The 71,905-nt window shown below is 46.2% G+C and overlaps 4 protein-coding genes and 1 long non-coding RNA gene across 8 annotated transcripts in view; 2 read left to right on the top strand and 3 right to left on the bottom strand.

Moving 5' to 3' along the window:
- The window catches only part of stx6 (syntaxin 6), an 11,458-nt gene extending 1,969 nt beyond the window's left edge, over positions 1 to 9,489 (top strand). Inside the window, exons 2-8 of the mRNA XM_042006098.1 lie at positions 86 to 255; positions 6,728 to 6,822; positions 6,966 to 7,025; positions 7,108 to 7,236; positions 7,313 to 7,419; positions 7,559 to 7,653; positions 7,746 to 9,489. Coding sequence (XP_041862032.1) covers positions 86 to 255; positions 6,728 to 6,822; positions 6,966 to 7,025; positions 7,108 to 7,236; positions 7,313 to 7,419; positions 7,559 to 7,653; positions 7,746 to 7,822 — 733 coding nt within the window. The 3' untranslated portion in view covers positions 7,823 to 9,489. The remainder of the gene's footprint in view (positions 1 to 85; positions 256 to 6,727; positions 6,823 to 6,965; positions 7,026 to 7,107; positions 7,237 to 7,312; positions 7,420 to 7,558; positions 7,654 to 7,745) is intronic.
- Positions 9,490 to 13,929: 4,440 nt separating this feature from the next.
- Positions 13,930 to 48,254, bottom strand: si:dkey-121a11.3. Of its 2 annotated transcripts, none has more exons than XM_042006072.1 (8): positions 48,122 to 48,254; positions 44,624 to 44,742; positions 43,477 to 44,435; positions 41,805 to 41,904; positions 15,039 to 15,237; positions 14,850 to 14,953; positions 14,604 to 14,776; positions 13,930 to 14,325 (listed from the first exon to the last, which is right to left on the bottom strand). In XM_042006072.1, the coding sequence occupies exons 2-8, from the start codon at positions 44,686 to 44,688 to the stop codon at positions 14,126 to 14,128; spliced, it is 1,800 nt and encodes a 599-aa protein (XP_041862006.1). In that variant the 5' UTR covers positions 44,689 to 44,742; positions 48,122 to 48,254; the 3' UTR covers positions 13,930 to 14,125. The 2 variants fall into 2 exon arrangements, with proteins under 2 accessions (XP_041862006.1, XP_041862007.1); XM_042006073.1 differs by having other exon boundaries at positions 41,805 to 41,901.
- Positions 17,821 to 39,950, top strand: LOC121652956. The gene is made up of 3 exons (XR_006012717.1): positions 17,821 to 17,832; positions 33,360 to 33,365; positions 39,892 to 39,950. It is a non-coding gene; the product is annotated as an uncharacterized LOC121652956 (long non-coding RNA).
- On the bottom strand, positions 45,556 to 59,070 carry LOC121652928 (zinc finger protein OZF-like). The gene is made up of 2 exons (XM_042006076.1): positions 57,043 to 59,070; positions 45,556 to 48,643 (listed from the first exon to the last, which is right to left on the bottom strand). The coding sequence occupies exons 1-2, from the start codon at positions 57,212 to 57,214 to the stop codon at positions 47,325 to 47,327; spliced, it is 1,491 nt and encodes a 496-aa protein (XP_041862010.1). The 5' UTR covers positions 57,215 to 59,070; the 3' UTR covers positions 45,556 to 47,324.
- An 11,695-nt stretch (positions 59,071 to 70,765) lies between these two features.
- The window catches only part of palm1a (paralemmin 1a), a 17,054-nt gene continuing 15,914 nt past the window's right edge, over positions 70,766 to 71,905 (bottom strand). For all 3 annotated transcript variants that reach the window (XM_042006083.1, XM_042006082.1, XM_042006085.1), the window contains one exon: positions 70,766 to 71,752. In XM_042006083.1, the coding sequence (XP_041862017.1) occupies positions 71,094 to 71,752 (659 nt within the window). In that variant the 3' untranslated portion in view covers positions 70,766 to 71,093. The remainder of the gene's footprint in view (positions 71,753 to 71,905) is intronic.

Below are 71,905 nucleotides of genomic sequence, written 5' to 3'. Positions count from 1 at the left end.
CCAGGGTGTGTTACAGTGTGCTGACAAGCAGCTTGGTCCTATAGAAATAAACTTTTATTGATAGATGATTGATGGTTCTCCTCAGGGAGGTGCAGAAGGCAGTGAATGCTGCTCGAAGCCTCCATCAGAGATGGAGTGAGCTGCTGCAGGAAAGGGGTGGAGCCTCCAAGGAGGAAATAGACTGGACAACCAATGAGCTGAGGAACAGCCTGCGCTCCATTGAGTGGGATCTGGAGGACCTGGACGAGACCATCAATATCCTTTCTAAGAACCAAGGTCACATGATCACAGCAAGGTGGCCATGTTCAGGTGACTTATGCAGACAGTAAACGTAAACAAAGTTCATGTCTGAGCATAAACTTTCTGTGTCCAGTCTGCTGCGGGGGGGGGGGGGGGCTTCTGGATTGGGGCTGGTGGGGTTGGTCCAATGAATGGGAACTGCTCCCTGTGACCGCGAGGGCTTTGGCTGGGGCCGTCCTCTGCCGCCCTCTGGGTGGGTCCAGGGTGGTCTTCATGGTGGGGGGTCTTGGGTTGGTGCTCCAGGATGCTGCTGATGGCCCAGGTCTCTGGGCCGCCCTAGTCTGCCTCTAGCCTCCATGGGGTCGTGGCCTCATCTCTGACCCTCCTCATTCCTCATCCTCTGCATGCTGACTCAGCACTGAGGTGTCCAGTGTGTTTATACACTCAGAGATGCTTTGGTTCAGGTGTGTGTGTTTCTGGTTCTTTGGTTGTTGTTGTCTTGGTTATTTTTTAGGAACTCCTGATTAGGGCTGCTCGATTATGGGAAAAATGATAATCACGATTACTTTGATTGTAATTGAGATCTCGATTATTTAACACGATTAGAGAAAGAGGAAGAGAGAGAGTGTGTGTGTGACTAGTTTCTTTCCTCCAGGTCCCAGTAGCTCTTCTCAGACCAGCAGCTTTGTTCTGCCCGGTGTGGTCTGGAAAAAATGAGTCTGGAGGCATTTCGTTTCCACCTTCAAATCTGCGTCTATGAAATGTAGCTCGACATTTATGTACGACTCTACGGGCGGCTTGGCCACAGGTCCGTAGTGGTGGAGAAACAATGGACTGTAGCCACATCCTTCACACCACCCTCACCACCCTCACCACACACACCACCCTCACCACACACACCACCCTCACCACACACACCACACACACAACCCTCACAACACACACCACACACACCACCCTCACCACACACACAACCCTCACCACCCTCACCACACACACCACCCTCACCACACACACCACCCTCACCACACACACCACCCACACCGCACACACCACCCTCACCACACACACCACCCTCACCACACACACCACCCTCACCACACACACCACACACACAACCCTCACAACACACACCACACACACCACCCTCACCACACACACAACCCTCACCACCCTCACCACACACACCACCCTCACCACCCTCACCACACACACCACCCTCACCACACACACCACCCACACCGCACACACCACCCACACCGCACACACCACCCTCACCACACACACCACCCTCACCACCCTCACCACACACACCACCCACACCGCACACACCACCCACACCGCACACACCACACACACCACCCACACCGCACACACCACCCTCACCACACACACCACCCTCACCACACACACCACACACACCACCCACACCGCACACACCACCCTCACCGCACACACCACCCTCACCACACACACCACCCTCACCACCCTCACCACCCTCACCACACACACCACCCTCACCACACACACCACCCTCACCACCCTCACCACACACACCACCCACACCGCACACACCACACACACCACCCTCACCGCACACACCACCCTCACCACACACACCACCCTCACCGCACACACCACCCTCACCACCCTCACCACCCTCACCACACACACCACACACACCACCCTCACCACACACACCACCCACACCACCCACACCACACACACCACCCTCACCACACACACCACACACACCACACACACCACACACACCACCCTCACCATACACACCACACACACCACCCTCACCACACTCACCACCCTCACCACCCTCACCACACACACCACCCTCACCACCCTCACCACACACACCACCCACACCGCACACACCACCCTCACCACCCTCACCACACACACCACCCTCACCACCCTCACCACACACACCACCCTCACCACACACACCACCCTCACCACCCTCACCACACACACCACCCTCACCACCCTCACCACACACACCACCCTCACCACCCTCACCACACACACCACCCACACCGCACACACCACACACACCACCCTCACCGCACACACCACCCTCACCACACACACCACCCTCACCACACACACCACCCTCACCACCCTCACCACCCTCACCACACACACCACACACACCACCCTCACCACACACACCACCCACACCACACACACCACCCTCACCATACACACCACACACACCACCCTCACCACACACACCACCCTCACCACCCTCACCACACACACCACCCTCACCACCCTCACCACACACACCACCCACACCGCACACACCACCCTCACCACCCTCACCACACACACCACCCTCACCACCCTCACCACACACACCACCCTCACCACCCTCACCACACACACCACCCTCACCACACACACCACCCTCACCACCCTCACCACACACACCACCCTCACCACCCTCACCACACACACCACCCTCACCACCCTCACCACACACACCACCCACACCGCACACACCACACACACCACCCTCACCGCACACACCACCCTCACCACACACACCACCCTCACCACACACACCACCCTCACCACCCTCACCACCCTCACCACACACACCACACACACCACCCTCACCACACACACCACCCACACCACCCTCACCACACACACCACACACACCACACACACCACACACACCACCCTCACCACACACACCACACACACCACACACACCACCCTCACCATACACACCACACACACCACCCTCACCACACACACAACCCTCACCACACACACCACACACACCACCCTCACCACACACACCACCCTCACCACCCTCACCACCCTCACCACACACACCACCCTCACCACCCTCACCACCCTCACCACACACACCACCCACACCACACACACCACCCTCACCACACACACCACCCTCACCACACACACCACCCACACCGCACACACCACCCACACCGCACACACCACACACACCACCCACACCGCACACACCACCCTCGCCACACACACCACCCTCACCACACTCACCACACACACCACCCTCACCACACTCACCACCCTCACCACACACACCACCCTCACCACACTCACCACCCTCACCACACACACCACCCTCGCCACACTCACCACCCTCACCACACACACCACCCTCACCACACTCACCACCCTCGCCACACACACCACCCACACCACACTCACCACACACACCACCCTCACCACACTCACCACCCTCGCCACACTCACCACCCTCACCACACTCACCACCCTCACCACACACACCACCCTCACCACACTCACCACCCTCGCCACACACACCACCCTCACTACACACACCACCCTCACTCACCACCCTCACCACCCACACCACACTCACCACCCTCACCACACACACCACACTCACCACCCACACTCACCACCCTCACCACCCACACCACCCACACCACACTCACCACCCTCACCACCCTCACCACACTCACCACCCTCGCCACACACACCACCCTCACCACACTCACCACCCACACTCACCACCCTCACCACCCACACCACCCACACCACACTCACCACCCTCACCACCCTCACCACACTCACCACCCTCGCCACACACACCACCCTCACCACCCACACCACACTCACCACCCTCGCCACACACACACCACCCTCACCACACTCACCACCCACACTCACCACCCTCACCACCCACACCACCCACACCACACTCACCACACTCACCACCCTCACCACACACACCACCCTCACCACACACACCACCCTCACCACCCACACCACACTCACCACCCTCGCCACACACACCACCCTCACCACACACACCACCCTCACTCACCACCCTCACCACCCACACCACCCACACCACACTCACCACCCTCACCACACACACCACCCTCACCACACACACCACCCTCACCACACTCACCACCCTCACCACACTCACCACCCACACCACCCACACCACACTCACCACACACACCACCCTCACCACACTCACCACCCTCGCCACACACACCACCCTCGCCACACACACCACCCTCACTCACCACCCTCACCACCCACACCACACTCACCACCCTCACCACACTCACCACCCTCCACCCTCACCACACACACCACCCTCACCACACTCACCACACACACCACCCTCACCACACTCACCACCCACACTCACCACCCTCACCACCCACACCACACTCACCACACACACCACCCTCACCACACTCACCACCCTCACCACACACACCACCCTCACCACACTCACCACCCTCACCACACACACCACCCTCACCACACACACCACCCTCACCACCCACACCACACACACAACCCTCACCACACACACCACCCTCACCACACACACCACCCTCACTCACCACCCTCACCACCCACACCACCCACACCACACTCACCACCCTCACCACACACACCACCCTCACCACACACACCACCCTCACCACACTCACCACCCTCACCACACTCACCACCCACACCACCCACACCACACTCACCACACACACCACCCTCACCACACTCACCACCCTCGCCACACACACCACCCTCGCCACACACACCACCCTCACTCACCACCCTCACCACCCACACCACACTCACCACCCTCACCACACTCACCACCCTCCACCCTCACCACACACACCACCCTCACCATACTCACCACACACACCACCCTCACCACACTCACCACCCACACTCACCACCCTCACCACCCACACCACACTCACCACACACACCACCCTCACCACACTCACCACCCTCACCACACACACCACCCTCACCACACTCACCACCCTCACCACACACACCACCCTCACCACACACACCACCCTCACCACCCACACCACACACACAACCCTCACCACACACACCACACACACCACACTCACCACCCTCACCACACACACCACCCTCACCACCCACACCACACACACCACCCTCACCACACACACCACCCTCACCACACACACAACCCTCACCACACACACAACCCTCACCACCCACACCACACACACCACCCTCACCACACACACCACCCTCACCACACACACCACCCTCACCACACACACAACCCTCACCACACACACAACCCTCACCACACACACCACACACACCACACTCACCACCCTCACCACACACACCACCCACACCACCCTCACCACACACACAACCCTCACCACACTCACCACAAACACCACACTCACCACACACCCCACCCTCACCACACTCACCACAAACACCACACACACCACACTCACCACCCACCCCACCCACACCACACTCACCACAAACACCACACACACCACACTTACCACCCACACCACACTCACCACCCTCACCACAAACACCACACACACCACACTCACCACCCACCCCACCCACACCACACTCACCACAAACACCACACACACCACACTTACCACCCACACCACACTCACCACCCTCACCACCCACACCACACTCACCACCCACACTCACCACCCTCACCACACACACCACACACACCACACTCACCACCCACACCACACACACCACACTCACCACAAACACCACACACACCACACTTACCACCCACACCACACTCACCACCCTCACCACACACACCACCCTCACCACCCACAGTCACCACCCTCACCACACACACCACACACACCACCCTCACCACACTCACCACCCTCACCACACTCACCATGCAGGGCAGATGAGCCGATAAGGTTCTTATATTCGGGTTGTTCACTGTGTTAACTGAGAAAAATGTTGTTTGTAATATTTGTCTCTTTGTGTCTCTGGGAGCTGGAGGATTATTTAGTCGCGACTCACAAAAACATTTTTCTATTTTCTTGTGTGACGTAGCAAGCTCCATGTGCACGTCTGCGTGCATGAGCGCAACATTTCACATGCACGAATGTCGCCTGTCGCTTGGCTGGAGGAGGGCAGCGATTTCCGCCTCATCACGTATGTTCCATACGTTCCAGAAAACTTAAACTGGAGAAACTAAACTTAACTGGCGAGGTGTTTGCAACTCGCAATGAACAAAACTAAAACAGTCGGGGCTGTGGGAGGAGTTTGCAGCAGTGGGAGGAGTCTGCAGCAGAGCGCTGCAATGCCAGCTGCGCTTGATTTGTAACTGAAAACAGCACAAAAGGAAACTGCGAAGGACAAAAATAACTGGATCCTTTAATTTTTATGATCGTTGAAAACGCAGATTGTAGATTAAAATTCGATTAATCGCCCAGCCCTACTCCTGATGATTGTCTTTATTTATACAAATAAATTAAAAAAGAGATTATCTAGAGGAGCCTTAAACCCATAAAGCTCCTCTTGGCAAAGCAAATTTGTTTGGCACAACACAGCAGCCAGACTATCATTCTGCCGCCACCGTGCTGGACAGAACAAGGTAGGAAAAAAAACAGGTTTATTTCTTTCTTAACGGTCCTTCAACGCATTGTGGAGTCAAACCCGAAGAAATTCAACCTGGATGCAGCTGAGCTTTCGAAGAGGAAACTCTTCATCACCAACACCAGAACCACAGTGAAGGTAAACTCACCTGTGTGACAGGTAGTAAGCTCATTCATTACCAGCAGCAGCTGCGTGATCAAGACATGCCAGGTTAAAGCTCACCTGCTCATTCTGAGGTGATCTCTGTGTTCCTCTGATAACCGCTGCGTCTTTTTCTGAAGGAAATGAAGGAACAGATGTCGAGTCCGACCGCCGCCAGCGTCAATAGGAAGAACAGACAGGTACCTGCTCACCTGGTTTACTTCCATCAGCTTCTGCTCAGTGGTTCTGGTTTCTTCTCTGAAGTGTTGTTCTGATATTCAGGCTCTGCTCGGTGAACGAGGATCTCAGGGGCCCATTTGGCAGCCCGGTCCCGATAAATATAACCGACTGGACCACCAGCTGCAGAACGCAAACTCCCAGTTCATAGACGAGCAGCAGGTGCAGCAGCAGGTAAAAAACGCTTCAGCTCATCCTATTATTGACCGCTCGGCGCCACACCAGCCGCTGACGGCTCCGTCTTTTTCAGCTCATCGCTGAGCAACAGGATGAGCAGCTAGAACTGGTTTCTGGAACAATCGGAGTCCTGAAGAACATGTCGGAGCGGATTGGCATGGAGCTGGATGAACAGGCTGTGTAAGACCCCAAGATCTGAGAACCAGGATCTGACAGTAGAACCAGGTTCTTTTGACAGTAGAACCTGGATGTGACAGTAGAACCGGGTTCTATTGACAGTAGATCTGGGTTCTGAGCATCTGTGTTGTGCTTCCTGCAGGATGTTGGACGACTTCAGCCAGGAGATGGACAACACTCAGTCCAGACTGGACAATGTGATGAAAAAACTGGCCAAAGTGTCCCACATGACCAGCGGTAATCTGCCCAGCAAATCGGGGGGGGGGGGGGGGGGGGGGGGGGGTCTGGGGGGCTTGAACTAATTATTTATTTTCTTCGTGTCTTTGCAGATCGTCGGCAGTGGTGCGCTATCGGCGTGTTGCTCACCATCCTACTCGTCATCATCATTCTCTTCGTCATCCTCTGATTAATGCTCAGAATTTATCACGAGGTCTTGTGTTTGGGTTTGTTTATTCTCACTCTACATACGTTAATAGGTACGTGTGCTTTAAACATCGTGTCCTCGTAATTTCATGCATCTTTTAAATTATCACGGTTGTTAGCTGCATTGCCATCCACCAGGGGGCAGTGCAGAGTTCAGAGTTTTGAAATCAGTTTCCGACAATAACAAACATGGAGACGATGGAGGAGATCCCGATGATGTTCATTCAGAAAGAGGCTTAAAAAGAAGCAGCGCAGTAGACGGAGGTGATCTAAAGGCCTGTTTATGCTCGACACAGAAGACGGCACACAGCTGTGCTGCTCAACCCACCCCTGTGGTTTCTGGTGGTACTTCTCCATTTGCTTTGTCAGGGAATTCCTCTGAAAGGGTCCCGACAATGGACCAAATTACATAGGACGCAGAAGATGGACGAAATCATCCATATCCGTCTATATTGTAGAGCATAAATAAACCTATGTCCACTGGACTCTTCTGGACCTCTTCAAACTGCATTGGACTGCATTCTGTTGGACCCTAGTGGACTCTTCTGGACTGCATTGGACTGTAGTGGACTCTTGTGGACTGTTTTGGACCCTAGAAAACAGTTGTGAACCGTACTGGACCCTTGCGAACTCCTGTGGACTGTACTGGACCCTAGCGGACTCTTGTGGACTCTACTGGACCTTAGCGAACTCTTGTGGACTGTACTTGTAATGTCTGTTACTGTCTCTTGAAGACATAAAATGTAAACACCTCCACGCGAGTTCACTGTGTTCGATTTTTTTATTAACAGCAACCACCAACCACGTAACATCCAGCTCTATACATAAACTTCTCCTTCTTCTTCTTCTTGTCCTCTCCTCCAAGCCTATATCTAACTATAGTGCCCCCTATGGGTGAAACCTACCATAGATTATCTCCTGTCATTACAGTACTGGACCCTAGCGGACTCTTGTGGACTGTACCGGACCTTAGCGGACTCTTGTGAACTGTACCGGACCCTAGAGGACTCTTGTGGACTGTACTGGACCCTAGCGGACTCTTGTAGACTGTACTGGACCCTAGAGGACTCTTGTGGACTGTACTGGACCCTAGCAGACTCTTGTGAACCGTACTGGACCCTAGCGGACTGGTGTGGACCGTACTGGACCCTAGCGGACTCTTGTGGACCGTACTGGACCCTAGCGGACTCTTGTGGACCGTACTGGACCCTAGCGGACTCTTGTGGACTGTACTGGATCCTAGCGGACTCTTGTGGACTGTACTGGATCCTAGCGGACTTGGGCAAATGAAACATATTTGTGATTTAAAGTTTGTTTCGTTTTCTTTTGATTTTTTTTAAATAACCAGTTTAACCAGTTTAAAGAAGACCAGAGACCTGAACCAGGAAGCTGGATTTTCTCTTGTGGAGCTAACTTCGGGGTTTTCTGTCCTAGGAAGCCGGTTAACTTCTTACCAGGTAAATCACCATGGTAACTTACACCGAACATCTAGCTTCTTCTGGAGCAGGGTCAACGAGTATAAAGCTCCACCTCCTGACCAGGTTCCAGGCTTCTGACACGGCGGCCGGTCTTTGCTGGGATTGTTCAGCGTCCGCCGGTGTTGCGTTCAACATTAACTGCAAACGCAGCGTTTTCTGGACGGAAGCTTCTTGTAAAAAACTGGCCTGAGGATAGAAGAGACGTTCAGATCCCCGTCACTCCAGTTTAGCTCTGGTTCTAGTTCTGGTTAAACTGGTTTCTGCAAACACTAAAACTTTTAGTTTTTTAACAGTTTATTTGTTTGAAAACAGTTTATTTGTTTGAAATATTTAATCTTTGTTTCTTGTACTAATCATATATCTTATTATTGATAAACAGGGTTATTGATCAGTGGGTGTTTTTAAAGTCCACCTCTGTGCTTCCTGCTGCTTCACAATAAAAGCTTGTACCCAGGCACTCTGAGAGACCCTTATTTTGAAGGAGCGACAGGAAGTTGCTAAGCATGCCACATCATCAGAATTCTGTTACGTGGTGGTCAGACTGCAGAGAAAAATGTTTTCAGTCTACGCCGATGACTTTGTATTATTTAGTTTTTGTGTCTCATTTCAATAAACTCAAGAAAACAAACACCAGAGTTGTTGATTATTTACCCATTAATCAGGAGACTATTCATCACGTCTAACCCCAACTTCTTACCACAAGGCATTACCATGGTAACTGATGTTGATCTGGTCACCATGGTAACTGAGGTGAAATGTCCTTACAGTGGAGCCTTCAGATTTTTTTTTTTTTTTTTTTTTTTTTGCTTTTCTGCTGCATTTCTTAGTTTTTACCTGAGCTGCTTTTACACTTTTATTCTGGATTCAGAAAACCTGCCGATCGTCAGCTGATCTGCGGGTTCTGGAAAGTTGAAGATCAGAACCTCCATCTTAATATCTAGACGGTTTTCCATGTGTAATAACAGTTGTCTAGGCTGCCTAAAACACACCACAAACAATATAAACTACCACAGTACTACATGATACATGAAGAAAATATGATAGTGATGATATGAAAAAGTACAGTAGTCATCAAACGTACCTGCAGAGAAACGTACCAACACACACACATCAGCAACATCTGGTCAGAAGCAGATGGAGAGACGAGCACGTTTGTGAGCGTGAACGTGTGTGTGTGGCCATGCAACAAGGAAGAAATGTGTGCTTTCAAGGGGGTCGTGATCACGCTGCACCCCGAAGCATCAGCGGGGGACGGGGGGAGCCCGAGGCGCCAAAGGCCCAGCAGGTCCACAAAGCACCAAGCCCAGGACGGCTACAGCAGACAGAGCAGCGGCCCACTCGGACCAGAGCAGAGGGTCCCCCAGACCGGAGTCACTGCGTTGAGCAGGCCCAGCCCCCTCCAAAAAACCCCTCTTTACCCCAAGACACACACACACACACAACCACATACATTCTCCCTGAGGTCTCACCAGCCCCCCGATGTGGCACTGAGGACCACCCCCAGGGCAAACGGCGCCCAGGCAGCAGGACCCCTCATTGTGTGTGGGTGTGTGTGTTGTGTGTGTAGGCGCCCCTGCCTCCCCAGGACCACCCGATGGCAGAACAGCAAAGGCCCGGCCAAGAGCCCAACACACCAGTGCCCTGGACGCCCACCCACTCCCGGCAGCCCACACCACCACACCAGGGGACCAGAGAGCCCCAGTTTGCACACACATATCCTGGTCGGATCTAAGGCACAGCGCCCCCATCCACCCCGAAGGAGCCCCCGGCGGGAGGGGAGAGAGCAAGAAAAAGCGGAGACTCCACCCCCCATGAACCCTAATCCCACCAGGACCCCCCCAGCCCCCACCACAGCAACCCGGCCACCCAGCCCCCCGACAGCCCCGGCCCGCCCCCGGCCTGCCCCAGGAGCACCAGCCCCCAGACCCAGAGAAACGGCCAGAGCTGATGGACCCCCAAGGCCCCCCAGCCAGCCCCACCCCCTACCCCCACAGAGGAACTAGACCTCAGCACCCCTTCCCACTACATGATGTGACTAATCAGCGGGGTCGAGGGAGACTGAGAGTTAACTGATTGGTGTTTAATGGATGCCGATACAGACTCTAGACTGATGTGATCCAACAGGAGATTTCTGTACTGGTTAATATTTAGATTGTTTTTAGACTTCCAGTTCACTAGAATAGTTTTCTTTGCGATACATAAGGCCGTGAGGACCATATGTGCTTTGTTAGTGTCTATATTAATGTCACTTAGGTCACCCAGTAAACAAAGTTTTGGACATGCAGAAATGTTACATCTAACCCATGTTGATAAATCCTCACAAACCTTATTCCAGAACTTCTGGACAGGTGCACAAAGCCATAAAGCGTGTAAGTAATCATCTGCTGTGTTACCTGTGCACTGTGTGCAGATATCGGAGTGATTAAGACCCATCTTGAACATCCTTTGTCCTGTATAATGCGTTCTATGGAGGACTTTGTATTGTATGAGTTGTAAATTTGGGCTGTCTGTCATATTAAAGGCATTAAGACATATTTGTAACCAAAATGGTTGACTAGGATTGATGGATAAATCTATCTCCCATTTTGAAGTAGGTAGGGAATTTGAGTCATCTACTTTTAACATTAATCTGTATATTTTTGAAAGTAATTTGGGGGCACAGAGGTCCATAAAATCTGCTACTATTGGAGGAAGTTCCAGATCTGTTCGGTGAAGGGGGAATTTTGTGTGTATTACGGTTTTGAGCTGTTGATATTCTAAGAATCTGTTGCTGTTAATCCCATATTGTGATGAGAGTGTATTAAAAGATAAAATGTTTCTGTTATGGATAATATGTTCAAAGTATTTAATTCCTTGGTTAATCCATTGGTTAAAGTTTAGCATATTTTTGTTTAGTAGAATATCAGGATTGTTCCAGATGGGTGTGACTTTACATGGTTTTATTGAGGAGTTGGTTTTATTGAGAAATTCCCACCAGGCTGTCAGAGAAGTGCTGATGTTGACACTTTTAAAGCACTTTTGCTTTTTTATACTTAAGCTGAAAAAAGGAAGATCAGAAATTTCCAAATTGTCACAAAATGTTTGTTCTATGTCTATCCACAGGTCATCTAGTGGACTAGGTTTGAGCCATTTTAGGACATATTGCAATCTATTAGCTAGGAAGTAATGTTTAAAGTTAGGCAGGTCTAATCCTCCCCTGTCTTTCGGCTTCTGTAAAGTTTTTAAACTGATCCGGGGTGGTTTATTTTTCCAGAGAAATCGGGAGATGTGTGATTCTAGCGATTTAAACCAGGTGGAGGGGGGTTTCATAGGAATCATAGAAAACAAATAGTTGATTTTGTGTAGAAACATAATTTTTATGGTGGCAACTCTCCCCATGAGTGAAATGGGTAGAGATATCCAGCGAGTACTGAATGCCTTTAATAGCTTGATTTTGTCTAATTGCAGCGGCTAGCGGTTCAATAAATACAGCAAAAAATGAGGGGGATAGTGGACAACCTTGTCTGGTGCCCTTTTGTAAATTAAAACTTGGAGAGGTTTGATAATTTGTTCTGACACTCGCGTTAGGAGAACTGTATAAGATTTTAATCCAGTTAATGAAAGATGGTCCAAAGTCCCTCATTCCATTTGCACCACGTTCCGTGTCCCCTCGTTCCAAGTGTGCTGCGTTCCTTGTCCTTGGGCTCTCTGCTAAACATACCCTATTTCTGACGAAACACGCTTCCAGAACTCGTTAAGCTCAGCATGGCTGGACAGGAAATCAGACATGGAAGCAATGGAATAGCTTCTGGTAAATTTAAAAATAAAATCCCATGCAGATTTGCAATCGGTGAACTATGTAAGGGGGTCGGACTACATTCATGTGAGCTCTGCATTTGATGCGGTCCTAGTGTGAACTGGACCCACCGTGGAGGTGGGAACAATACAGAGGCGCAGCCGGAACGTGGCACACATGCACTTGGTGGAAATTGGGGGTCAATCTAGAGCAAAGCGGATCGTTCAGACAGGAAGTCGGTCAATGACCAGCAACGTGGATCCGGTTCAGTTTTTAAAATAAAACACTATGTGCAGTCTTTGGATCGCATTTTACTCTGAAACATCAACATTACATCATAACCAGCAGCACGCGCATTAAGCCGTCGGGTGAGAGAGGGTCTTACGTGATACTTGACAACGTGGACGACAAGATGTTTATCTTGTGAGGTGGACATATAGAATAAAGAGCAAGCGTGTGAGACCCAGTCGGACTGGCTAAATTACCTTTTGCTGGTTTATTGTTCTCTTTAAACGCCTATAAGTGCAGCAACTATTGCGCCACGTTGCAATTCTTCCATGATGGAGTGAACTGGAGAATCCAGCTGGGGCTGAGGTGCTCTGCTCTGAAATGCTGCTGGTGGGACAGGATGCTGCAAGGAAAGCTCGGTGCTGCCGCGCTGCATCCATGTTCGGTGGAACAGGGTGGACTCAAAGACAGGCCAGCAGTGTGTTCTGCTCTGGTTGGAAAAGTTATAAAACTTCCTCCATGTGGTGATTTCTTCAGTTTTTTTACTTAGTAAAAAACAAAACACAGAATTTAATTCAACAGCTAGATTTTCTATAAAAACACCTGAAAGATTTTCAGCAGAATTATATATTTTTCAGATCAACTTGTGAATAAACGGACAGAATCAGCTGGGATTAATAAGAAGTATCAACCATCAGTCTGTAGTCCCACACCCTGGTCCACATGGTCACGACCATGGTGATGGTCAGTAGGTGGCCACTTCCTCTTCCTGTTAGCACTTCCTGTGACACTGTTGTGTTAACAGTCAGGAAGTTGGAGTTGCCCGAAGATGTCGGAGAACCCGAACGGTGGTAGATGGGTTCTGGATCAGCAGCTCGTTCACATGGTCCAGACTGAGACAGGCCACCTTCTCCCCGTCCACCTCCACGATCTCGTCTCCAACTGCCAGCAGGCCACCGTACAGCTTCTCAGTACTGGTGTCCACCATGTCCTCCACGTACACACCTGCAGTAACAACAGTAAAAACCTGCAGTACACTGTAAACTGGATGGATGGACAGATGGATGGATGGATGGATGGATGGATGGATGGATGGATGGATGGATGGATGGATGGATGGATGAATGGTAGTGTCAGCCATAGTAACAGTGTTTACTTCAGTGTATATCATAGTATTCAGCATGAGTAGAACACCGCCAATGGTCAGTCAAGCTCAAGGTAACAGTTAACTCTAGTATTAGTAAAATTTGGGGTAATTTTATTACTGATAGGAAGATTTTTACCAGAGTCAAGTCGTCCTTTTCCTCGACTGATGATAAATCCGTACGATTGGCCCATTGGCCGGCTGAGCTCCAACAGAAACGTTCCATCTGAGCAGACCTGAAGAATCCGGCCTACAGATCGGGCTGAACGTGGATGGCTGATGTCCTCAACACTGAGACATCGAGACAGCAACCTGACAGACAATGAACTGAGTACACATGGTTTGTTTTTAAAGGGGAATTTATACAGACAGGAGGTGTTTTTACTGGTCAGCAGCTGGTTTGTAGTCAGCAGAACGGTTCTTCTTCTTGAGTTCAGATCCAAAACTCTGGACTGACAATGATTTCCTTAACTGTAAGACTGGTGACCCCTGCAGGACCGAGGGGAGGAATAGGTCAAAGAATAATAAGCATCTCATCTACTAACAGACAGGCAATAACCAAAGATCCTCTCACCACACAAAGTGACTGAACAGATGGAGACTTCTTTAGAGGGCTGCAGGACTTCCTGGTATCTGTGGGGGTGTGGTCAGGAATGGGGGGGCAAGGCTTTAAGATGAGCCGGTCGAGGCTGCCGGAACGAGTCCTGCTCAGTCTAACAGTGGAGAAAAGATGACGCAAAGACAGACGAGCAGGTTCATCCCTGACGCTGAAGCTGTGGGAAAGACAAACATGATAGGTTCAGTCAAACCCATTCATTTCAATGGTTTGTTAAAACCATTTAGTTCAGTATGGTTTTTAACCAGTTAATTTGAATAGTCTTCATTAAAATAAGTAACACATTCATTTCAATGTTTTTTTCTGCACTAAGACCAAACTGGACTGGGGAAGGTGTGGGATGTCCGGTTACATCCCGCGTGTTAACGGCTCGGTTAACCGGACCATTAACTAGACCATTAACCGGACCGGTATCAGGACTGTTAACTGGTCCGGTTAACTGGACCATAAAGCAGACCGTTAAATTTACCATTAACTGGACTGTTAACTGCACCATTAACCGGACCATTAACTAGGCCATTAACCAGACCGTTAACTGGACCATTAACCAGACTGGTAACTGGACCGTTAACTGTACTATTAACCGAATCGTTAACTAGACCATTAACCGGATTATTAACTTTTACCAATAATCGGACTGTTGGAATGTTAACTGGACTGTTAACTAGGCCATTAACCAGACCGTTAACTGGACCATTAACCGGACCGGTAACTGGATCGTTAACTGTACCATTAACCAGACCATTAACTAGACCCTTAACCGGACCGTTAACTTTACCATTAAACATACTGTTAACTGGACCGTTAACCGGACCGGTAACTGGACCATTATCTAGACCATCAACCGGACTGTTAACCAGACCATTAACTGGACCGTTAACCAGACCATTAACTAGACCCTTAACCGGAACGTTAACTTTACCATTAAACATACTGTTAACTGGAATGTTAACTGGACCATTAACTGGACCGTTATCTAGACCATCAACTGGACTGTTAACCAGACCATTAACTGGACCATTAACTGGACCATTAACCGGACCGTTACTCATTACATTACAATCCCACTGTGCCACACTGATCTCTCTCTTTCTCTCATTTTAGTCCAATACAAACCCATGAACTCCAAAATGTGGTACATCAGCTAAGTTAAAGTCCGGTCCGGTTAAGGGTCCAGTTAGTTAATGGTCTGGTTAAGGGTCCGGTTAACGGTCCAGTAAATGGTCTGGTTACATTCTGTGATCGAGTCGTTACCTTAACCAATATATCTAAAGTCAGACCCATTTTATTCCTACCAGGTCCTGCAAAGTTGGTTCATGCTTTTATTTTAAGTCAGTTAGATTTTTGCAACATACTTTACCCGGGTTTAACAAAACCAGCACTTCATAAACTCCAACTTACTGAAAACACTTCAGCCAGAGTTTTAACTGGAACACAAGGTGTGAACACATCACTCTAGGTTTAGTATCTCTGGCCTCCAGTGAGGCATTGCTGCCATTGCTCTGCTGAAGTCTGTTTTTATTTATCATTTAGCCATTTATTGTGGTTTCTGTGATTGTTGCATCAATTGATTGTTTTACTTCTTGCATAACAAAACACAGGGATATTAAAGAGTCCTTGAACCTTGAAAAGATGTTGACGAAACTGAGTCATTTTACCATGTGATGGAAAAGCTGAGCTGAGAGTGAATCTGATGGCAGCAACACGTGTGTAAAAAGTAGTTCCAGGGTGGTGTTCAGCATAGTGTAAAAAGTAGTTCCAGGGTGGTGTTCAGCATGGTGTAAAAAGTAGTTCCAGGGTGATGTTCAGCATGGTGTAAAAAGTAGTTCCAGGGTGATGTTCAGCATGGTGTAAAAAGTAGTTCCAGGGTGATGTTCAGCACGGTGTAAAAAGTAGTTCCAGGGTGGTGTTCAGCATGGTGTAAAAAGTAGTTCCAGGGTGATGTTCAGCATGGTGTAAAAAGTAGTTCCAGGGTGATGTTCAGCATGGTGTAAAAAGTAGTTCCAGGGTGATGTTCAGCACGGTGTAAAAAGTAGTTCCAGGGTGATGTTCAGCATGGTGTGAAAAGTAGTTCCAGGGTGATGTTCAGCATGGTGTAAAAAGTAGTTCCAGGGTGATGTTCAGCATGGTGTAAAAAGTAGTTCCAGGGTGATGTTCAGCATGGTGTAAAAAGTAGTTCCAGGGTGGTGTTCAGCATGGTGTAAAAAGTAGTTCCAGGGTGATGTTCAGCACGGTGTAAAAAGTAGTTCCAGGGTGGTGTTCAGCATGGTGTGAAAAGTAGTTCCAGGGTGATGTTCAGCATGGTGTAAAAAGTAGTTCCAGGGTGATGTTCAGCATGGTGTAAAAAGTAGTTCCAGGGTGATGTTCAGCATGGTGTAAAAAGTAGTTCCAGGGTGGTGTTCAGCATGGTGTATCATCTCTTCTTCTAACATGTCTGGAAACGTCTGGCAAGTGAGGAGACCAGTTGCTGGAGTTTTAGGAGAGGAATGTTGTCCCACTCCTCCCTGAGCCGCCCCCGCAACCCGACTCCGGATAAGCAGCAGAAAATGGATGGATGGATGTTGTCCCATTCTGGTCTGATGTACAGATGTGCGGTAAAATCACTGTGGAAGTGCTTTCTAGTACAGAATCATGTCTGCTTTTTTTTTTTATATAATTATTTTTAATGAGCACCAGTTGTACAGTACATGTACAAAGTTGAACATATAGAGGTTAAGTATACATAGAGTAGTGCTCATACCAACATTTTCTAGTAACAATAGCCCACCCTGGAACATTTGGGACATCCACCGGAAGTGATGGAGACAGCAATAATGACAGGCAGAAAAAATAGCAACAACAAAATAGCATTATCATTGTCACTACCAACATAGGTAAACATACATGCAGCGGGAAATAAAAGAGAAAAAACAAAAACAAAACAGCAACAGAAAAAACAGTGAATACAGGCTCTTCACAGCTTGTGTAGCATATGCCACAAATCATTTGTTACACATGAATAATTAAGTCACACATGCAGATTCAGAGAGGAGTTTGAGTGGCACTAGACAGGTAGGGTTTGAGTTTACCTAAATAGGACAACACTGGGTCCCAGACAGAAAAGAATTTGTTCCGTGACCCCCTGAGAGAGTACTTTATCTTTTCTAACTGCATTAGGTCACTAAACCACAAGGACACTTTAGGCAGTTTGTTTGACTTCCAGTGTAATAATATCTGTCTGCGTGCTAGCAATGTTGTGAAAGCGATTATGTTTTGGTAACTTTTCCTTATTGTAGCATGTCTTCTATCCGTTGTACCAAATATGGCCATTGCTGCATTGGGTTGAAGGTCAATGCTTAGAGCTTCTGATAGTGTTTTAAAAATCGTAGACCAGTAAGCTGCGAGGGACGGACACAACCAAAACATATGGGACAAGTTGGCAGGGGTATTTCGACATCTGTCACAGTTAGTCTCAACATTAGGGTATATTCTAGCCAGTTTTGCCTTGGAGTAGTGAATGCGGTGCAAAATTTTAAATTGAATTATGCTTAACCGGGCACAAGAAGTGCTACCGTTTACTTTCAACAAAGCATTGTCCCAAATGTCTTCTGATTCCAGTTCCCCACCCAACTCAGCCAACCAGTCTGCTTTGATCTTCGTAAGGTTTGTGTCTTTAAAGGAGGATATACAATTATTTATTCTTGAAATTAGTCTCTTAGTATTAAAAGGAGCCCCTAGCAGATCATCTAAACTGGGGGATGATGACATGTGAGGGAAGTTGGTGTCATGATATTGTATAAAGTGGCGGACTTGGAAATAACGAAATAGACTAGATCGGGGCAGACAGAACTTGCGAGACAGCTTGTCAAAACTTGCAAAAATAGAGTTTATGTACATGTCTTTAAAATAATAAATACCTTGTCTTTGCCAAAGAATGAATTCAGAATCTTGTCTTGCCTGGGGAAAATTATGATTGTATAGTATAATAAGTAAGTATAGGACTCAGATAAATAAGGTTGTCAATTCCAAAGTTCTGTCTAAATTGAGACCATATTTTGAGGGTATTTATAACTACTGGATTTTTAGTGAATTTGAGACAGAAATGGGTAGACTAGAGGTGACCAAAGCTCTAAGGGAAGTGGAGATACAGGACGCAGCTTCTAAAAGGCACCAGTTCATATCAGGAGTATAAAGCCAATGCATGACTTTGTAAATATTTGAGGCCCAGTAGTAATAACAAAAATTTGGTAGAGCTAGGCCACCAGGTAGAAATAGGTAGAGGAATTTGGGGAGCACAGTCATTTTGATACAATTAACCTTCCCTGCTAAGGATAGATTACATAATTTCCATTTCTTCCAATCAAAATGTTTTTTATTGATTTTCACATAATAATAGAAACATCTCAACAGCGAATTGTAGGCTCCCACAGAGTCTATGATTTGGGTGTAAAACAAGTATGTAAACAGTACAGTGACAAGGATATGGACTAGGGCCACCAAAAGCCCACAGTTCAAGTTATCGACATAGTACAAATATATCACTGCACTACAGAGCAGAGTTTCCAGAGAGCCAATGAATTGACAGCGATGATGAGGCAAAACTTAAAATGCAACAAAATATGTGAAAATGAAATACCCAGCAAAAACAAAATTTTAAAGCCCCGAAGAATAAAAAACCCACCCACCCCTTGCCACTGCCAGAGTGCTGTGTTCGCTCCACCACATCTAGGACCCGGGTTGTATTATGTATCATGCAGCCAAGTTGCTACAAATGTACCTCATTTTAGAGCCGGAAATGTACGCAGAAAAGGACCCCATACTTTCTCGAAAGTGCCAAGGGATTGTTTAAGTGAAAATCTTATCTTTTCAAGTTTTAGACAGGACATAACATCTTGCAGCCATTGTGAGTGAGATGGAGGGGAGGCGTCTTTCCATCTAAGTAAGATGGCACGACGTGCCAGAAGTAGGGCAAAGGCTATAGAACGTTTTTTGACTGTACTCAGATGGGGTTGACCCTCCAGAACCCCAAAAAGGGCAACAACAGGGTTTGGTTTCAGTCTAGTGGCAAAGACCTTAGATAGTGTACTGAAGACATCTCCCCAATAGTTACTTAACTGTGGACAAGACCAGAACATGTGGCTGAGAGTGGCTCCACAACATTACATCTGGAGCATAGTGGACTAATTTCAGGGTACATGGAGGACAGCTTGACCTTGGAGATATGAGCCCGGTGGACAACCTTGAACTGGATTAACCGGTGGCGAGCGCAAAGAGAGAGGAGTCAACCAATCTAAGAGCAGAGTCCCAGACATCATCAGTTATGGTAAGGCCCAGGTCGTCCTCCCAGGCCCTCTTGAATCTGTCCACTGAAGGACTGGTAAGATCTAACATAATGTTGTATAGTTTAGAAATAAGGCCTTTACTGGATGGGTTTAAGGACAGGATTTTGTCCACTGTGGTGGTGTCTGTAGTAACTGAAATTTTTGGCAATTGAGAATTGAGAAAATGTCGAATCTGAAGATACCGTGTTGTGGAAATTTCATATTATTCCCTTTTACTATATTGTGTCTACTGATCCCTCTCAGGGTAAACAGCTTGTTTAAGTTCTTGGTAATTGAGTTTAATACTGAGTAGCCTGTTGCTATCGTAAATGTGGATGCATTCTTTAGAACAGTTCGCTCTGACCTGTGTGACTTATCTGATACCAGCCAGGCGCCTCAGGATGACCCAGCCGGGCATCCTGCCTTAATGTCACTGGGGTTGTTTACGTGCTCAATAAACTGAAAAAGCTCATTAGGTTTGCTGAAGTGTCTGATCCTGTGTGAGGAACAGACAATCTCTTTGTTTGTATTTCATGATGTGCTGTGACGTGATCATTCTGCTTAAAAGATGCTGCCTGTGTGTTTCTTATCAGATTCTGTTCAGATCTCTGTGCTGTCAGACCTCTGAGCAGTCTCTCAGGAATTGCAATTCTATTCTTTCTATTCTTCCTATTCATTCTATTCTTTGTATTTTAATCCTGTGTTCAATAAACTTGTAATCATTTTTCACTTCAGAACCAGACTCTTAATTCCTTGACAGAGTAACTTTTTGCCTCAACAATCTGGTGTCAGAAGTGCTCCTGCGTGGTCAGTTTCGGGTTTTAAGACGGGTGTCTGATCAACCTGAGTACGTCTCAGCTTTTGTTTTCTGGGGGACTCCTCGTGGATCTCCTTACTGGCCCGCCAGGATCTCGAACATCTTCCATCCTGTCAAGGAAGTCTGGTGAGTGAGAAATTACTCTAGGATTTTAATTTGCTCTCACGCACACACACATTTCTCCCTTTTTAGAAAAGTAGGAAGACGGGCAGCCGGGGGTTTTGGGAGCTCCGCTTACTAGGAGCAGGCCTGGAAGTCTCATTAGGAGATCTGGGCAGGTTAAAATCCCTTCACAAGGGATTTTGGGAGCTCCGTAGACTAGAAGCGGGCCTGAAGGTCTCATTAGGAGATCTGGGCAGGTTAAAATCCCTTCACAAGGGTGTGAGTGGGTCTCTCGCTGGAAAGCAGTGAGATAGGGCGGACGGATTAGCCGTTATTCCGTATTCTACAGAGACGTCTGTAGTCTAAGGTGTGGGAATATTCCTCCCCGTGCTTAAGTGTAAACATGGGTAATGTAAGCTCCAAAACACCGGCGACGCCCCGCGGTGAACTCTTTGAGTTCATGGAACGTAAGTATGGGAAGGTGTGTGTGGAGGTGTGTGCGGAGTAGATCCAGAATGGTATTTTTCCAGCCGAAGGCTCTTTGAGCCCGGCAGCATTAAAAATAACTAAAGAAGGTTTAGATAGGATGAGGGACAAATTAAAATCACAGAAACGGGTGAAGGTCTCAGATTGGGACCACTTAGAAAACATCAGACGGCTTTAACAAACTGGCTCGCAGAATGTGAGCGTCGGCAGGGAAAACAGAACGCCAGAGTTCTTCTAAAACTTACTGACCCTCCACAGACTGACCTGCACCGACCTGACAACAGCCATGATAAGCGAATGACAACCTCTGTTGCTGTGTCTCACTTTTCTCAGCTGAAAACTAACTCATTGTATCCTCTCTACCTGCATGTCCACCATCGGGCCCAAGCGGCCAGAACACCTCATTCCTGTGCCCAGACCTGACGATGCTGGGAGCGTCTCCGGATCCGGACTTGGATTGCCTACCCCCAGTCCCGCCACCTGCCCAAGGCCGAACCACAGCCCGATCCGCAGACCACAGAGGAAAAGAAAAAGTCCAAAGCCCCTCACAAAAGCAGCAGAACCTCCATTGTGACCCTGAGGAAAGATGGCCTGAACTCTGATTCCACCACTCACTCAGTGGCTGGTCCGACTGGGACCCATTCTGGTCTTCCGAACATGGACGGAGACCGAGGTCGCTGAAGATTGCGACCCCATTGCCCCTTTGACCTCTGGGCCAAAGTTTGCTGATGAGTTTCCTTTTTTCTGCTGCTGGAGCTGCTGAGGGGGGACAAAGAGCTGCACCTGGCTGCTAGGACAATGTATTCAGCTCTGTCTGGTCCAAACCCAAACGGGGCCAGACGGCGTGACTTCCCACGTGGACGTGGGCGTGGTTCTCGAGGACGTGGCTGCCATCACGACTCATGTCATATCTGCGGACAGCTGGGACACTGGAAGGCTGAGTGTCCGCGTCGCCTGCAAAACGGGGGCCGGCAACGTGCCCCTTCAGATTGAAAGGGGGGGGGAAGCAGCCAAGGATGGATCCGGGCTGACGCTCCACATCTCTGGGTGACATAACTTACACACACAAAGTTTTGACCCAGTAAATGAAAGCTCTCCTCTCCTTTTCCTCCTGCTCTGCTGCAAGCACACAGACACCCAATGTAAAACACACTACAGATAACACAACACACACACCCAGCTCCCACACACACACACACCACACACACCCGCTGAAGGTCACAACACTGATGAACACGTGCAGTTTTCCCTCGCTCTGTTGCAATGAAGAGACGCTTGCTGTTTCCTCTGACTTTGAAAAATTAACCATGCTTATCTCTGTGCTCGAAAGCAGATGCTTACCGACGAAGACGTATAGCAGCGAAAATACGCATTTAACGGCTGAGGCCTACAAGATTTTCCCAAACCTACAAGTCGAGGTGTCGGGTAAGACCGTTGAATTCATGGTAGACTCTGGTGCAACTAGATCAGTTGAGGGTTTCTGGGTTTCCTGTGCCGCTTAAGATGTCTGGTAATTTTGTGCATTCAATCTCTGCGTCTGGGACCACCGTGAAAGAAATGGTTGACCGCACCCCTTGGGTGTAATTTACTCTTGGGGTGTAAATTTAAACATTTATTTCTGCTGTCTGAAGTTGGTCCGGTCAACCTTTTTGGGTCGAGATTTGATGTGTCGGTTAAACATTTGTCTCACATCTTCTCCTGATGGAGTGAAAGTTATGGCCAACCCTGACTCCGTCATCACAGCATGGACACACCCCCTGGGAAATCCTGTGTGCTATTGTTGGGAGTTCCCGAGCCAAATTCTTTCTGCAGCAGCTGACTGAGGTAAAAATCTTTCCCCCTCTGTCTCCAGCCCTGCTCAGAACTGTGTGCATTGCTAACATCTCACGGGAACCTGATGAGAGATTTGAAACACAATGGTTTAATCATTCTCCAGAAACTTTAAAGGTGTCATCTGTAAAGTGGAATGAGCACGTGGCTGCAGCTGTGTTCAGTCTGACAGGAGAACAGAAGGGATGCTTCCTGCTTTCGCATCCCGCATGTTCCTCCCTACAGCTATGTGAGTGAAACAGGGGTAATGCATGTATGTGAGCCGGCTGGTGTAAATGTGTGTGACTCTGAGTCTGTGTGGCTGTGTGGATGTGACTGATGACGTCAGCGTGTTGTCGAGTGTGTGTGAGAAGGCCGAAGACTGGAGTTCTATCCCTCTTGAACCTGCAGTGATGTTTTTCTTCTGCTGCGAATCCAGCTTGAAGGACACCCCCCTTTACCCCGTCTAACCGCTGACCCAGGATCTGATAAGATGGTTTCTCTCAGTCCTACAGCTGAAGCAGTGAGAGTGAGTAAAACCTTCCTGCCAGAGGGGTAAAGGCCCCCAAATACCGAACAGCAGTTTCCTGCTTGGTTCTGTGTGGTGATGCAAACGGCAACTTCCCTGATTTCCTGTCAACTTTAAGTGTGTGCGTAATTCGCACCAAAACTGCTCGTGTGTCTCTGGGTCCCGATTATTTTATTTTTGCTCACAGTTGGGTTAAGTTAAGGTTTTGAATATCTTGGTACCTATAATTTATAATAAACCAGAAACAGCTTCCATTTTGCTCTTAAAAAGGCTGCATAATAACTTTGAGCCGTGGTCTCATGTGTGAACATAACATGCTGCATTTAGGGGTTATTAGCAGCCACATCCACATATACTGGAATCATTTTCTTTGGTATTGCTCTATCATTCATTGCTAAGTTAAAATGGATAACATGGCTCTTTGAGATCAAGGTCTCAAACAGCTATAAAAACAAGGAAAAAACGTGCTATTTTTACTTTAAAGAATAAACACTGAAGGCCTGATCTATATTTCAACCAAGCAAACTAAAGATCTGAAATCTGTCTAAAAACAAATAAATGAATCCCGGGCACTTTGAGAAAATGTTGATTAATAAATGGGAATAAAAAAAAATAAAGTAAAGTTAAGGAGCTCCTCTTTTAACGGTCACCAAATAACCAGATGGAAATTAGTTAAAGTAAAAGAAGGGAAAGTTTAAAAACCTACGTTAATATGGATAAAATAGTTTTTTTGGGTTGTTGTTGCTATTTGAAATAACATGGGAAGGTGCACTGTAAGAATTAATACAGAGATGTACCTGGAGAAAATACAAACTATTTCATAATAATCTGATATCCATGGATGTTTTAAAATGATTCTCTTGGAAAATAAAATAAAGAAATTGTAAAAGAACAAAAGAAAAAGCTGCTCGAGCAAAAACTTGGCTGATGATGGACACATAATTAAAAGCAATTTAACTTGATTTAATGTCCTTATCATCTCGGAGTTTATTAAATTGATTAAGAAAACTCCAGCAGACTTCATGTCTTTCCAAAACTATGTGATATTGGCCTTTATGGATCCTCCTACATGCAGGGAAAATCTACCTGCTCTGATTTGGCTTTTCTGCAGAACGAGTGACGTAACTGACAAAGTTCTGACTGACCTGAACGAACTGACGGACTTTACTCGACCTTTTCCTTCCAGCAGGATTTTCTCCAGGATGCTGCTCTGCTTCCACACAGGGATGGTTGCAGTGTTTCATAATGCTGCTACTCTGATGTTATTAACCAGAAACACCTTTATTTTCCTCATAAGCAGGACTGATGATGTGGATCTGTCTACAGGAAAAGACGTCTATACTAAATCGCTGTTGAATATGTGTGTGTACGTTTTGAAAAATCAAACATGATTTTGACACTTATGACATTCTGGGATAAACTTTTACAGGAAGGATATTATCACCATGGATACGGGTGCATGTGCTGTTTTAGTTCATCTTATCATACTGCTGATGATGCTGCTTTCACAGGGGTGATACCGGAGCAGAGGCCTTCAGGATCCAGTCGTATAGTCTGGTCATTTCATAATAACTTGTTTTTTCTAGATTACAGGAACAAGCAGATGTTGTAATGGAAAATATCTGATATGTTTATGTTGGTTATGTGCACGTATGACACTGTCCTGTGGTTTGAGGGAATGTTGATGTGTTTTAGAATGTTTGTTGGTCCACATCTTTCTCTCCTAATGCTGGTTGCTATGGTGACGCAGTCACCGTTCTAAAAACCGGACGGTAAGCTGGTTTTGGACGTGTCTCGGGCACCGTTACTCCTGTCTGTCTCACTCCGCCGTCTCTCGCTTGATGTCTCCCTTCTTCTCCTCCTCGCTCCCTCTCTCCTCTGCCCTCTGTTCCCCTCCCTTCACATCCTCTGCTTTGCATGCTGACGGCTCTCTACCTCCTCCTGACCTGCAGGAGGATGTGTAACCGGACAAGGTTGAACCTCAGTCCATTTCAGGTTCTCTCTAGCAGGCCTCCTGGTCTTGGAACTGAGCCGGCCCAACCTGGAATCGTCATTGGTGAGGATTCAGTGTTGGTTTATTGCGAAACCTTTTCCTTGTGCTTTCTGAGGCTTCACAGGATCAGCAGCTCTCCCACAACCAGCTGAAATGGGTTTCACACACTGATGCAGAATTGCTGGATTGTAGTTTGTTCGTGACGTGTTTCCACGTCCTGCTGAAACCGTGCGCCATTCGATCCGTCCCGGAGACTGGGTCCTGACTAAGAACCTCAAAAGGATGCACTGTGGGTCCCAGCGGTTCTGTGGACCCCTTCCAGGCTGGTGCCCATTTCATCGGAGTCCAGGGACACGTCCGGTGCCCCCCCCCGAGGGTGCAGCTGTATCGCCTGGCCCTTAGCCTGAGAAGGAGCCTAGCAACGGGACGTCGTGGCCCCGGACAGAGCGGGTGAGCCTAGCAACGGGACGTCGTGGCCCCGGACAGAGCGGGTGTGCAGTTCATTTCCCCTGTGGGAAAAAGGAATGGAACCCTGGATGCGTCAACACCGTCTCCCACCTGCACATTTGGTGGTGTTTCAGTGCAGATGTTGGTGTCTGCCTCTGTTTGTTTTAGCAGCACTGTTTTCGCTGCTGTACGTGCTGTCTGCCCTGACAGCAGGAGTTTCACCTGTTCCTCCTTCACCTTCACCTGGTACGTTTTCAGTTCCTGAGTTATACAGACTGCGACGCCATGTCATCAATCATCATGACGAACATGACAATTTGTGGTATGCACTTGCTAAGCAGACCACAACCAAAGTGACTAATAGCACATGTTACGTGTGTTCTCTGATCCCTCATGCCACACCGACTGGAGACTGGAGAGCGGCTGGTGCTATCCTTCCTGGCTGCCAGATCAGTGGGTAAATCTAACAGTACACATTTTCTCAATGCTTCTTTGCTTCTGAAGTTTTGTCCATGGATGCATGATTTTTCATTTCAGTCTATTAGATTTCACAGAGACTTCTCCAGCAAGACTGATCACCTGATTTCTAAGTCTGTGACGCCTTCTAGTTCTGTACATGCAGTGGCCGCCCCGTTGTGTTTTGAGATGCCTTGGTTTGATGTGTCTATGCTTTTAGGTGTAAGCAGTACCTGTAATCACACCATCCTTGCTTCATGTGGGTTTTTTTTACTGCTGGATAGACCTCCCTGTAAGGATCCTAATTTTACGTTGTGTGCAGGAGAGAGTAATGTTAAGTTGTCCTGGTTTGTCCCTATTTAACTCTTCTATCTCCATCTTCTATCTCTTCTATCTCCATCTTCTATCTCTTCTATCTCCATCTTTTATCTCTTCTATCTCCATCTTTTATCTCTTCTATCTCCATCTTTTATCTCTTCTATCTCCATCTTCTATCTCTTCTATCTCCATCTTCTATCTCTTCTGTCTCCATCTTTTATCTCTTCTATCTCCATCTTTTATCTCTTCTATCTCCATCTTCTATCTCTTCTATCTCCATCTTTTATCTCTTCTATCTCCATCTTTTATCTCTTCTATCTCCATCTTCTATCTCTTCTATCTCCATCTTCTATCTCTTCTGTCTCCATCTTTTATCTCTTCTATCTCCATCTTTTATCTCTTCTATCTCCATCTTTTATCTCTTCTATCTCCATCTTTTATCTCTTCTATCTCCATCTTTTATCTCTTCTATCTCCATCTTCTATCTCTTCTATCTCCATCTCCTGAGGGTTATAGTTGTCCAACTAATGTGGGTTGGGTTTGCAGTTCAAAGTCCTTTTTGTATCTGCCTAGAAATTGGTGTGGTAGACGCTATCTATCTTATCTCATCCCTCACCTCCGTGTGTTGTCAGATCTCTAAGGGGTTCTCGCTCCTCCTCATATGACTACAAGGGCTCGTATCTCCATCACTAACTCAGTGCTTGGGGGTGTTTTTTCCACACTATGGTACAGTTAACAATGCTTTTCAAATGGACGCATTAGCTGTAGAGTTAGAAAGTCTCACTTTTCTAAAACTAAGGGGTTCGACGTGTTAGATTACATTAGATTAGATAAACTTTATTGATCCCACGGACGGGAAATTCACTTATTACAGCAGCAAAGAAAAAAACGTGAAAGAAAAAAGAAAGAATAAATAGATAAACTTAAGAGTTCAATATAACACAATAAACAAAACAAAAAAACAATAACAGAATAAGGTGACGGTATAAGTGACTGTGTAAACAGTGTAAACAGACTACAACATAACAGCCTGGTTCAGGGGTTACAGATTGTTGTAGAGTCTGACAGCAGTTGGGATGAAGGATCTGCGGAGCCTCTTTCTTACACCGTGGGTGTAGCAGTCTGCTGCTGAAGGACCTGAGTTAAAGGCCCTCCGGGTCATGACCCTGCAGAATAGGATGGCTCTGGACTTTCTCTTAGCTGAAAGAGGGGGGACCTGCAAGGTTATAGGGGACGAGTGTTGTACATTCATTCCTGATATGTCTACTAATCTGTCTTCTGTTCATGTCACCTTAGAGATCTGTTATCTGGGATGGAGGCTCAGGATAGCTCTGGATTTTCTTCTGAGTTATGGTCTTGGTTTCAGGCAGGTGGCTGGTGGCATATCTTGCTCGCAGTCTTAGGCCCTATTTTTGCTGTTCTGATTACCTGCTGGCTTGTGGTGATTTTCCTCCCCCGGTGCCTCAAGGTTATGATAACATCTGCATTTCCTGGTCATTCCCTCCAGATGTTTGTTAGTGCTCAGGGCGATTTTTCTAACACCCCGTTAGATTTCCTGGTTTCTCCACCCGCTTAGCCTCCCCGGATCTGTTATGATGATACTGGTCTTCTGCTTGATTTTTCTAGTAATGATGAAGTTTAGATTGTGTGGATGGTTCTCTGTTTAGTCATCTTAGTTTGCTCTTCTTCTCATTCATATGTATTCTGATGTGTTTTTTTTTTTTTTGCTGGAAATCACATGTGTTGAATTGAGGTTTATTTTATTTCCCCATTCAGAGTTATGATGGAGTTTCTCGAATCCTCGTGATTTTCAACTTCTGATGTTTTGTCTGAATGTATATTGGGAAAATGGTGAGTTGATTTTCTTGTTGAATATAATCATTAAGGGTTTTTTTACTACAAATGCATTACATTTATTACTTTTATCTTTTATGGGTTTTCTGTTTTTTTTTATTTTTTTTGTTTCCTCTGTCTTTCCATTGTTTTTTTGTTTCAGTTGTTTTTTTCCTTGTTTTTATGTGTTCATTAGCGGTTTGATGACACCGTAAGAGTTTTGGGGTTCACTAGCTGATTGTGGGGTTCTCATTTTTATCCACTGTGCATCTCTGCCTCAGTGGTTATCCTTGTTTGATGCATTTTTTGGGGTTTTTTCTTTTATGCTTTAATCTTATGAAATTTTCTTTTCTGGTGTGATCAATATGAAATGGGTTTCATTATGATCAAAAGAGGGGAATTGTTGTGGAAATTTCATATTATTCCCTTTACTATATTATGTCTACTGATCCCTCTCGGGGTAAACAGCTTGTTTAAGTTCTTGGTAATTGAGTTTAATCCTGAGTAGCCTGTTGCTATCATAAATGTGGATGCATTCTTTAGAACAGTTCGCTCTGACCTGTGTGACTTATCTGATACCAGCCAGGCGCCTCAGGATGACCCAGCCGGGCATCCTGCCTTAATGTCACTGGGGTTGTTTACGTGCTCAATAAACTGAAAAAGCTCATTAGGTTTGCTGAAGTGTCTGATCCTGTGTGAGGAACAATCTCTTTGTTTGTATTTCATGATGTGCTGTGACGTGATCATTCTGCTTAAAAGATGCTGCCTGTGTGTTTCTTATCAGATTCTGTTCAGATCTCTGTGCTGTCAGACCTCTGAGCAGTCTCTCAGGAATTGCAATTCTATTCTGTCTATTCTTCCTATTCATTCTATTCTTTGTATTTTAATCCTGTGTTCAATAAACTTGTAATCATTTTTCACTTCAGCACCAGACTCCTCATTCCTTGACAGAGTAACTTTTTGCCTCAACAACTGAAAGAAGTCTGAATCAGAAAGGTTGAACTTCTCTTTTAGCTGAGCAAACGAGCCTATGGTACCATCGATCAGCAGATGCTGGAAGCGTGTGGCACCCTCCTGGTGCCACCGCTGAAAGCCCGGATCTATGATAGAAGGTTTGAAAAGGTGATTTTTGACAATAGGGCTCCAAAGGGAAAAACTATGAAGGCCGAAGTGTTTCCTAAATTGGCCCCAGACCTTTAAGGAGTGTTTGACCACAGGGTTACTAAATAAGGAGACAGGAGAAAGAGGTAACCCAGAACCAGCGGAGGCCAGAGGGGAAAAGTTATCGTGTGGACAGAGCTCCAATGCAACCCAGTCAGGTAATTTCCATTTCTTTAAGTCTAATTTAGTTTTATCAAATAGTGGGCCAAAGTTTTTTTGATTAAGTTGCTGCATATCTCATGTAATGTTAATACCTAAGTATTTAAAGCCATTTTTTGACATTACAAATGGTAGATCACCATCTTGTATTTGAAGAGCCAGGGCATTAACAGGGTAACATTCACTTTTATCAATATTCAATTTTCTCTAGAACAGAACTTTTAAAAACTGGATCTAAGTTCATAGAAACAAGAAGATTAACAGCGATCTGTCAGGAAGAAAAAAACAAGACCACATCAAATCTAAAAACTAATCACGGACAAGGAAACCGGCAGATCTGATCCAGAATCCAGCCCTGCTTCTGGTCCGAGCTGGACCTCAGCAGCAGGGCTTCATCTCAAATTAAACAAGTCTGTTTCCATGGAAACAAAGTCCAGAAGGACCAGATTTTCTCAAAGTATGGATTATAACGGGAGCACTTTGAACAGGGTCTGATACATATAGTAATAAATCATCTGCATACAGAGATACCCTATGCTCCTCCACCCACCCACCCACCCACCCCCTCCCTCCCTCCTGTGAATTCCACTGATTGATGGTAGTGTGTTGAGTGTGATAGATAAGGGCTCTATAGCTAAGGCAAACAGCAGTGGACTTATTGGGCAGCCCTGACAAGTACCTCTTGACAGCTTAAAATATTTTGAGCGTTTTCCATTTGTAATGACAGAGGCCTGGGGTGCATTATACAAGAGTTTAATCCATGCGATGATGTTAGGGCCATAACCAAATTTATCCAAACATGCAAACAAGTACTCCCATTCTACCCTGTCAAATGCTTTTTCCGCATCAAGCAAGACAACCACCTCGGGTATCTCACCAGACGCGGGAGAGTAAATTACATTAAAAAGCCGACGGATATTTTTGAATGAATGGCGCCCTGGCATAAAACCTGTCTGGTCCGCAGAGATTATTTCACGCATTGTTCCTTCTAGGCGAAGGGCAAGAGCTTTGGCCAAGATCTTCACGTCACTATTTAAGAGGGAAATAGGACGGTATGAGCCACATTCTGTGCCATCTTTACCTGGCTTAAGTAGAAGGGTGAGTGATGCTTCAGTCAAAGTTTGTGGGAGTGAGCCACGGGACAGAGAGTCATTAAACATATCAAGCAGGATTTTTGATAGTTTGTCTGAGAATTTTTTAAAAAACTCGATAGGGTACCCATCAGGGCCTGGTGCTTTGCCATTTTGCATTGCCTTTATTGCTTTAATGATTTCTTTATAGTTTAATGGAAGTTCTGTCTTGTTCCTAAGCTCTGCTGTTACTGAGGGAGCTTCTAGGTCATTAAAGAAATGTTCCATGTCAGAGCCGGTCATCTTGGACGTATACAGATCTGAATAAAACAAAGTAAATGTGTCATTAATTTCTATGGGGTCAAAAGTTAATTCACCATTATCTTTCCGTATTTGGTGGATTTGTTGTGAAGCTGAGCGACACTTAAGTTGGTGTGCTAATAAGCGTCCAGCTTTGTTGCCATGCTCATAGAAGTATCCCTGTGTTTTTAAAAGCAGGCGTTCTGTTTTTTCAGTCGATATCAAATTATATTGTGTTTGGAGGTCCAGCTTCTTCTTTTTTTTTTTTTTTTTAACGGCGCTGTAGGAGACGGCTGCCTTACCAGTGTCTCTTACGCACCCAAGTGTTTCTTTCTTTCTTTCTTACCGTTTTATTACTTATTTTTAACTCTAGTATGGCACTTGCACGTTGTCTTGTTTATTCAAGAGAGGAACTTTTTGCATTGAAGACTAATGTTGGAATGCAGCACAACGTAACGACAGAGCTGAGGAGGAAGTACAGAGGCTGCAAGTCAGGATCTAAGCTAAAGGCTGCTCGACGACGTTTTAAGCCAGTGATCCCCTCTGTACTAATGGGGAACGTCAACTCACTACCTAACAAGATGGACGAGCTGTTGGCACTGAACAATCAACGGAGTTATCACGCATGCAGCTTATACATCTTCACAGAGACATGGCTCACTGATGTGATACCGGATGCTAACGTGGATCTACCGGGTTTCACTGCTGTGAGAGCTGACAGAGACATGAACGCCTGCGGTAAGAGCAGAGGTGAGGGGCTCATCATATGTATGAACAAACGTTGGTGTTGCCCAGGATATGTCTCAGTGAAAAAGGAATTGTGTTGCCAGGACTTGGAACTGTTAGCCGTTAGCCTGCGGCCATATTACTTGCCGAGGGAGCTTAGTCACGTGATCGTGCTCTGTGTTTACATCCCGCCCAGCAGCTGCCTGTGAGAAGATACACACAGTAACAGCAAGGTTGCAGATAAAGCACCCCGAGGCGTTTATGGTCATATCTGGGGATTTTAATCATGCTTCCCTGGACTCTACCTTGGCCTCCTTCTACCAGGCTGTAGACTGTCCCACAAGGAACAACAGAACAATAGACCTGCTGTACTCCAATGTGAAGGATGCCTACACAGCCACCCCCCTCCCCCCACTTGGAAAGTCTGACCACAACCTGGTTCACCTACAGCCACAGTACACCCCCCTGGTCAAAAGGATGTCAGGCAGAGAATGCTCTGAGAGACTGCTTTGACATCACTGATTGGGATGTACTGCTGAGACAACATGGTGAGGACATAGAGGAGCAAACTCACTGTCTGACGGACTACATCAACTTCTCGCTGGATGTAGTCTCCCCCAATAAGACTGTCCGTTGTTATCCAAATAACAAAACAAACATGGCGCTGTGCAAGCAGCTGCGTGCTACGGCAGCTCTGCCTCCTCTATTCCTTTTTTTTTAGCGTTTTCTATGGTTTTTAGACGTGGTTTTCTTTTTTCCTTTACAGTAGTCAGTACCAGGTGCAATTCTGCACATGGGAAGCCTACTTTTATTGATTTTCTATTTGGATTTCTGCTTCTTTTGGCACTTTTCCAAACTTCGGCGGGGGACACCTTTGGTTTCAGCCACGGCTCCATTGTTTACACCAGGGACCAGCTGTTAGCTCTGAGCAGCACTGCTCTTCTCTACGCGGAGAAGCCGGAGATTCCCACGGAGATACGGAGAAAAAGAAGAGGCTGCAGAGCAGGAAGAAAGCTCCAGGAGAGGAAACGGAGGTACAGGCCATATTTACCCTCTGTGATTATGGGAAACGTTCGTTCCCTCTCTAACAAGACCGACGAGCTCACGGCGCTGACCCGGCTACAGTGGGAGTTCAGGGAATGTAGCCTCATGTGTTTAACGGAGACGTGGCTGAATGGACTTATTCCGGACTCTGTGGTTTCCCTGGATGGATTCAAACTTTCGCGCGCGGACAGGAGTGCGGCGGAGAGTGGTAAGAGGAAAGGCGGGGGACTCGCGGTGTATGTCAATGAGAGATGGTGCAACCCGGCGCACGTCTGTGTAAAGGAACAGCTCTGCACCAGGGACAGTGAGTTCTCGCTGTGGGCATGCGGCCGTATTACCTCCCGAGGGAGTTTTCACACGTTATACTGTTTAATGTGTACATCCCTCCCTCGGCTGATGCAGCAGCTGCTTGTGAGCTGCTCCACAGCGCAGTGACTCGGATGCAGACTCGCTACCCGCAGTCCCTCCTGCTCATCAGCGGGGATTTCAATCACACCTCGCTCTCTGCCACTCTCCCTACTTTCGTCCAGTACGTGAAGTGCCACACCAGGGAGAACAAGACGCTGGACCTACTGTATGCTAATGTGAAGGACGCATACACCTCCACCCCCCTCCCCCCGCTTGGACGCTCTGATCACAACCTCGTACATCTGCTCCCTGAATACACACCCAGGGTGAGAAGACAGCTGGCACAGAAGAAGTCTGTGAAAGTGTGGACCGATGAGGCCAATGAGAGACTGAGAGACTGTTTCCAAACCACAGACTGGGAGACACTCTGCAGCTCTCATGGAGAGGACATTGATGGCCTGACCCACTGCATCACGGACTACATCAGCTTCTGTGTGGAGAACACTGTGCCAACCCGGAGGGTGCGGTGTTTCTCCAACAACAAACCCTGGGTGACCCCTGAGCTTAAAGTCCTGCTGAACCAGAAGGGGACAGAGAGGAGCAGAGGAGAGTTCAGCATGAACTCCAGTACAAGACCAGGCGGGCCAAGGACAGCTACAGGAAGAAGCTGGAGGAGCGGCTGGAGCAGAAGAACACACGGGACGTGTGGAGAGGGCTGAAGGAGATCTCTGGATTTGGACAGAGTGGTGCCAGAGGGACAGCTGATGGAGACCAGCGCTGGGCCAATGATTTAAATCTGTTTTTTAACAGATTTGATTCTAACCCCACTCCCTCTGCCCCCCCTCCCTCCTCTTCACACATCCCCAGTCCAGCGTCAACCATCCCCTTCCCCCGACCACCTTCATCTTCACCTCCACTTTCACCTACCCCCCATCTCCACTCCACACCAATGGACTCCACCACCAGCCCCCCACTGCCCTCCTCCTCCCCCCTCTCCCCGACATCGGCCCAGATGAGGAGAGAACTGAGGCGGCTGAAGAACAGGGAAGCTGCAGGACCAGATGGCATCAGCCCCAGGCTGCTCAGGACCTGTGCAGACCAGCTCTGTGAGGTGCTCAGGTACATCTTTAACCTGAGCCTCAGCCTGGAGAAGGTCCCTGTCCTGTGGAAGACCTCCTGTGTGGTTCCGGTTCCTAAGATATCACACGCTAAGGAACCGAACCATTACAGACCCGTCGCCTTGACCTCCCACCTGATGAAGACCATGGAGAGGCTCATCCTCGGTCACCTCCGCTCCGTGGTGTGCACCGCGATGGACCCGCTGCAGTTTGCGTACAGGCCAAACATCGGGGTGGATGATGCTGTCATCTACCTACTGCACAGGGCGCTGGCTCACCTGGAGACCGCTGGGAGCGTCGTGAGAGTCATGTTTTTTGACTTCTCCAGTGCGTTCAACACCATCCAGCCGGCGCTGCTGCGGGGGAAGCTGGAAGGAGCTGGAGTGGATGGAAAGTTAGCTGCGTGGACCATCGACTACCTCACCAACCGGCCACAGTACGTGCGTCTGCAGAACTGTGTGTCTGAGGTGGTAGTCTACAGCACGGGGGCCCCTCAGGGAACAGTGCTCTCACCGTTCCTCTTCACCCTTTACACCTCGGACTTCACCTACAACACCAGCAGCTGTCATCTCCAGAAGTTCTCTGACGACTCAGCCATTGTGGGCTGTGTGTCTGAGGGGAACGAGCTGGAGTACCGGTCAGTCATCATGGACTTTGTGGACTGGTGTGAGCGCAACCACCTGTGCTTAAACACCAGTAAGACCATGGAGATGGTGATTGACTTCCGGAGAAGGACACTACCCCACACACCGGTGAACATCCAGGGGAAGGACACTGACCTGGTGGACAGTTTCAAGTACCTGGGTGTTCACCTCAACAGTAAACTGGACTGGTCACACCACACAGACGCCCTGTACAAGAAGGGCCAGAGTCGCCTCCACCTCCTGAGGAGACTGAGGTCCTTTGGAGTATGCAGGCCTCTGCTAAGGACATTTTATGACTCTGTGGTAGCCTCTGCTGTCCTCTACGCCGTTGTCTGCTGGGGAGCGAGCAGCACTGACCGGGACAGGAAGAGACTGAACAAGCTGGTTAGGAGGGCCAGCTCTGTCCTGGGCTGCCCGCTGGACTCTGTGGAGGAGGTGGGTGAGAGGAGGATGTTGGCCAAGCTCACATCCATCATGGACAACACCTCTCACCCGCTGCACCAGACTGTGGAGGGGCTGAGCAGCTCCTTCAGCAGGAGACTGAGACACCCTCAGTGTAGGAAGGAGCGCTACCGCAGGTCCGTCATTCCCACTGCTGTCAGACTGTACAACTTATCTGTATAGTCATAATACTGTGTAGTATTTATTTATATTTTACTGTGCAATACCCCCCATTATCAATGTATGAAGGAGGTCTGGGATGGTGTCAACACCATCACAGGCTTCAGATCAAAGGCCATAACAGTGGGGGGGACAGTGGAAGAAGCAGACAGGCTGAACATCTTCTTTAACTGCTTTGACCAGCCCACTGTCCCCCCTCCCCCACTGCAGTACACATCCTCCCTGACTTCATCCCCTGTGCAGCCCCCCTGCCAACCTTTATCCCTCCCCCCATCTCAACACCCTCCACACATAACAGCAGAACAGGTGAGGGGAGAACTGAGGAAGCTCCACCCATGGAAAGCAGCAGGCCCTGACGGAGTGCCTCCTCGTCTGCTTAGGACCTGTGCTGATGGACTGGGGGAACCACTCCAGCATGTCTTCAACCACAGTCTACAGCTGGGGAAAGTGCCTACCCTGTGGAAAACATCCTGTATTGTTCCAGTTCCAAAGAAAAAACGTCCTGGTGAGCTGAACGATTACAGACCGGTGGCACTTACATCCCAGCTGATGAAGACGATGGAGCGGCTCATCCTCAATCTCCTCAAGCCCTAAGTGCAACAGGCCCAGGACCCCTTACAGTTTGCCTATCGCGCAGGTGTGGGTGTGGAGGATGCTATTCTCTACCTCCTACACCGTGTCCAAGTTCATCTGGATAAGGGGAGGGGCACAGTGAGGATCCTCTTCTTGGATTTTTCAAGTGCCTTCAACACAATCCAGCCCCTGATGCTTCTGGACAAACTGAGGGAGATGCAGGTGGACCCCTGCTTGGTGTCCTGGATTGGTAACTACCTCACAGAGAGACCGCAGTACGTCAGGCTAAAGGACATCACATCTGACACTGTTATTAGCAGCACAGGAGCACCCCAGGGGACGGTGCTGGCCCCCCTCCTCTTCTCACTCTACACCTCAGACTTCTGTTACAACTCAGAGCTGTGTCACATCCAGAAGTTTGCAGATGACACAGCCATCGTGGGGTGTATCAGGGATGATGGAGAGGACGAGTACAGGAATCTGGTCAGTGACTTTGTCACCTGGAGTCAGATGAACCATCTCCAGCTTAACACCTCAAAGACTAAGGAGCTGGTTATTGACTTCAGGAAGTCCAGCCCACAACCACGTCCAGTGACCATCAGGGACGATAAGGTGGAGATTGTAGACAACTACAGGTACCTCGGGTTGTGGCTGGATAACAAGCTGGACTGGACATGCTGTACAGATCACCTGTACAGGAAGGGCCAAAGCCGTCTGTACTTCCTGCGAAGACTGAGATCTTTTAACATCTGCAGGAAACTCCTGTGGATGTTCTATCAGTCTGTGGTAGCTAGTACGCTTTTTTATGCTGTTGTCTGCTGGGGGGCTAACATGACAAAAAGGTGCTGACAGGCTGGAAAAACTCATCAGGCGGGCGGGCTCTGTGGTTGGCATGAAGCTGGACTCCCTGGTGACAGTGGCAGAGAGGAGAACACTAAAAAAACTACTGGCTATTGTGAATGATGCCAGTCACCCTCTGCACACTGTCATCAGTGCACAGAGAAGCCTGACCAGTACCAGGCTGCTCCTCCCCAAGAGTAGGACCAACCAGCTCAGAGACTCCTTTGTCCCCCGAGCCATCAAACTGTACAACTCTGCATTAGGCAGGAGGGGGAGAAGGAGGGGGGAGAGGGAGGGGGAGAAGGAGGGGGGAGAGGGAGGTGTGCAGTCCGCCTGATACAACACATGCACAATAACCCATACAAACAGTTGCAATAACTTATACGTGCAATAGTGAACATGGAATCTGTACCACCTCTACTGTGTGCAATGCTTGTTTATATTGTTTTATTTAAATTATCTTATTGTTATTATTGTTAAATTTATTGCATTCTATTTGCCTCTATTTTGCTTTGTACCTGTATATATTGTGTCTTGTGCTTGTCCTGCTTTACTGTTGGTGTTGTATTGCTGCTGGTACCCAAATTTCCCTGAGGACTCTCCAAAGGGATTAATAAAGTATTTCTATTCTATTCTATTCTTCTTGTAGAGCTCAGGGGAGGGAGAGGCTGAGTACTGATCATCCGCTACAGATATTGATTTTATGAGTTCTTCTTGTTTAGTTCTTTTAATGTTATTCATTTTAGCTGAATATGATATAATCTCACCCCTGATTACAACCTTTAGTGTTTCCCAAAGGAGAGAGGGAGAGATGCCATCTTTTTTGTTAGATTCTATAAAGTCATCAATTTTTTGGGATATAATTTTACAGAAGTTGTCATCAGATAAAAAGTTTCTATCTAATTTCCAGGAGGGACGTTCCAATTTATAAAGAGGGAATGTAAGATCTAGTAATACAGGGGCATGGTCTGATTCAACTATGGGTAGGTACTGAGTTCTGTTGACGAAAGGGAGAAGCCTACGGTCAATGAAAAAGTAATCTATTCGACTATATGAGTGATGTACAGGGGAGAAGAAAGAAAAGGATTTGCTCTGTGGGAACTGAAAATGCCAAGGATCAACATGTCCTGTCTCATCCATAAAATCTAACAGAAGTTTAGCTTTTTTAGAGAGGTTTGCATACTTAGGATTCAAGCGGTCAAGCAACGGATTTACAACACAGTTTAAATCGCACCCGAGAATCATTTGATGTGAATCCAGATCTGGAATCAGTGAGATAATTTTACCTATAAACTTGTCATCATCCCAGACTGGAGCATAGACGTTTACCAAAACCACTGGTTTGTGAAAGAGTAGTCCAGAAACCATCACAAATTGGCCATGAGGGTCCGTATTAATAGTGGTCACATTAAAATGAATCTTTTTATGTATCAGGATGGCCGTTCCACAGGTTTTGGAATTAAGATTGGAATGAAATATGTTACCCACCCAACCTTTTTTTAGTCTAATTTGACCTTTAACCAATAGGTGGGTTTCCTGAAGAAATGCCACATCACATTTTAAATGTTTAAGATGATTGAATATCCTGGCTCTTTTCACTGGCCCATTTAAACCTTTCACATTCCAGCGAATGAAGCGTACTGCGGCACCTTCTGCGTCATTATCAGACATCATGTGTACTTGGAGTAAACAAAATAAGGAAAGGAATTTCTTCTCTTAAATAAAAAAAAAAAACATAAAAAAAAGAAATAAAGAAAATAAAAATAAAGAAAGAAAGCCTGTACTGCAAAGATGTGTTGGTGTCCCTTACCCTATCCCTACTCTTAACCCTATCTGAACCCAAAACCAGAACTAAGCCTATACTTGTCCCTCTCGCTGAGGCAAGCTGCAGGCTAAACACTATTTCCAAAGACTTCCTGCAAAACATCCTCTTTAACATTTATACCCGAGAGACTCCCAGTTCTTGTGATATGCTCTGCTGAGACCTCTCAACATTAGATAAAAAAAAAAAAAAAAAAAGGAGGGGGGTAAATAAAAATAAAATCAGACAATTCAAGGAGGAAAGAAACAGTGAGAGAGAAAAAAAAAGGGGGGGGGGGGGGTCGCAATCAGGCAAGAACACATTCTGCAAGTATAACGTGTCAATATTACTCTTGAACTAAATGGTGGTTAGATTAATGACAGAGTTCAAGGTATATATACTCGTGAACAGCAAGATATCCATTAGTCTAGCAGAAACATGGTGGAGCGACCGTACCTCCAGTTTGGTGACTGCTGCTTGGCTTGAGATGGAGAGATAAACTTACATGAGCTCGAGCCCCGATGATTAGCCTTAGCCAGTCTGTACTGTGCTGTAAAAAGTCCTACTCTCTGCCAAATCTTTGGTCGAAGGACTTCTGAGCTTCATCAGGTGAGTCGAAAGTAAATATGTTGTTTCCATACGTCACTCGCAGCCGGGCTGGGTAGAGCCGGTGGAATGTGACGTTCTTCTGATACAGGGCTCGCTTTATATCGTTGAAAGCAGCTCTCCTTTTAGCGAGCGTTGTGCTGACATCCTGGTAAATTCTCAATGTGGCGTCTTGATATCTGAGCTCATGACTCTGAGCCCAGCACAGCGCAGCTTCTTTCTGCTGGAATCTGGAGAAACAGACCAGGAACGTGCGAGGGGATGATCTTGGGCCAGGTTTGGAGGTCGGGGTCCGGTGGGCTCGCTCCAGCTCAGGCGGTGTGGAGAAAACGTCGGGTCCCATAACTTGAGTGAGAAGATCTGACATGAACTTTATTAGATCCTTGCCATCTTCACTGCCTTCCGGGGTGTTTAGTATACGGAGATTAGATCTCCGTGAGCGGTTCTCAAGGTCATCACACCGGTCCAGAAGCAACCGGTTTTGGCTCTGGAGCGTTTTAATAGTGGACTCTGCCGCCGTGAGCCGTTCAAAGTTATCGCCAGCCACAGACTCGACTGAGGCAAGTCGGTTCTGGAACGAGTTGATTGTGGCCTGTAGAGAGTCCAGAGAAGCTTGTATCGGTTTGATGGCATCTTGAATTAGAGAAGAGACATCTTCCCCAAACGAGGCTCTCTGTTTAGACAGAAAGTTGATCCATAGCCACCTGGCTATTTGCATGTTACTGGCAGCTTTTGCGTTTTTAGAATTGCTCATTTTATCCAAGTTAAGCTAGTGTGGATATAGTAACGAGTTCCGTCGAGGTATTTCCAGGTAAATTGTTTTTTTTTAAAACGGGTGGCAAAAGGTGAACCGGGAGCCTTCGCGTGTACATCCTCTCCCTACATGTCACAGCCGGAGTTCCCAATCATGTCTGCTTTTAATGCAGAAGATCACCAGCATCCAGCCTTGTCCCAACACACACAGATTCCTCCTGATTCTCTGAATCTTCTGATGATATTCTACACTGTAGATGGAGGATCTTCAAAGTCTGAGGAACATTTTTGTGAAATTGTTCCACGTTTAAGATCCAGTTTGTCTCAGATTGGTGAAGCTTTGTCCATCTTTTCATCTGAGAGACTCTGCCTCTCTGAAATGCTCCTTTTATACCCAGTCATGTTACTGACCTGTTGCTAGTTAACCTGATTAGTTAAATGCTCCTCCAGGTGTTTCTGGTTTGCACCAGTTACTTTTTCAGCCTTCCAACTTTTTCCAGACGTGTTACTGCCATCAGATTCACTATCAGCTCATATTTTACATCACACAGTGAAATGTCTCAGTTTCAGGCCGATTAGCTCAGCTGGCAGAGCATCAGTCGCTCATGGTGGAGACCAGGGTTCAAATCTGAATATTAACACCTTCCAGCTGGGTCCATAGGCAGGACCCTTAACGCTGCTGCCTAACCATTGCAAGTTGCTTTGGATAAAAACGTCAGCTAAATGACTCATCATCTGAAATCTTATGTATCTTCTACTGGTAAAAATAACTGAGTTGATGAGATTTGGAAATAATTGCATTCTGTTTTTACTTGTACAAGGTGGAGTTGGGTTTGTATTTATGCAAAATCAGTTTGGGTTTGAACTCACTGTTCAGGATTTGAGGTATCATCACTTTGGGCCTCTGCTCTCATTGGCTGTCTCACCAGACCATCACTGCTGTGGGAGGTGGATGGGGCTTTGTCCTCTGCTGTGAAAAAGATGATGAGACATCACTGTGTATTTGCTGTAAATGAGTGGTGAAATGGTGAATCTAAATAGCAATAATATCAGTCTCATAAGATTACAGACTGTCTCTGACCATCTTCATTTTATTTACCTGTTGATATTGTGTGATGAAATCATGCACTTATGACCAAGTTGATATTGTGTGATGAAATCGTGATCTTGTATTTAAATAAAATACATTAAAAAAAAAAAAAATTATATGCACTGCACTAGCACTACATGACAGCACCTGGGTCCAACTGGACTCAAAAGCGGTCTGACTATCACTTAATTATGACGTCCCATCTTGTTTGAATTCATGCTTGTGTTGTTCTTTCTCTCATATGTAAGTCGCTTTGGATAAAAGCGTCTGCTAAAATGACTGTAGAATACCTCTCTGCTGACGGACAGTAAACAGTCAACCTGTCAGATAGTAAACAGTTAACATGTCAGATAGTAAATAGTCACCATATCAGATAGTGAACAGTCACCATGTCAGATAGTAAACAATTAACATGTCAGATAGTAAATAGTCACCATATCAGATAGTGAACAGTCACCATGTCAGATAGTAAACAATTAACATGTCAGATAGTAAACAGTTAACATGTCAGATAGTAAACAGTCACCATGTCAGATAGCAAACAATTAACATGTCAGATAGTAAATAGTCACCATATCAGATAGTGAACAGTCACCATGTCAGATAGTAAACAATTAACATGTCAGATAGTAAATAGTCACCATGTCAGATAGTGAACAGTCACCATGTCAGATAGTAAACAGTCACCATATCAGATAGTAAACAGTCACCATGTCAGATAGTAAACAATTAACATATCAGATAGTAAATAGTCACCATATCAGATAGTGAACAGTCACCATGTCAGATAGTAAACAATTAACATGTCAGATAGTAAATAGTCACCATGTCAGATAGTGAACAGTCACCATGTCAGATAGTAAACAATTAACATGTCAGATAGTAAACAGTTACTATGTCAGATAGTAAACAATTAACATGTCAGATTGTAAATAGTCATCATGTCAGATAGTAAACAGTTACTATGTCAGATAGTAAACAATTAACATGTCAGATAGTAAACAGTCACCATGTCAGATAGTAAACAATTAACATGTCAGATAGTGAACAATTAACATGTTAGATAGTAAACAGTCACCATGTCAGATAGTAAACAGTTAACATGTCAGATAGTAAACAGTCACCATGTCAGATAGTAAACAGTTAACATGTCAGATAGTAAACAATTACCATGTCAGTTAGTAAACAGTTACCATGTCAGATAGCAAACAGTTAACATGTCAGATAGTAAACAGTCACCATGTCAGATAGCAAACAATTAACATGTCAGATAGTAAATAGTCACCACGTCAGATAGTAAACAATCAACATGTTAGAATGTAAACAATTAACATGTCAGATAGTGAACAGCGGGCGTCGTTTTCTAAAAATTGGTCTGACAGACCAGCATTTAGAGCTTTACTCAATGAAGTCAGTTTCTTCAGCTTTATATTGTCAGGTGAATGTTCCTACCTGTCATCTCAGAGCTTCTCCATGATGATGCTGATGATGAGGAGGAGGAGTTAGAAGAGAACTTCCTCAGTGCGGTATCCTGATCTCCCACCTCCACACAGGGGCACCTCTGCTTTGAACCAGATTGGAGCTCTCTGTGGGACTTGGTGTTTGCAGTTCTCACATGCTCTTCGTGATTCTGGTTCAGATCCGTTCCTGTGTGACTGAGCCTCCTATCCAGTGACATCATTGGTGATGTCACAGCAGGATGAGGCAAATAGTTGGGGTATTTGATGGTGGGAGAATCTGAGGGCTGAAGTGGCAGAGCCTCTTTGTTAAAGGAATAAGGGTTGAGTGGCAGATCAATAGTGGGTGGTACTACATTTACCTGGGCTCCATTTTGTTTTACCTGAGTGGCCTTTCGTTTAACCTTCATGGAGGAGTTATTGTTAGCCCCGCCTCCTTCCCCGTTAGTGTCGGTACATGTGACACAGCCAATATATGTCTCTCTAAGTGGCTCGGTACGCAGGCTGAGGCGGTGCCTGTTCAGGCTCCACCTCCTTTCATCAGGTAAAGGTGGATATACATTGAAATCGTGGTCCATGTTGACTGTGCCCCCTAAGGCAGTCACACCATATGGGTCACCGTGACCCACCACCCTTACTATGGTTCCTCCTCGCTGCTGCCTGTCAACAACCACCCCCCTGTGCTGCAGCCCCGCCATACCATTCATATACAAGTTCAGGTCTGGTTTGGACACGAGAACAGCCGTGCCTTGCTGTCCCGCCCGCCTCCGCTGTCGCTCCAGGTAACGAGACTCAGCCTCCATCTCTGTCTCATCCTCAAACCGTAGACGTCGAGTTGGAGATGCCGAGGTGCGTCTTCTTGTTGATCCTACAGGTGATCCAATTCGTGCTGCTTCGCTGAATGGGCACAGCACACCCTCCGACCACACCTGTTCTCGAAGCCTGACCCCCGACCTGCAAACACACCACCATCAAAGGACCAGAGACGGATGGACTGGTATCAGGTTACTGAGACAGATTTTTACACAAGCATGTAAAACATTTTATCACATTAATGATTTATTGACGACATCATCTGTAAGAAATTCAGTGATTTTCACACCTGTCAGGTAAAAATCTGAAGGTTTGATGACGTTACTCACGGTATGAGGGTGTCGGGGGTCAGCAGGCTGTGGTCTCCTCTCAGAGGAAAACAGCCACGCTTCATAAGAGGTCCGTCCTCAACTGTTGTTGCCACGACAACTGAGCTGCTAAAACGAGACTGAACACACACACGAGGTGGGGGAGGGGACAACATGAGCAGCTCTGATTGGTTGATGTGACAGAGGAAGGAGGATTAACCAGAGCAACTAGTCAGGACTAATTAACCTGACGAGACCACAGACTGTTTACATCAGCACAGTTTGTGTGTGTGCATTTGCGTGTGTGTGCATCTATGTGTGTGTGCATTACTTTTTTTTATTCATATTCAGAAAATGTAAATGTAAAAAACTCCACAAAGGAGTTTCTGTCTGATGAAGACTTGATGTCCCGTTAGGCATGGAGCCTAAGAGGACCAGGCATTCGGGGAGTAGGTCACTCTCAGGCTCCTGGGGCCCTTCACGCTCTCCGCCTCTGGAGGCCAGGGCCTGGTGGGGCCGGCGGCCTGGTGGGGCCGGCGGCTAACGTCCCCAGCTTCCTAGGGCCTGTGCTTCATGGCTGAGGGTCTTCGTCTGGCGGGGGTCTTTAGTCTGTCGTCCTGTGGCTTTATCACCAACAACTACAGTTATGTTCATGTTTGTCTTTGTGTTGTTGACGTTTTTGTTGTTGTGATTCATGACGTTTTTTTCCCAGCTCATCTTTTTCTAGGTGCTCCTGATGATTGTCGTCATTGTTTCCTTACAGGTGTAGCAGATGGTTGTTGTTTTTTTACTTTGTATCTGGTGTGTGCTTGAGAGCAGAGGTTGTGCTAGACTTTTTTGTTGTCTGTCATTTTGATGGACAGGGTCATAAAAATCCAGTCATCATGTATTTTAACCCACCACATTAATTTTTAAACTGATAATAATGACATATTCAATAGCATTTAATTTTCATCCATTTTTAATTAATATTTAGTCCGAACAAACTGAACAGAAAATCCACACCGTGCCATTAAACATCAAGCAGATGAATACATGGAACTTTTTCTCTACAGTAACAAAAACCAGGGACTGTGGCCCCAGTAGCTACATATAAACAATGAAATCAAACTGTTGGAGCCATGTTTTCTTTTGTTAAGTTTCCCCCCAACCACAGGGGGTGGTGTTAAATATTTTGTGATCAGCCTGGATCCTACGGTGGCCTGGGGTTATTTAAGGTCAATCATCCTGTCAGAAGCAAAACAGTTTTTCTGTGTTCAGTCAAAGGGTTTGAGTTTTGTTTAAGAAGAATGTTGCTTAATGGAAACAAAGAGAAACGGACGTTCGTAAGAAAATAAATGTTATTCTGATTTTACACAACTGGAGGAAGACTGATCCTTAGCCTACTGAGTTCACGTAGGAACGCCAAACAGTCAACTTCGGTGGGACTTCGTTGCGACATAAACAACTGGACTAAAATACGAGCGGTGCAGCTGCTGTGGCCTGAACGCACCGTCTCACACCTTCTTCCTGGTCTGCATGGACTTGAACTGCGTGTCCGCGTGTGCGTGATCAAATGTCTGAAGTGGGATGGCTGCAGAGCCGTGACAGACGGCCTTCAGAGTGTTTTAAAAAGCCGGTCAACGAAAATATTGAAGGGTTAACGTGAACCCTGTTTGGGAGAAACTTTAATTGAGCCCAGTGTCACCAGTTTGTGGTCTAGTCCAAAAACTGGTGACACTGGGCTCAGTTTGTGTCATCACAGAGTGTGTACTCCACAATTTATTCTGATGCCTCTATTCCTTATTATAATCAGAGTATAACTTTAAATTTATGTGTAAACATGTAAAAAGTCCTGTTAGGTTAGCACCAGTGCTATCTTGGCCGTTTACAGTTGCCATGGTAACGTCCTGGCCCAGTCCTTCAATAAAACCAAAGGTCATCATCAACATATAAGCAGTGTCCCCATTCAGGGTCTGCACACTTCGAAGTCCGCTTGACGTTCGAGGGACAGCCCACCTAGCCAACAAGAACTTCCCATAGCAGCAACGTAGGACGAAGACTCATTTAAGCCTCTGAAACTACGTCTGCAGATCAGAACACTTAATGAACGTTAACAGCGACCGAATAATAATGTAAAAGACTGACGCTCTGCCGTTTTCCAGCCAGACTCTTCATTAACCCCTTAAAAATCCACGAATATTAACAAACATGTTTTTAATGTACTTGGTTTTGTCACATTTCTACTAAAATGTAGGAAAAAAAATAATAAAAAATATATTCTTCTGAGCTCGGTTGCTCATTCGACACCATCTTGTGTGCAATGAATTCTGGGAGAAAAGAGGCCATGAAGATGCATCCCCAGCAGCCTTCGTTTGGCCTTAATTTTACCACACAGAGGATCTGTACAGTCAAACCTCGCAGACCTGCTCTGGTCTTTGTTTGGGAACCACTGAGTTAAACTATAGAAGTAACCAGCAGATGGCAGCTTGTCTTTGTTCAGTGAAGTGTTGGAGAAACGACAGCAGAGGGGAAAAGTGGAGTTACTTTGAGAAGAAGAAAAACCAAAGAGCGACTTTTCTAACAGACACTGACGAGCTGCTTCTCCACCTTTCTGTTTAAACCACAGCACAACTATTCTACCAAAACTCTGCTTCCACAACGGGGGAAACATCTGGAGACCGTTCTGAGGCTCATTTCCTGCAGCCGATAAAAAGAATCCGAATTATTAGAAATGATGTCTTTAAACGTTTCCTTGCATGTGGTTGGGCAGCGGGGTCTCATCCATGTGGCTTTTCTTGTGGATGGTCAGTTTGCCTCTTTGGGCGAAACTTTGACCGCATATTTTACAGGAAAACGGCCTCTCACCTGTGTGGGTTACCATGTGGGCACTCAGGTAACAACTCCTGGCAAAGCTTTTACAACAAATTTCACAAGAATACAGCTTCTCGCCTGTGTGCGTCGTCATGTGGGCAGTCAAACTTCGATTTTCAGAGAAACATTTTCCACATGTTTTACAGGAATACGGCTTCTCACCCGTGTGGGCTCTCATGTGGGCAGCCAGACTACCACACTGAGTGAAACGTTTACCACAGGTGTTACAGGAATACGGCCTCTCACCTGTGTGCGTTCTCATATGAACAGTCAGATGATGTCTCCTGGCAAAGCTTTTACAACAAATTTCACATGAGTGTGGCTTCTCGCCGGTGTGTGTTTTCATGTGGGCAGTCAAACTTCGATTTTCAGAGAAACGTTTCCCACAGGTTTCACAGGAAAACGGCTTCTCACCTGTGTGGGATCTCATGTGAGCAGTTAACTGACAGCGAGAAGTAAAACTCTTTCCACAGGTGTTACAGGTAAAAGGCTTCTCACCTGCATGAATTCTGGTGTGAAAAGTCAAACTGCTACCTCGAGTGAAACTTTTACCACATATTTTACAGGAATATGGTTTAATGCCGGTGTGGGTTCGAACGTGGGCCAACATGTTGTCATGTGCTGTGAAACGTTTACCACAGATTTTACAGGGAAACGGTCTCTCACCTGTGTGTGTTCTACGATGTCTCATCATTTTGCATACTTTCGTAAAAACTTTTCCACAAAAATCACAGCTGACAGACTTTTTAGCCATGCCAGGCGCACAGAGACTCCCTGACGTTCCAGAGTTTTCCACATTACTGCTGTGACTTTCATCACTTCTGTCTCTGTGACGCTGATTTTCTGGTTCTGACTCTCCATCTGCAGCTGATTCTGAGTCTTCATGGTTGCTTCCTTCACATTCTGGAGTCTCATCTAAAGCAGAGATCTGAAAGAGAAGCTGCTCGCTGCTGGTTTCTGGTTTACTCTGCTCCCTGTTCTCATGAGTAACAGCAATCATGAAGCTCTCCGTTTCCTCCTTCAGTACAAGTTGCTCTTCCTCTGGACTGGTACATATTTCCTCCTGCTCCTCTTTAATCTGTGGAGGTTCTGGTTCTTCTTGGTCCACGGTGGAGCTTCTGTCCTGGTTACAGAGCTCTTGGTGGGTGAGAGCAACCTCCTCCTCATGGGTAAAATGCTGTGGGAGCTCTGCAAGGACAACGGGACACCAGTTAATTACTGAGACCATAAAACTAAACATCTGTTATATTTCAACCATGAACAGGGCTCTGCAGAATAAGCAGGTCCTTCATGTTTCCACGTTACATTTAAGTGTGTAAGTATTGTTAATATGTGTGTGCACCATTGTGGGAGAGTTCAGACACTTTCACACACAAACAGAAGTTTGGACTTTCAGTCAGATTTATAATCGCATAGCGTCGCCGCCGTAGGCTCGACGTGCACCCCTGCTTCGCAGACGGTTACACGGCGGTACTCCCTTGTGATTGGACAGTTTGGGATCATGTGTTGCCTGATTTCTGGATCTTCTCGCTGACTTTGTGTGGTAACCACCGTTTTAAAACAATAACCAGCGGATCAAGTTGAAGCTGATCGAATTATTTCTACGCTTTCTTCCACAAGTGAATAAAGACACTGAACCGTACTGGACGCCATTGTTGTTTAAAAACAGGAAGTACCTACCGAACTGAAGTAAACCTTTAAAAGAACTCCGACCTGGTGAGTTTACCGGCCGATACCGCCCCTGCTGCCACCTTCAGGTTAGGAGGAGAAACTGCAACACGACACCAAAACTACGTTTTCCCCGACACTCGAGTGTTAGAGCTCACCAGCGTCAGCTACGCCGTAAAGTACCGCACGCAGACGCCGCGCGAGTGTTAATCCACCTTTAATCTGTCCCGATCATCACTGCAGATCATTAAAATAATAAAATAAAACTCATCCACTACTTAACATGTTTATAGTCCTAGGAATTTAAGGCTGAAACCAAGGAGATGTATCATCAACTCTAGAGGCTGAAGGGCTTTCAAGATGGCTGTGGATCCATAGGGGGGATCGGTGGAACAAAACGTTACTGGGACACAAGGCGGGGACTGATCTTACCCGTCTGGGTCGCTCAGGCAAGGGTGTATGAAGAATAAAGATACATAACACCCTATGATCTTCACTGATGACGTGTCCAAATAACACCGGAAGGTGTATCAACTCTCTGAAATGGATGTGATTAATTACTGAGGTCAAGAAATAACCAGAACAAAGCAACTCACAATCCCATCAGAAATACTGGTCTTCAGGTAAGTCACCAGGTTTAAACAGTGTTTATCCAGAGGGACATGATGGACCTAGATGGAGAGGACCTACTCCACCAGCCTCTTGCCCTATGCTAGTTTTACTTACTTTTTAAGTGATAAAACCCCAGATATCTTTTCCCTTTTGTATTCTATCTATGAATTTTACGATTCATCCTAGACAGAATAGTCGTGTTGAGGACAACACCAAACGAGAAAGAAAGAAAGGCACATCTCCAAGGATGAGGATCATATTGAATCCCTGGAGAACCGAGGCACCAAACTCCAGCAAAAAGTCAAAACTTTAGCGGATCGGTGTGAAGACGAGAAGAGAAACTGCAGGGAGAACACCAGAATAACCGGTCTCAAAGAGAACATCCGCCGTGGGAGAACTGTTTTTTCTAAGGCTGGAAAAATGTCAGCTTCACTCATCCTGGGGGGTCGGCTCCGATTGGACGAGTTTTTTGGGTTTTTTGGGGGGTTTTTTGTGGGGTGTTCAGTTTTGGGGGATAATCTGGGGAGGAATTATTTATTTAAACTCATATTCTAGCCAATTTATATTGAAGATGTCAGCATTTTTTCTAAAAACAAAAAAATAAAAATCTCTGCTTCCTCATCGGAAGACGTGTTGGTGGGATTGAGGAGGTCTTTTAAGTATACCCTCCACCGCCTCACAACGTCCCGAGTGGAGGTCAGCAGCCCCCCATCCCCACTGTACACTGTGTTGACGGAGCACTGCTTTCCCCTCCTGAGCCGCCGGATGGTGGACCAGAATCTCCTCGAAGCCGTCCGGAAGTCATTCTCCATGGCCTCTCCAAACTGCTCCCATGCCCGAGTTTTTGATGTTCGAACTGCATCCTAGAGTGTCCTGATGCCAAGTGCACATGTGGACACTCTTATGTCTGAACAAGGTGTTCGTTATGGAGAATCCATGACGAGCACAGAAGTCCAACAGCAAAATAGGACCCATCCCCCCACCTGTAGGTGGAGGGAGGCTACTCTTTCGTCCACCGGGGTAAACCCTAACGCACAGGCGCCAAGTCGGGGGGCAAAGAGCATGCCCACACCTACTCTCACCAGGAGCAACCCCAGAATGGAAGAGGGTCCAGCCCCTCTCAAGGACAGTGGTTCCAGAGCCCAAACCGTGCGTTGAGGTGAGTCCAACTATATCTAGCCGGAACCGCTCAACCTCGCGCACCAGCTCAGGCTCCTTCCCCACCAGAGAGGTGACATTCCACGTCCCTAGAGCTAGCTTCTGCAGCCAAGGATCAGACCGCCAGGGTCCCCGCCTTCGGCTGCCGCCCAGCTCACACTGCAGCAGGGGCCATAGGGGTCAGGTGACTAGGTCGTTGTCAAGGTAAGGTAAATCAGGTAGCAATACCTCTGTCTGTGTTTTGGAGGTTCTTTTTAACCAGGAATAGTCTCTGCAACTGGATTCTGGATTTCCTGACTGGGAGACTCCAGTCAGTCCGAATCGGGAACAGCATCTCCAGCACAACCACACTGAACACTGGAGCTCCTCAGGGCTGTGTGCTCAGTCCACAGCTGTTCACTTTGCTGACTCACGACTGTGCAGCAATGCACAGCTCCAACTTCATCATTAAGTTCGCTGATGACACGACTGTGGTGGGTCTCATCAGCAAGAACAACGAGTCAGCTTACAGAGAGGAGATGCAGCGGCTGACAGCCTGGTGTAGAACCAACAACCTGTCTCTGAACGTCGACAAGAACGTCGGCAGGACTAAAGAGATGGTTGTTTTACTTCAGGAGAGCACCGAACGACCATTCCCCGCTGTTCATTGACGGATCTTCTGTGGAGATCGTCAAGAGCACCAAATTCCACCACCAAATCACTCTCTCCCTCACACACACACACACACACACAGAACTGTGCAAGACAAAAAGAACTGAACTGTACAGAACCCTCTGTCCCTCACACACACACACGTAACTTACATTGTTCATTATTTATTGCCCTACCTCGACCCTGTTAGAATTTCATTATGCTCCGTGTTCATATCCATGTCCACACCCATATTCTATTATTCTACCTCAACCAATGCTACTCTGTACATCATTTCATTCCATTTTAATTTTATTTTTATTTAAATTTTTCATACTCCACATAATCTCTTTTTCGGGGCCAAGTGTCTCATTGTTGTGTTGTCTTTCTTTAGTACTGTTATTGCACTGTACTGTCTGTAACACTGTTTGCACATAGATGGTTAGGTTAGGTTAAAAACTGGTCCTAACTCTGTGTTGTTTTGTTTTTTACGAGTTTTTGTTTTGATCCTCGTATGTTTCTGTAGTTTCCTGGAGAAACGTCGTTCCGTTTCACTATGTACTGCGTCAGCTATATGTGGTTGAAATGACAATAAAGCTTCTTGAACTTGAACTAACAAAGGGCTCCAGACTAAGTTTTTTACGAGGAGCGCAGCAGCCCCAACTTAAATTTTTGGAGCGCAAGCAGCAAATTTAGGGGCGCACACTGAAATCACCTTCAACAAATATTCACATTTTCTCTCATTTTCACTGTATTAGTGATAAAAATTTGAACAATAAATTCAGAAATTACAATCTTTACAATTCACATTTCTTGCAGTTGACATAAAAACATCTTACTGGCCGTGCTAATAAACAAGTAGACACAGAACTTCAAATCAAATAAAATCAGATTTGATTTTCACTTTGCAGTCGAAGCAGAGCGGCAGCTTTGTCCCCGTCATCCCCCACAGGACATGGTACGACTGGTCCATGTAGTTCCTGCTAATAAACAGCTTCAGGGACTGATGCTCCTAATAAATCCCCCCAAGACCCGCCTCTTTCCACGCATCAGCCAATCACAGTGCTCGTTTGTCCCCGCTCACACACACATTGGCTGTTGTCTTCTTCGTTGGTGTTTGTCTCCTTTTCTCGTACTGAAGTTAGTTTGAGGCAAACCAGCAGCTGTTCTGTTTTTACTGTGAGCTACTGGGCTGAAGAGGGAGCAGAAGTTTGTTAGAACTAAATAAAATCAGTTTTAACTCCTACAAGAAAAAACCGGATGTATCGTCGCCGTTGTGGAGCAGATGAAAAATTCACTCGCACGTCTCACATTTTAGTCATAAAATGCGACCGTTTGCTCGCCGTCTGGAACCATGTTACAAGTTTTTTTCTAAATTTCCTGTCTGACCACATCAGAGCTGAACTGGTTTGGAACATGTTCAGTCCACTAGTGCCGTCCATGGACCTCACAGAGACAGAAGACAGGTAACATAACTTTATTAGAACTTGGAATAAACAGGAATCTTCATACTTAGGCAGGTAGTGGAAGGGCTGGTACGGCATCCAAGGAAGGGGAACAGGAGAAGAGACGGGTCCACGTGGGTAAGAGCATCAGGTCCGACAGGGAGTGGGTGTGGTGCCGGGGAACATAAGGACCGGTGAGTCAATGGGAGACAGGTGTGACTGGGGCAGAGTGCGAGGATCAGGGACAGGTGTGGATGATTCGAGAGTGATCGCAGTAAAATGGCGGGACAGGCTTGGCTTGACCAGGTGAGGACGTGACACTGATGAGGAACAGCTAACAGTCACTACAGCGGGTCCCAGCTAGCTTTTAGCCTCCCAACATGGCGGCGTAAGCGAACAGCGTGATGTCAGTGAGAACAGTCCACATAAAATAAGCCCATGGAGCACATGTTAGGGCTCCTGCAAAGTGGACAGAAAAGGGTGAAAAAAGTATTTCATACTTCTACAATTTGGAGAAACGGAGGCAAGAAGAAAAATCTGTTAACAGATTATTTATAGATGTGGAAGAAAGCTCAAATTAGAACACAGTGTCATGGAAATCTATAAATTTTATTCTAAATTTTACTCCTCTGATTATCTGATAATTAAGATAACTTAAAAACCATATTCCAAACATATATTTTTATATAACAACTGCAGAACTAAATGAAGCTTTGAAGAAACTGGAAACAGGCAAAGCTCCTGCCAAGATTTCTATAAATTCCTTGGGAAGGAATTAAAAGATCTTCTCTTGTGCCCTTCTACAACCGAACAAGGACTCATTGCTCTTAGTCCCAAACCTGGAAAGGAGACGACTGACGACCGAACACATTACTGAATCCAGATTATAAAATTCTTGATCATGTGGTTGCGAACTGGTTAAAAGACGACTGATCTCAGATTAGTGAAGCAGTCTGGGTTCATTAAGGATGGCTCTGCCCAGGATAACTTCTACTGGACTCCAGTTCCTCCGCCCAGCATGACGGAGGGACGCTCTTCTTTTACAAGCTGTTTGCTTTGGTTGAACAAACTGTATTTTGGTTTTGGAGAAGTTTACAAATGTAAATGTGGCTCGGTTTCTCTCGGGACGACTAAATGCTGTAAAGTTTAACGAGGAATTGGTCGTGGATGCCGAGCTTCTCCTTTGCTCTTCATCGCTGTAACTGCAATTTTTATGAAACACAATCAAAATATTCCCCGTTTGAAACTGATGGGAACGTCATTGATTAGGTCAGTTAGCAGATGAAAGGACGTTTCACAGGTTCCTGCAGCGTGTTCGACATCTCACCGCTTCAATCTGAACATTACAGAACCAGGACTGTCGGTAAGTCATGATCATCCATGTCAAAAATGAAATTCAATACTTTTAATCATAATTTCAAATTATACAAAGAGAGACGCTAACATTTTCAGAACATTTTACAAAAACCTGAAAGATTTTGAACAGCTGGATTCAAAGAGACCGGTCCACGTTTTTTCACGTTTACTTCACCTTCGCAGTCTTTAATCTGATCAATGAATCAATCAATCACGATCATGAAAACGAGCCACTTTAATTTAAATAAACCTCATTACATTAAGGTTACAGCGAACAGCAGACCCATTTTCAGGCAACGAAGGAACAAACTAATAGAGATGGATTTATGGCTCTTTGAAGGGAGCCGTTCCTTTCAAAGAGCCATTCAAAAGACTGGCTCGTTCCCACAATATCTTACAAAATTTCACAATATAAGAATGACAAACAATCAAAATATGTACCTATATGAAATCTACTATACAAGGTTAAAAAAATTATAGTAAAAATCTAGATAAAAAAAGGATAAACCTGAGCAGTCAGAGCAAATTCTAGTAAATGTTTTGGATAGAACTCACAGCATTTGTTTCCAAACAATCCTCTCTGCCCACAGATGCTTCACATGAATGGAGCGTGTTGGACATCAGACTTCTATGATGTCACAAATGTTATTTATTTTCATTTTCATTTTACTCAACCGTACTACTTCTTATTTACTTATTTATTCATTTATTTATTCATTCAGTCAGTTTAAGCTGGAGTGGGGGGGGGCTTGGCGTGTGTGTGTGTATACGTGTGTGCATGTAATTGTGTGAAAGATTTCATTGAGTGTTTTTATTCTTATGTTTTTAATCATGTAAAGAACTTTGTGTTACCTATGGCATGAAACGTGCTTTACAAATAAAGTTTGATTTGATTTGATTTGATGAAGGCAGTGTCAAAAATTTGTATATAAAATGAACGGCTCACAACTGTGAATCGGTTCCCATCGTTCATTTAAAAGAGTCGTTCAAAAGAATCGATTCGTTCATGAACGTCACATCTCTACAAACTAACATGGTTGCAGTTCAGAAAAAAACGGACAGACTTTGGTTTTATCTTCTTAAAGCAATTTTTGAGTTTTTGGGCAACTGTACATTTATTAGACAGTGACGGGAGTCTTAACATAAGTTACCGGATGAATATGAAATGGTGTGTCCAGAAAGTAAATTTAAGGAAGTGATGAAACGTTCGATTCAGGAGTTTAACTTCTTGTACAAACAGGGAAGCGTCTCTATTAATGGAAGGACGACAATTTAATCGTCCCACACAATATTTCCCATGTCAATGAAGACAGAAAAGATTTTATTCATGTGAAGTCCACAGACATTTGGACTATCTGTGTTGGCCCTGCGACAGACTGGTGACCTGTCCAGGTGTACCTGCCTCTTAGAGATGTGACGTTCATGAACGAATCGATTCTTTTGAACGGCTCTTTTAAATGAACGATGGGAACCGATTCACAACTGTGAGCCGTTCATTTGTGAGCCATTCTTTTTATATACAATTTTTTTACACTGCCTTCATCAAATGCAATCAAATAAAACATTATTTATAAAGCGCTTTCATGCTATATGCAACACAAAGTTCTTTACATGATTAAAAACATAAGAATAAAAACACTCAATGAAATCTTTCACACAGTCACACGCACACACGTATACACACACACACCAAGCCCAACCCCACCCCACCCCCCTTCGAGCTAAAAATGAATGAATGAATAAATAAGTAAATAAGAAGTCGTACAGTTGAGTAAAATGAAAATAAAATAAATAACATTTGTGACATCATAGAAGTCTGATGTCCAACACGCTCCATTCATGTGAAGCATCTGTGGGCAGAGAGGATTGTTTGGAAACAAATACTGTGAGTTCTATCCAAAACATTTACTAGAATTTGCAAGGATAAACCTGAGCAGTTTATCCTTTTTAATCTATATTTTTCCTATAATTTTTTAATCTTGCATAGTAGATTCTATATAGGTACATATTTTGATTGTTTGTCATTCTTATATATTGTGAAATTTTGTAAGATATTGTGAGAACGAGCCAGTCTTTTGAATGGCTCTTTGAAAGGAACGGCTCCTCAAGATCCGGCTCCCTTCAAAGAGCCAAAAGTCCCATCTCTACTGCCTCTCACCTGTTCAAATGCTGGGATGGGCTCCAGCTCACCCGCGACCCGTCATGGAAAAAGCGGCGAAGAATGAATGAATGAATAATTTTTGTTCTGCAGTGAATTTATTTTCCTCCAGAAAAGCAGCGACCTGCACCTCATGTTGGACTCCATCAGAAGCAGGAGAGTAAAGTTAGAAACTATAATAATCAGAAGAAATTTTACACGTTTATTGTTTAATTCAGTTTAAACTAAACAACCGTTTGTTGGACCAAGATGGCGGACGCGTCGACGTATCGTAGCAACGGGCTGACGCGATCGACGCGGCGCCGTTTACGTATAAACATCTCTGTGTACAATGTGTAGTCGTTCACGCGTGTCCCGCCTTCCCTTCTGCTTCTAACTGTCAAATGTTTCATCTCGATACCTCAAAATTAAACTACAGATCAGCCAATCAGAACAAGCGGCTGTAAACATTTAGCATGTCTTTATTTCTGGGTGGAAAACAGTGAAGCTTTACTGAGAACTCTCCTCCATCCTCCAGGAGTCAGATCCATGAGTCGGGTGGGACCATCAGGGGTTCATACCTATCGGGTTTAGGTGGATGTGAGGTTTCCAGGTGACATCCAGCAGTCTGCGCTGACGATCGATCTCTTCTTCGTACTGGACGATGGTTTTTTCAAACTCTGTGAATATTTCTTCAGCAGCAGCAGTTAGTCGCGCGCTGATAAACTCTCTCAGATGCTGAACTGAAGACATTGTTGCTGAAACACACTCACACACTCCGCTCACACACCTCCACACAGCGAAGCTAACGATGCTAGCGCTGCTGCTGCTTCTTCTGGTCGGCAGACAAACTAACGTAGAGCTGCATTACCGCCCCCTGCTGGTCTCACACACACCTGCACCGCCCTGATTCTCCTGCTGTGTTGCTGCTGTTTCCCAAACCTTTTTCAGCAAATTGCCCTTGTTGACTTTTTTTTATAGCCAAATGTCCCCCTAACCCAGGGGTGTCAAACATAGGGCCCGGAGAACAAAACGGGCCTACCAGAGGGTCCAGTCTGGCCCACAGGATGAATTTGGTTTATATGAAAATAAAATAGAAAATAACTGTAATATTTTAATAAAAGTAACTGTAATATCTAATTTGTCCATGTGAGGTTTCCTTTTTTCTGTTTAGATATAAAACATGTAAAACGTTCCCAAGGCAACGTAATAACTTCAGAATCAGCTTCATTCGCCAAGTATGAACACACACACAAGGAAGGTTTGCAGGCAGATGTCGCTCTAGTGCAGCATTAGTAAAAGTAAAAAGGAATAAAATAAGCAGCAAGTAATAAAACAGACTCGTGTATAGTGGTGTCTACAATACGCAGAGCGACATATGCAAATATAAATGACCTCTACAAATATGAGCTCAGTAAAGTGTGTATCAGTGGATGTGGTAGGACTGGTAGAAAATGAGCTACCCTGAGATGCCTGGCTGTAATTTGGCATCAAACTCATAAATGAAACAAATACAGGCTCATCACGTGCTGATGACAAATAATACCCTCCCTTCAGCTCATGAAGCCATTAATGTTGCGTAACTGGTGTCTGAAAACAGCGGAGCTCCTCGTGTAAACCACTTCCATTTATTACAAGACGAATGAGAATAGAAACACCCAGATTAGCTGGAACACAGACCAAGACAGGAGTCATGAAGCGGGACAGAAAACCTCCATCTGGGAAAAACCAGGAGCTGAGACGTCCCTCCTCTCCTGGGACTTCAGTTCACTCCCAGAAAACCGGATGAAAAGATCAACACCATATTTACAAAACAGACACGATTACATGTTAAAATAATTCAGATGGTCTTGGCTCTTATCTTCAGGAGAAACCTGAGAAAGGAGCTGCTCCTGGTTTGGTTTTAAGTCACCGGTAATATGTTCCTCGTGAGCAGGAGTCACCATGACGGCATCGGCCTCCTGCTTCAGAACAAGCTGTTCTCCCACATGAACGGTGCAGAGTTCCTCCTCTTCTTCTTTAATCTGTGGAGCTTCTGCTTCCTCCTGATGAAGACTGAAGCCAGCCTCCTGGGTACCGAGCGGCTGCTCATCAACACCTTCCTTCTTCCACTTCTACTGCTGAGAAGACTCTGAAAGGACAACAGGACACAAGAAAAGCTTCTGCTTGAGAAGTCACCATGTTTCCACCACATGCAAGGCCCGTATAACATGACTCACTAAATTACACCCAAACACCACCAATTATCTGGCTGCAGCGGCGAGTTACTCATTCGTTCAGATACGTTCAGTCTCATCATCAGCAGAAAACGTCCAGATGTTATTTGTGATCTTATGGTCCAGCTCTGGCTGGAGCATAAAGCTGCTGGTAAACCGGACAGTTCAGCCTTCTGGCTCAGCTCTTTCCACCAGGACAGACCAGCACAGTTCCAGTAAGCAGCCTGTCAGCCCCCCGCTTCATCTCCACGTACCCACGAGAGTCCCGTTTCATCCCAGCTTTGTTTAACAGGGACAGGCCGTATCAACAGAAGAAGACTTTTAAATGTACGTCAGTGGAAAAAAGGATCCGTGTAAATTCTGCAGCTGACGTGCTCTAGTTAGTTAGTTAGTCATATTAACTAGGTTTTATTCAAATTAATTGGAATAAATACACTTTTACTTCATCCAGTTAGCACTTTATTGTCAGCTTGTAATGTAAACAGTACCATTCCTCACTCATTTGGTGACCTGGGACCTCATTTCTAAAGCTGGCGAAGGAACAAAACCGGCATACGCCAAACATAGTCAAGGTTTAGGATTTATAAAAACCAAACTGGACTGGAAAATTTTCTTCCTCCACGGCTACTCTGAACCCGACGTACGCACAAAATCTAGCTAAACAGGAACCGGCGACACCAACGGTCCAGAATAAAACCAGGAAATGATGTGAAATGTGAGACATTTGTACATAATCCACTATCGCCTTCCACCTTACATGTTAGATATTAAAGCTGTTCGTAGAAATAAACACATATTCCATATTAATCCTCCTAAGAGCCACGCTCGGGAAAACCAGGATTTCCAGGAAAAAGGGAGAAAATGTTAATAAGAAGCTCAACCACTAAAACATGTTCTGTCATTGTGGAACAAAACTTCATGTTATAAAACCCATCCAGATAAATAAGGAGCCAGTCTGCTGCCAGCATGTAGCATCAGTGTGGAAAGTAGCTTTGGTCCTTCGTTCCAGCAGAGCGGGACCAGACTGGAGGCTGGAGGTCTAGAAGTGATGCTACGCTAACGAAACACACAAGAGGAGGATTTCCTTTATTTATTCTTACACAATGTTTTTATTCTTGTCCTCATTTCTGTCCACACGTCTTTATTTCCTACAACTCCTTGTCCACCTGGTTAATAGCGGTGATGGTGGCCCTCTGCACCACCCACCCAGCTGGAGCACCGCCCACCCAACTGGAACACCGCCCACCCAGCTGAAGCCCCTCCCACCCAGCTGGAGCACCCAGCAACTAGAAAGAAATATTAAATTATTTAACACTAAATAGACTGCTACCAATCCCAGATGTATCTATACATATTTATTTTATACATTAAAACAAAAGACTAAATGAACAAATGACTATTTAGTACATGATATTTAGTAATTTTACATCTTCATATTTTTCCTCTTGTGGTTTATTTAAGGGTTTCTGGACGGCCGTTTGTGGAAGCTATCTGGCTATTAATAAGCTAATGTGAGTTCTGCACTGCAGTCATTTCATACGGCTTTATGTTTTCGCAAAAATGCCCCCGAACAAAGTTTGATATGTGGTGAAATGGGTGGGCTTACAAGTCATGTAATAGAAAAGTGACTAGAACATCTGTATCAATCAGTCAATCAATCAATCAGTCTTTATTTATAGAGCACTTTTCATACATACATGCAGCACAAAGTGCTCTCCATGGTTAAAACAATGCCCCCCCCCCCCCCCCCCCCCCCCCCCCCCCACACACACACACATAAACACACACACAACTCCCTCCCTCCCCGCGTCCTCTCACATACCAGTATGTACAAGCAAGCATACACATACACACACACATACTTGCACATATTAAAAGACTAATGTGAGGTTGAGCACAGATGAGCCTGGTAAGGAAACACTATCACAGGGAGCCGTCTGCACCGGGAGCTGTTCACAGGTCACGACCGCCAGGACACCGACCCAGGGCACACGGCCAAGTGAGAGGCAGAGGAGCCACCCAACCAGACTGAGAACCCGCAGGACAGAGCCGCAGCAGCCACAGCCGATGAAAGCCCCCGGTGCAGAGAGCCCCCTCCGAGGAAACACTGGAGAAATAACCTAAAAATAATATAAATAGAATAAAAGCATAGAATAAAATAAAAATGGGTTAACATAGAAAAATAAATAGGCTAGGGGAATAAAATAAATAAAAATAAAATGAATAAATATTAAGTAAAAGCTAAATTAAAAAGGTGGGTCTTGAGCCTGCTCTTAAAAACATTAACGTTCTCTGCAGCCCTGAGCTCCTCCGGCAGGCTGTTCCGCAGACGAGGACCATACCACTGGAAAGCTGCCTCTCCATGAGTATGTGTCCTGACTTTAGGTACAGTCAGGAGGCCAGTACCGGAAGACCTCAGGGGCCGCGAGGGTTCATAAGGTAAAAGCAAATCTGAAAGATAAGAAGGCCCAAGACCATTAAGACATTTAAAAACCAATAAGAGAACCTTAAAATTGATCCTGAAACACACGGGAAGCCAATGCAGTGATTCTAAAACCGGTGTAATGTGGGCCCGCCCTCTGGTCTTCGTCAGCACACGAGCAGCTGAGTTCTGTAGGAGTTGTAGAGGTGCAATACTCTTTTTGGGAAGACCAGAGAGCAGGGCATTACAGTAGTCAATACGACTGGTGATAAAAGCATGCATCAGCATCTCCGTGTTGGCCCGAGAGAGAATGGGACGGACTCTGGCTATGTTTTTAGGTGATAAAATCCTATTTTAGTAACATGTTTAATATGTGGAATAAAACCAAGCTCAGAGTCAAAAATAACGCCCAGGTTTTTTACTTGTGATGATGGGTTTAATGCGCATGCCTGTAATTTAGCTAAGAGTTTGTCTCTCTGAGCCTCAGGACCAATGACTAAAACTTCAGTCTTGTCCTGGTTAAGCTGTAAAAAGTTTTCTGCCATCCAGGATTTGATATCTAAAATACAGTTGAAAAGGGCGTCCATTGGTCTCGTGTCATCAGGAGACATGGAGATGTACAGCTGAGTATCATCAGCATAACTGTGGAAGTTTACTCCATGCCTCCTGATGATGCTGCCAAGAGGGAGCATATACAAATTAAAAAGAACAGGGCCTAAAACTGACCCTTGAGGCACACCACATGTCATTTTATGGATCTTAGAGGAGCATGTATCCAAACTTACCATGTAAGTTCTGTCTGTGAGATAGGAAGTGAACCAGTTGTGAACAGCACCAGAGAGGCCCACCAGGTGTTTCAGTCTGTTTAAAAGAATAGTGTGGTCTACTGTGTCAAATGCTGCGCTAAGATCCAGTAGCACCAAGACTGAGAGGTTCTGTGAGTCACAGTTAATCCTAAAATCATTTAAAACCTTCAGGAGAGCAGTCTCTGTGCTGTGGTTCACCCTAAATCCAGACTGATATATCTCAAGGATATTTCTACTATTTAAAAAATCATTAAGCTGAATAAAAAACAGTTTTTCTAGAATTTTACTTAAAAATGGAAAGTTGGATACAGGTCTATAGTTATTAAAATCATTACAATCCAAATTGCTCTTCTTCAGAAGAGGCCTCACCACCGCCGTTTTAAAGGCTGCAGGGAAAACGCCCATCTGAAGAGAGCAATTTATCATGCATAAAAGCTCGTCTTTAAAAAATCCATAAAATGATTTAAAAAGTGAAGTGGGAACTGGGTCTAAAAGACATGTGGTGGTTTTACTGTGGAGAAAACTTTATCAAGGATCTCAGCATTAACCAGGACAAAACTGTCCAGTGTCTCCTCGGGTAAAAGAAGCACTCAGATGTGTTCGTGTTCTGGTTGGATAAAATACCACATCTGATGGCACTGATTTTACCTCTGAAGTGGTCTGCAAACTGCTCACAGAGAGAGTTGCTGGGGGTTCCCTGGGAGCTGTTAAAATCAGGGTTACATAGGTGATCGATGGTGGAAAAAAGAACCTTGGGATTATTTTTATTGTTACTGATTATTTTTGTGAAGTACATGTTTCTTGAGTTCCTTAGTGCGTTATTGTAAATTTTAAGTTGCTCACAAAATATCTGATAATTTATTGTCATTTTATTTTTCCTCCATCTCCTTTCTGCAGCCCTGCAATTTCTTTTGAGTTTTTTAACCTCCTCATTCCTCCAGGGAGATATAAGTTTTGGGTAAATCTTTTTTGTAGTGAGTGGAGCAACAGAGTCGAGGCTTGTCTTCAGTTTACTGTTAAAGTGTTCAACAATAAAATCACAGGGTGCAGGTAAAATCACAGGAGGACATTTATCTAGAACTTTGATAAAATTTGCAGCCACTTCAGAGGTTAGATAGCGCTTCCTCACAGTTCGCACCGAGGTCTCCCGCTGAATAAAACCGGTGATGTTAAAAAACACACAGTAGTGGTCAGAGAGAGCCGTGTCAACAACAGAGGACACACCGGCAGAAAGGCCATAGGTAATGACCAAGTCCAGTGTGTGTCCTCTGTTGTGAGTCTGCTGCGTGACATGTTGAGTAAAATCCATATAGTTAAGAATGTTTAAAAATTCTTTTGAAACAGGGTCTAAAGGATTATTTATGTGCAGGTTAAAATCACCGGTTAAAATTATCATGTTGTATGTTGTGTGTATGATTGATAAAAATTCTGAAAACTCATTAATAAAAGCAGCACATTTTTGGGGTGGTCTATAAACAGTGACACATAAGATTGGAGGGCTGCTAAAAACAATGGCGTGATATTCAAAAGTGGTAAAATTAGCGAATAAAATCTGTTTGGTGGTGAGAGTGTTATTGGTTAAAGATGCTGTGCCACCACCTTTCCTACCAGTTCTTATAGAAAAAGAAAAGTTAAAATTTGGCGGGGAGGCCTCAGCTAGAACAACAGGTGCATCCACACCCAACCATGTTTCAGTTAAAAACAAACAGTCTAGTTTGTGGTCTAAAATCAGGTCATTGACAATAAAAGACTTATTTAACAGAAAGCGTATATTTAAAAGTGCCATGTTGAGTGTGACTGGTGACATTTGAACTGAAGAGGCAGGTACTGGTTGACATTTTGGAAGAGGCCTGAGATTATTGATGTTTACGGTATGATATGGTTTGTGGTGGTGTGGTTGCTCTCTGAATGTGATGATGACATGAATTGATGAACTGTGTGGAGGAATGTTAGGTCCAAGTCCAGTATTGCGAGCTTTGCTGTTAAAAGTGGAACTGAGTAAGTAGGAGCTGGGACCAGGGGGACATCAATCCGTGACGGACAGGTCAGCAGGTGCAGCGGGTTTGGTGTGATGAGTGGGCTGGGAGCAGGAGTGCTGCACACCAAATGCCAAATTGGCGGACAGAAGACGGCAGCCCCGCGTGTTGAGGTGGAGCCCGTCAGCCCCAAAAAGATGCCTCGGCTCCCAGAAAGCATCAAAGTTGTTAATAAAACCCAGGCTGTGGGAACTACAGGCGGTGGAGAGCCAGGTGTTGAGGCTGAGCAGCCTGCTGAAGCAGCCTATCCCTCTGCCGCAAGTGGGGGTGGGGCCAGAGATAAAAACATTTACCTGACATTGTCCAAGCAACGTGAAAAGATGGAGGAAATCCAGCTTTAACAGCTCGGACTGCTGTTTACAGATATCGTTGGTGCTGACGTGGATTATGATCCTGTTGGTCTGCGGCTGGGACCTCAGGATGCCCGGGATTCTGTCGGCGATGTCCATAACAGTGGCTCCCGGGAACGACAGGGTGAGCGCCCCCCTCATCCGTACGTTCTTCACGATGGAATCCCAGATAATGAGTGTGGAGTGAGGATGTGTTGAGCTTGGTCTTAAACGTATTTAAAGAGGAACATGATAGATTTTGGGCAGCACGGTGGCATTGGGTTAGCACCACAGCCTCACAGCAAGAAGGTCGCCGGTCGGCGGCGGGGGGGGGTGGGGGGTTCGAACCTTGAGGGTGGTGGCCTTTCTGTGTGGAGTTTGCATGTTCTCTCCGTGTATGCGTGGGTTCTCCGGCTTCCTCCCACCATCCAGAGACATGCATGATAGGTTAATTGGTTATTCTAAATTCTCCCTAGGAGAGAGTGTGTGTGTGTGTGTGTGTGTGAATGGTTGTTTGCGACAGACTGGTGACCTGTCCATGGTGTACCTGCCTCTCACCTCTCACCTGTTAAAATGCTGGGATAGGCTCCTGCTCACCCGCGACCCGTAATGGAATAAGCAGTCAAGATAATGAATGAATGATAGATTTTTTTATGTCATTCCACAGTATCGCCTTTATTTAGCAACAGAGGCCCTACAGAAAGAAATGTGGAATTTATTCTTACTTCTTGTAAAATGTGCATAATAGCAACAGTTAGACTGAAAATAACTTTGAAAAGAAAGAGGAAGAGATGTCAGACGCTAAACCACTTTATACATAAGAACCCCTGTTTGGTAGCCTACTTAACCTAATAAATTCAGACTAGTTCCAATTGTTTAAATAACGGTTTAGTTGAGGCTGAATAAGAAGAACTGGTGGCAATTCTTACAAAGGGTTTCTGAACTCAATAGATCATAAGTAAGAAAGGTAAGTGCTGGCCCAAATGATCCTACAGTAAGAAATGTAAGGGTAAATTAAACTGTAATATAAGGTTAAGAGTGTGCTGTTTTTAAAATACTGTTTAACCCTTTTTATAATGCCCAATGATTTAAAAACCTTCTTACAAGCAAATTCACAATGATTCTTAAAGCAGAACTTCTCTTCAATGTAGACACCTAAGACTTTCCTTATGAAACTTGTGCAGGTGCATGATCAATGATCTCAATTTTGGCTCTGTCTGCATTATAAATAATTAAATTACATTTCTTGACATTAGTAATCTGTTTAACGTAGACCAGTGGGAAACATGAATGAGTCCAGCATTTGCCTTGGCAATAAGGGAATCAAAAATTTAACCGTATCAAAAGCCTTTAATAAATCTTGAAAAATGCCTAGGGTGTATTCATATTTCTCCAGAGCAGAAGTAAATTTTTCTGTAAAAGAGCCATATATGCAGAATATTTCTTCCTGGTGTTCGAGCAAGATAATGTTGTTATCTAGGTGTTTCATGATTCTATTATAGACTAACTTTTTAAGAACTTTAGAAAGACAAGGTAGTAGAAATAAAGCAATTCTAACAGGCTCCAGGCATCTTTAGGCTATTTCAGAATCGCAGCAATACGCTCCAATTCATTAAAGTAGACAAAGCGGGGGCTCAAAACATCCATATGATGAGTCAAATCCCAGGTTTCCCTTGCCCGGACGTGGGCCACCAGTACCCCCTCTGGAGCCAGCCCTGGAGGTGAAGCACTGGGGCAAGCGCTTGGTGGCCGGGCCTTTGCCGGGTCCAGTCGGGCTTAGCCCAAAAGGGTGACATGGGCCCCCTCTCCCGTGGGCTCACCACCTGCAGGAGGGGCCATAGGGGTTGGGTGCAGTGTGAGGCAGCCAGAGGCGGGGACCCTGGTGGTCTGATCCTCGGCTGCAGAAGCTAGCTCTAAGGACGTGGAATGTCACCTCTCTGGCAGGGAAGGAGCCTGAGCTGGTGCACGTTTGTTGAGAGGTTCCGGCTAGATATAGTTGGACTCACCTCAACGCACGGCTTGGGCTCTGAAACCACTGTCCTCGAGAAGTGCTGGACCCTCTTCCATTCTGGAGTTGCTCCCGGTGAGAGGCGCCGATCAGGTGTGGGCATGCTCTTTGCACCCCGAAATGGCGCCTGTGCGTTAGAGTTTACCCCGGTGGACGAAAGGGTAGCCTCCCTCCGCCTTCTGGTGGGGGGACGGGTCCTGACTGTTTTTTGTGCTTATGCACCAAGCAGCAGTTCAGAGTACCCACCTTTTTTGGAGTCATTGGAGGGGGTGTTGGAGAGCACTCCTTCCGGGGACTCCCTCGTTCTGCTGGGGGACTTCAATGCCCACATGGGCAATGACAGCGAGACCTGGAGGGGCGTGATTGGGAGGAACGGCCCCCCTGATCTGAATCCGAGTGGTATTTTGCTGTTGGACTTCTGTGCTCGTCATGGATTCTCCATAACAAACACCTTGTTCAGACATAAGAGTGTCCACATGTGCACTTGGCACCAGGACACTCTAGGCCGCAGTTCGATGATCGACTTTGTAGTCGTATCATTGGACTTGTGGATGCATGTCTTGGACACTCGGGTGAAGAGAGGGGTGGAGCTGTTAACTGATCACAACCTGGTGGTGAGTTGGCTCAGATGGTGGGGAAGGACGCCGGTCAGGCCTGGCAGACCCAAGCGTGTTGTGAGGGTCTGCTGGGAATGTCTGGCAGAGTCCCCTGTCAGAAAAAATTTCAACTTCCATCTCCGGCAGAGCTTCAACCATGTCCCGGGTGAGGCGGGGGACATTGAGTCCGAGTGGACTGTGTTCCGTGCCTCTATTGGTGAGGCAGCCATCCACAGCTGTGGCCGCAGGGTCATCGGTTCCTGTCGTGGCGGTAACCCCCAAATTCGTTGGTGGACACCAGCAGTAAGGGATGCCGTCAAGCTGAAGGAGTCCTATCTGGCCTTTTTGGCCTGTGGGACTCCAGAGGCAGCTGATGGGTATTGGCGGGCTAAGCGGAGCACAGCTTCGGCGGTCGCTAAGGCAAAAACTCGGGCATGGGAGAAGTTTGGAGAGGCCATGGAGAATGACTTCTGGACGGCTGTGTCAGAGCTTGGTCCGCATCGCTGGCAGTAAATCAGTTGTTTCCAGAGCGGGTTGGACTCCGCCAATGCTGCCCTTTGTCATTGATTCTGTTCATAACTTTTATGGACAGAATTTCTAGGCGTAGCCGAGGTGTTGAGGGGATCCGATTTGGTGGCCTCAAGATTTGGTCTCTGCTCTTTGCAGATGATGTGGTTCTGTTGGCTTCATCGTGCCGTGATCTTCAGCTCTCACTGGAGTGATTCACAGCCGAGTGTGAAGAGGCTGGAATGAGAATTAGCACCTCCAAGTCCGAGACCATGGTCCTCAGCCAGAAAAGGGTGGAGTGCCTTCTACGGGTCGGCAATGAGGTCCTGCCCCAAGTGAAGGAGTTCACATATCTCGGGGTCTTGTTCACGAGTGAGGGAAGGATGGAGCAGGAGATCGACAGGTGGATCAGTGTGGCGTCTGCAGTGATGCGGATTCTGCATCGGTCTGTCGTGGTGAAGAAGGAGCTGAGCCAAAAGGCAAAGCTCTTGATCTACCAGTTGATCTACGTTCCTACCCTCACCTATGGTCACGAGCTGTGAGTAGTGACCGAAAGAACAAGATTGCGAATACAAGCGGCTGAAATGAGTTTTCTCCGCAGGGTGGCCGGGCTCTCCCTTAGAGATAGGGTGAGAAGCTCGGTGATCCGGGAGGGGCTCAGAGTAGAGCCGCTGCTCCTCCACATCGAGAGGAGCCAGATGAGGTGGCTCGGGCATCTGATCAGGATGCCTTCTGGACGCCTCCCTGGTGAGGTGGGCATGTCACACCGGAAAGAGGCCCCAGGGAAGACCAGGTCACGCTGGACGGACTACATCTCACAGCTGGCCTGGGAACACCTCGGGATCCCCCCAGATGAGCTGGTGAATGTGGCCAGGGAGAGGGAAGTCTGGGTTTCCCTGCTTAGGCAGCTGCCCCCGCAACCCGACTCCAGGTAACCGGCAGAAGAAGGATGGATGGCATTAAAGTTAAAATCAACTTTATTTTCTCTGAACGGGGCAGTAGAGCATTTCCAGCTGGTGCCAAACTGTTCAGGAGTAAGCTTATGCTGGCTTACAGGGGTGGAAGCAACTTGTCGGGGAGGCTTTTCAGTCCAACTCTTTCATACAGATGGCAAGATTAAGGTCTTCTCTAGCAACACCAGCTTGAATAAGAACAACTGGATCAACGCTAGGGGACTGGGTGGGGACAGGGGCCTTCGCTCCTGACCCTACCTTACCATTTACGGCCTGTGGAGATGCAGCAGCCGTCGCTCCCATGTAGGACTGGCCAATTATGAGAAAAATCAAAATCACAATTAATTGAATCTTTTACCTCGATTTCAGTCAATGAAACGATTACCCCACTCAGCTTGGTTTACTCTGTAAATATTTGCATAATTTTTAACCATGAACATACACAGATGGCTTAAAATGTAAACTCTGTTATACAGTAAAAAAGATAATAAAAGGGGAGTATACTTTGCATAATTTGCAAACAAAACAAACACTGCGAAAATAGAAAAAAATAATTTCTTGGACACAAATACTTCAAAAAACTAGTTTAGTTTTAAATTAACAGGCCAGCTTTATAAAACTGTGAAAATTACTTGGTCAAAGTCATCAAGTCTGTCCACATAACTAAAACAGAATTCCCTTTGGGGACAAGCTGCTCGCTTTGTATTGTCGGCTTCATAGACCAACAGAACTCGCTTTACTCAATGACACTTCTGTGTAGAGGAAAGCATGGGACAGTGTCACGTGTCTTCTTCTTCTGTTGGCGTTTTGGTAGCCTTGACACCTGCCTGCCTGTCGCGTAACTATATGAACAGTAGTATATTTTAAGCGAAGTATGTATTAGTAGAGAAAGAATTACAAGGGAAAAAACAAAATAACCGACACAGTTAATCACCTGGAGGTTTTGTGAGGATACACTGCTGAACCAGCTGATCAGAAAGACATCACTTCATCTTAGTTTTGCATACATGCAAAGACTGAAACGCCAAACACATTAGCAAACAAAAACAGCTTACAGATGTTAAAGTGTAAAGTCTATTTACAAATAAACAAACATTCGCACAGAGCGAGTCATTGCCATCAGCAGCTTGAATCACATTCAGAGGAAAAAACCCGAGTTTGAGGACAGAGCAGACTAATCACAAAGCTGCCACCAGAGCACAGGAACACCCGGCCTATTCAAGCCTGCAGGTGTTGGCAGGGACCAGTCTGGAGATGTGTGGTGTTCAGCAGGTGCCAATCAGTAGATGATGCGTGCCCTGGGACAGCCAACCACGCTTGGACCTGTAGACGAAAAGATGAACCACAGATCACCTGGGGGAGTGGGATTCAAACCGCCAACCTCCCAGTTGTTGGATGATCTGCTCTACCACCTGCTACTGCTGTCACAGTTATTTCATATTTAATGAGAAACTTTGTCTGTTGCAGGGCAGGGTTGGCATGAGTTGTGCACATGACGGTGTCCGTGTCTTTAAATGCCCCGTGTTGTAAACATTTTTCTACTTTCTCACCTCCTCCATCAGTTGTTCCTTAAAATTATCCATTCAACCTCGCATCTGCAACAACTTTCCAGTTCACACTTTTCCACATTAAACTTGCTCATCTCAAATGTCACACAGTACTTGTCATAGACGCACAAGAAGTTGTTCTGCTTGGCTGCAAGGACTACCAAACTGGGAACATTAGAGTCATTTAGCAGACAGTAGCGACCCAGCTGGAAGGTTAATATTCGAACTCTGGTCTCCTGCATGGACGATGGAAGCTCTGCCAACTGAGCTATCCACGAAGAGAGAACAGCAACATTACTGTTTTAATGGAAGATGAAACACAATTCAGTTCTAAAGTAACTTAGAAATGTGGCAGCAGAAACTAACTGGCAACAGTTGAAATGCAGTAAAACCAGAGTCTAAAATGCAGCAAAATCTCAGTTCCAGCTGTATTTTTATGGTCTACAGTTTTGTGTCACATGACCTTCCTTGCCTCCACTGCAGTGTTGGCATTGCTGGTGTATGAATGTTTGGTGGCCGGAGAGGCCGTTAGCACTGATTGGCTGCCATGTTTCGATCAGTCTACCTCAGCTGTGGCTACATGTAGCTTACCATCACCATGTGTGGATGAGGAGTAGATTCACTGTAAAAGCACTAGATAAATCTAATCCGTTATTATTTATTGTTCATCACACATAAAGACACATTACCCCGTCATGGACTAAGTTTCTCATGTTCTTATTGTTCTTGTGGCCTCAAGAACAGAGTTCTTGCTTCTTGCAGAGTATGGAACAAGCTTAAACCAGTTCTAAGTTGGTTATGGTTCATGGTTTGGGGTCATGAAGGGCACTGAGAGCTAGCTTCAGTCTGGGACACAAGCAAGCAGAAAGAAACTCAGCCTGAAGTCGAGGTGGCTGGACAACCTTTAATTTCCTTTTAGAAAGCTGAAGGAGCATCAGACAGAGACTGCAGCAGGACAGGTACAGACAGACAGGCCTGTGTAGGTGTATGAGCTCAGAGAATGTGCAGATATATGCTAATATTTATGCTAATCTGAGGCACCTTGTCTAAAACAGGAAGGGTAAAAAAGTAAAAGGATCAGGAAAATAGAAAAAGTAAAAAACATTTTTTTTATAAAAGTGGTGACCATAAGAAGACAGGAAGTGATGTCATGTGGTTAGAAGCGGGTGGATGGGGCAGTGGGTGGAGTCAATCTCCAGCCATTTTGTTTTCTCACATGATGCTGCAGCACTTACACGGCTGTTTGTCCTTCTCCACCTCCACCATGCCTCCCTCCGCCTCCCCTCCCGTCTCCCCGTTGCTCGTCATCGCCTCTGCAGGTTTGGAGGAGGTGGGCGGGACATCCGATGCAGAGAGGGGGGTGAAAGTAGGCGAAGTGTAGGATGCAGGGGGGGCGGTGGAAGTGGTCAGGGTGGTGGAGGTGGGCGGGACGGTGGAGGAGGGAGGAGGTGGATCTACCTTCCCATCAGTGTCATCAATGAGCACCAGCTCAGCCTTTACCGTCCCCTGCAGCCCCAGAACCCTTTTGGTTTCATCCTCATCCTCCACGCTCTGGTATCCCATGAAGACCATGATGACTGGGTTCTCTTCGCTGGCCTCCGCCACACTCAGCTCGCCGTGTGCTCTGGTTTCCAGTCCCCTGATCTCTGCCGCGACCTGTGGTGCCAGTTCGGGACCCTGTTGGGAACTCGGTTCAGGTTCGATGTCTGGCTCGGGACCTGCCTCCTCCTGGACTTCTGTTGTTGGGAGTGAGGTCACCGTGGTGACGGCTTGTGACATCATTGACGCTTCGTCAGCTTTGTGGATGAGCTCTTCGACCTCAGAGCAGCTGAGCAGGTGGACGCCGTCTTCGCCATTCATCTCGTGGACCACTAAGAGACGGAAGAGACGTTGTCAGAGAGGACCACCTCCAGTGTTTTCCGTATGTTTCTATTTTATCTGGATTTATTGTTAATCATATATCATGTTGTGGTGCTGAGTCCATCAGCCTGGTTGCAGTTAAAGAGGGAAAGTTGATAAAAAAA

The sequence above is a fragment of the Melanotaenia boesemani genome, chromosome 14, assembly GCF_017639745.1.
Source record: "Melanotaenia boesemani isolate fMelBoe1 chromosome 14, fMelBoe1.pri, whole genome shotgun sequence".
NCBI lineage: Eukaryota > Metazoa > Chordata > Actinopteri > Atheriniformes > Melanotaeniidae > Melanotaenia > Melanotaenia boesemani.
Note: the sequence above shows the minus strand (reverse complement) of the source record. Positions and strands in the feature narration are given on the sequence as shown.

What these genes read in the sequence shown, in the direction of transcription:
- si:dkey-121a11.3 (XM_042006072.1), bottom strand. Translation starts at nt 44,688, where the DNA reads ATGAAGCGTGGCTGTTTTCCTCTGAGAGGAGACCACAGCCTGCTGACC. An exon ending in ACCCCCGACACCCTCATACC is followed by an intron (nt 44,436 to 44,623) that starts GTGAGTAACGTC and finishes GTGTGTTTGCAG; the next exon opens with GTCGGGGGTCAGGCTTCGAG. An exon ending in CTGTTCAGTCACTTTGTGTG is followed by an intron (nt 14,954 to 15,038) that starts GTGAGAGGATCT and finishes TCGGTCCTGCAG; the next exon opens with GGGTCACCAGTCTTACAGTT.
- LOC121652928 (XM_042006076.1), bottom strand. Translation starts at nt 57,214, where the DNA reads ATGTCTTCAGTTCAGCATCTGAGAGAGTTTATCAGCGCGCGACTAACT. An exon ending in CATCCACCTAAACCCGATAG is followed by an intron (nt 48,644 to 57,042) that starts GTATGAACCCCT and finishes TTGTCCTTGCAG; the next exon opens with AGCTCCCACAGCATTTTACC.